At 39.0% G+C, this 72,089-nt stretch overlaps 2 non-coding genes across 2 annotated transcripts; one reads left to right on the forward strand and one right to left on the reverse strand.

Moving 5' to 3' along the window:
• The first annotated feature begins 27,871 nt into the window (after positions 1-27,871).
• On the forward strand, positions 27,872-27,979 carry LOC112767609 (small nucleolar RNA R71). Its single transcript, XR_003185050.1, has one exon. It is a non-coding gene; the product is annotated as a small nucleolar RNA R71 (small nucleolar RNA).
• Positions 27,980-36,092: 8,113 nt separating this feature from the next.
• Positions 36,093-36,200, reverse strand: LOC112768113 (small nucleolar RNA R71). The gene has a single exon (XR_003185552.1). It is a non-coding gene; the product is annotated as a small nucleolar RNA R71 (small nucleolar RNA).
• Positions 36,201-72,089: the final 35,889 nt, after the last annotated feature.

Below are 72,089 nucleotides of genomic sequence, written 5' to 3' on the forward strand. Positions count from 1 at the left end.
AAGCTGGGCATCATTGAGGTACAAGCTGCAAACATCTCATTAGAGATGGTAGACAAGACAATAAAGAAGCCATATGGCTTAATAGAGGATGTCTTGGTGAACGTTGAAAACCACTACATCCCTGCAAACTTCATAGTCTTGGACATAGGAGAGGATGAGGATGACTCTGTCATCCTTGGAAGACCTTTCATGGCCACTGCCATTGCTATCATTGATGTGGCTAAGGGAGAAATGGTTCTCCAACTAGGAGAGGACTATATCTTATTCAAGATGTCCAATCCCAATTCTCCATCTAAAAGAGAGATAATAGTGCAACACCTAGTGTTCCAACCCTCTATTTCTGTGCAGAGCTTTGCAGAGCCCCTAAACATCAATTCTAAGTTTGGTGTTGGGAATCCATCAACAAGCTCTAAGCATAAAGGTACTAAGAAGAAAGTACCTAAAGGCTGGAAGGACAAGAAAGTCCAAACTGAAGGCCTCTCACCTGGCATGAGAGTTGTCTTCACTAAGAAGCCAGCCTTACCACATACAGTGAGTCGTATCCTGTCTCTAGAGCATGTAGAGCTCATTCATGAGAAGACAGGAATAAAATTCACTGTAAGGGGTGAAAATCTGAGCCCATACTCACCTCCGTAAGGAGCTAACTGTAAAGCTAGGGACGTTAAAGGAGTGCTTGTTGGGAGGCAACCCAACTTTAATTAATTATTTATATTTCTTTTGTTTTGTTTATCTTTTAGAGTCATGATCATATGTAGCATTCAGAACAGAGACAGAATTTCACAATAGTAAAAACAGAACACTCTGGATGGAGTGTTAAAGTTGAACGCCAGCTAGGGTATTCCTGCTAGGCGTTCAACGCCCATCATGGGCAGCATTGCTGGCGTTGAACGCCAGCCAGGGAGCAGCCCCTGGGTGTTCAAATGCCAGTGCAGAGAAGCAGGGAAACTGGATTCCCTACCCTCTCAGGACCAGTAGATCCCACAGCATCTTCACCTACCCCCACTTACTTTTACACTTTCCAATACACACTTCCCTATAAAACCCTAACCCAATCACATCCATTTCACTTTCCCACACCATTATAACTCCCACCAACCCTCACCCACTTCAAAATCAAATTTTCCACCCAAAACCCACCCTATGGCCGAACCATACCACTCCCATTTCCTATAAATACCCCACTTCATAACCCTTCATACACACACCTCCCATACACTCATAAACCCCACAAGGCCGAGCCCTCTCTCTCCTTCTATCTTTCTCTATTTTCTTCTTCTTCTACTCTATTCTTTTCTTTTCTTTATTTTTGCTCGAGGACTAGCAAAGTTTTAAGTTTGGTGTTGGAAAAGTATAGCTTTTTTTCTTTTCATTACCATTCATGGCACCCAAGGTTGGAGACTCCTCTAGAAAGAGGAAAGAAAAGGTAGTAGCCACTCCATCTGAATCTTGGGAGATGGAGAGATTCATCACCAAAGCCCATAAAGACCACTTCTATAAAGTAGTGGCAGAGAAGAAAGTGATCCCTGAAGTCCCTTTCATGTTCAAGAAGAATGAGTATCCGGAAATCCGAAGAGAGATCCGAAGAAGAGGTTGAGAAGTCCTAACCAATCCCATTCAGGATGTTGGGATTCTCATGGTGCAAGAGTTCTATGCTAATGCATGGGTTACTAAAAACCATGACACTAGTGTGAACCCAAATCCAAGGAATTGGATCTCCATAGTCCGAGGAAGAATCTTAGATTTCAGCCCGAAAAATATGAGGTTGGAGTTCAACTTGCCTCTAATACAAGGAGAACCTCATCCTTACACTAGAAGAGTCAACTTTGATCAGAGATTGGATCAAGTGCTCTCAGACATCTGTGTAGAAGAAGCACAGTGGAAAAGGGATTCCCAAGGCAAGCCCATTCAATTAAGAAGGGTTGACCTAAAACCCATAGCTAGAGAATGGTTGAAATTCATCCAACGTTCCATCATCCCCACTAGCAACCAGTCAGAAGTGACTGTTGACAGAGCCATCATGATTCATTGCATCATGATTGGAAGTGAGGTGGAAGTACATGAGGTGATTCCTCAAGAATTGTACAAGGTAGCTGAGAAGCTTCATACTAATGCAAGGTTGGCATTCCCACACCTCATCTGTCATGTATGCAATTCAGTTGGAATTGTCATAGAAGGAGATATCTCCATTGGGGAGGACAAGCCCATCACTAAGAAGAGGATGGAGCAAACCAGAGAGCATGCATAAGAGCACGTGCAACTGCCTCATTATGAGATCCCTGAGGTGCCTCAAGGGATGTATTTTCCTTCCCAAAGCTCTTGGGATCAATGGCAAACTTTTCTTGGAGAATTGAGCACTAACATGGAGCAATTGAGGATGGAACATCAAGGGCATGCTACCACCCTCAATGAAATAAAAGAAGATCAAAGAGCCATAAGGGAAGACCAAAGGGCTATAAGGGAAGAGCAACAAAGGCAAAGGAATGACATTGAAGAGATCAAGCATCACATTGGATTCTCAAGGAGGAGCACGAGCCGCCACCATTAAAGGTGGACTCGTTCTTTATTACTTCCTTTCCTTTTCTGTTTTCTGTTATGTTTTGTTTGTTTTCCTGTTCTAGTTGCATGATCATTTACATTGATTTCTTAAAGTTGTAAAATGTTCTATATATCTCTTACCTTGCTTAACAGAAAATTTTTAATTGAAAAAAATTAAGAGATGCATGAATTTCAAGTTTAAAATAAGAATAGTTTAATTATGTTGATGTTGATGTGGTGGCATTGCTTTTGTTTTCTGAATGTATGATTAAACAGTGCATATTTGAAGTTGAAATTTTAGAATGTTGGCTCTTGAAAGAATAAGGAAAAAGAAAAAATATTATTGATAATCTGAAAAATCCAAAAATTGATTCTTGAAGCAAGAAAAAGCAGCAAAAAGAAAAAAAGAAAAAGCATGTTGCAAAAGAAAAAAAATTATATGCATGCGAAAAAGAAAAAAAATGGCGAAAAGAAAAAAAAATAAAAAGCAAAAAAATCCATTACTGCCCAAAAATGCAGGAAAAGGATGGCAAATTGAAAAATCCAGTAACCCTTTAAACCAAAAGGCAAGGGTAGAAGGACCCAAGGCTTTGAGAATTAATAGATAGGAGGACCCAAAGGAATAAAATCCTGGCCTAACCGGCTCAAACAAGCTGTCCCTAACCATGTGCTTGTGGCGTGAAGGTGTCAAGTGAAAAGCTTGAGACTGAGCGGTTAAAGTCGTGGTCCAAAGTAAAAAAGAATGTGCTTAAGAACTCTGGACACCTCTATCTGGGAACTCTAGCAAAGCTGAGTCACAATCTGAAAAGGTTCACCCAGTTAAAATGTCTGTGGCATTATTGTATCCGGTGGTAATACTGGAAAATAAGGTGCTTAGGGTCACGGCCAAGACGCAGAAAGCTGTGTTCAAGAATAAAAAAGAACTGAACTAAGAGAGTCAATAATATCATCTGGATTCTAAGTTCCTAAAGATGCCAACCATTCTAGGTTTCAATGGATAGTGAGATGCCAAAACTATTCAGAAGCAAAAAGCTACTAAGTCCCGTTCATCTAATTGTAGCTAAGCTTCATTGAAAACTTAGAAATTTATTGTATCTTAATTTTCTTTTTATCCTACTGTATTTTTAGTTGCTTGGGGACAAGCAACGGCTTAAGTTTGGTGTTGTGATGAGCGGATATTTTATACGCTTTTTGGCATCATTTTCATATAGTTTTTAGTATGTTTTATTTAGTTTTTATTAAGATTTTATAGGATTTAGTGTTAAATTCATATTTTTGGATTCTACTATGAGTTTTTGTATTTTTTTACAATTTCAGGTATTTTCTGGCTGAAATTGAGGAGCTGGAGCAGAAGTCTAATTCAGAGACAGAGAAAGCACTGCAGATGCTGTACGGGTCTGACCTCCTTGCATTCGGAAGATCTTTTCTGGAGCTACAGAAGTCCAAATAGAGCTCTCTCAACGGCTATGGAAAGCTGACTTCTAGAGCTTTCCATCAATAGATAATTGTCCATACTTTTCTTTGGATTAGAAGGCCCAAAACTGGCATCCAACGCCAACTACCTGCCCTCTTCTAGGTGTCCAACGCCCACAGAGTAGAGACCAGCGTTCAAATGCCAAAAGAGGACCCCCTAACTGGCATTCCATGCCCAGAGACCTCATAGCACATCGATCTCATCAAAGCTCAGTTCAAACACTCACTAAGTGGGCCCCAGAAGTGAATTTTAGCACCAAATAGACTGTTTTACCTTTACTAGTCATCTGTTTAGTATTTAAAGTGTATTTTAAACCTTCTTCGATTCCTGCGACCATCATACACATTTTACTTTGTATTTTACATCAGTATGAGTTTCTAAACCTCCTAGGTTGAGGGGAGGAGCCCTACTGAGTCCTATGAATTAATAAAAGTATTACTGTTTCTTATCTGATCCGTGTTTGATATATTTCTAAGATGTATACTTGATCTTCATCGTGGTGAATAGGATGATCAGACAATCAGCTCTGTTCATCACATTAAGATGAACGTGCCTAACAAACACCCGCGTCTACTTGAGTTCGTGTGAATACATGACTGGAAAGCACGAGCCAATAGCTATGTTTATACATCTCTCAGACGATTAATCCATGATTTCATTGGAGACTTCTCGAGACACCAGTTTAGCCAATTTCCGGGGAGATTAGGGTCTCTGTGGTATAGGCTAGAATCCAAAAAAGCAGCATCTTCTGATCCGAAAGATTCGACCTTATCTGTGGCGTTTTGAGTAGGATCGCCAAGAGAATGAACTGCTAGTGCTTCACCCTTCGTCAGATTGGATGACCACAGCCAATGGCATTCAATCTGTAGCAGAGGAGATCAATGACCACGTCCCATGGCGTTGATCACATACAGCCTGCCATAGAAGAAGATCATTCACAAGTAGAGAAGATAGTAGTACCAGAGTTAATTCAGAAAGGCAACGCAACTCCAATCCTCAACCCTATCCTTAAAGTATTAGCACCCTGTTATAATAATCTTCAACTACATTCCTATTACTGATTACCCTTTTTCATACATTACTCTTACAACTCCATATATGACATAAAATCAACAACCTTCTGATCTGCCTGACTAAGACCTACAAGATAACCATAGCTTGCTTCAAGCCAACAATCCTCATGGGATCGACCTTGACTCGCTCAGGTATTAGTTGGATGACCCAGTGCACTAGGGGTGTTCGCAGTGCGGTTTGGTTCGGTTTTTGAGAGAAATATCATCCGATCCGATCGTCTAATTAAACTACGGTTTGATTTGGTTCGATTTTTTTGTCGAGGTCATCCGAACCAAACCAAACCAATTAAAATCGGTTTGGTTTGGTTTGGTTTGTTAGGTTTTTTTAATCAATTCAAAAAAATACTACAATACTATTATAAATTACCAAAGCTTCAAGAACAAATTAGAAAGAACAGAACCAAACTAATTCATTGAATGGCATTACTGTAACAACACCAAATACACAAGCCACATCATTGACAAAACTTATCTTTCTTTTCAAGTTAATCATTCTCTAAGTACATAAATTATTTTCTAGAGTCCTACTCTTTGTCTGCACAAAGATGTGGTACACAAGTATCCATATTTGCTCAACACAATTTCTATTTTTGAATTATTGCTAACAAAACTTTAAACATATGCCATATGTCATCTGTTTAAAGTTTTGTTAGCAATAATTCAAAAATAGAAAGTGTGTTGAGCAAATATGGATACTTGTGTACCACATCTTTGTGCAGACAAAGAGTAGGACTCTAGAAAAGAATTTATGTACTTAGAGAATGATTAACTTGAAAAGAAAGTTAAGTTTTATCAATGATGTGGGTTGTGTATTTAGTGTTGTTACAGTAATGCCATTCAATGAATTAGTTTGGTTCTGTTCTTTCTAATTTGTTCTTGCAGCTTTGGTAATTTATAATAGTATTATAGTATTTTTTTTGAATTGATTGAAAAAATCGAATAAACCGAACCAAACCAAACCGATTTTAATTGGTTTAGTTTGGTTCGGATGACCTCGACAAAAAAATCGAACCAAATCGAACCGCAGTTTAATTAGACGATTGGATCGGATGATATTTCTCTCAAAAATCGAACCAAACCGCACCATGAACACCCCTAGCTGGTACAATAGTACGAAAGTGTGGGGATTCGTGTTACCAGGGAGCTCCGATAATTTTATTCATCATGCATTGACTAAATAGTTGGCCATTACAATCCACCATACCCCACAGTTTAAAGTGCAAGTGGGGAGTGGGGCATAGTTTTCAAAACCAAATTGGTGATCAAACTGGTCAGGCTGCTAGTTTACTAGTCTACTGATTCAATCGGTGGGTCACGGGTTAAACTGTTTGACTCGGTCCCACGTAAATAAAAAATATAAAATAGTCGAATTTAAAACTAAAATTTAAAATACATATTTTCACTAATATTTCAAGAACAATCAAGTCTCAACAAATTATAATAAACAAGTTGTAATCTAGTTATTATTAAATAATTATATAAAATTATAGTATTTTTTATAATAAAAATTTTTTAATTTTATTTTTATATTAAAGTAACTATTTTTAATTTTAATAACTAAATAATTAGTTTATATTTATTATATTGTTATATACTACATGTATTATTGAAAAAATAATATTAATAAATAACATATAATCATAAAAAGAATAATTATATTGTAATTAATAAAATATTTTATATTCTTACTTTTACATGTTTAATAAAATTTATATTTAACTAATAATTATGCATAATAAAAAATATAATTAGTTTAAACATAAGTGAGTTTGAAAATTAAAACAATATCTAACAAAATTATTATACGTTTTTACTGTATAATTAATAATTATCATATAAAATAATAAAGAATAACATAGCCTAATGACAAAAGTAGCAAGTAGTAACAAAGACGACCTGATTCAAACCTGATCTACATTAGTTTTGAAATTTTCAGCTGAGCAGTTCGGTTGGACTGGTGGATCAGTTTTTCTCAAGTTTGATCGGTTCTTGTTGATCCTCAACTTGAAATGGTCTTGAGACTGTTAGTTTTTTGTTGGTTTTTTTATTGAACCAGCAAGTCCGTTCCGGTTCTAATAACTATGGAGTAGGGAGCTTTTGCATTGTGAAGGGGAGGTCAGGGATTTATTGGAAAATCCAAGAGACGATGGACACTCATTTGGTGAATTATAAGAAGAAATTTATCACCTTTTTCGATGGCTCCAAGTTAGTAACATTACAGGGTGAACTATCTCAATGACCTACCTGAGTACAATTTCATCACTTCAAACGTTTATAGGCTGCCAATGAAATTATGAAAATTTACCAAGATTCACCAACTGAGCTACTTTTATCCCTTGACATAGAGCCAATGCTTGCCTTATTGTTACACTCTTATAAAGTAGCCTTTCAAACATCATATGGGTTGCCACTAGTGAGATCACATTATCATGCTATCAACTTGTTACCCAATTCGACTCTGGTTAAAGTGCACCCATATCGATATCCACATAGTCAGAAAACTAAAATAGAGAAAATTGTTGGTGAAATCTTGTCAAAGGTATTATTTGTCTGAGTACAAGCCCCTTTTCATCCCCCATTTTGATTGTCAAGAAGAAGGATGATTCTTGGAGATTTTGCATAGACTATAGGGCTCTTAATGTCATCACCATGAAGGACTCTTTTCTGATGCCACCAGTTATTGACTGGACGAATTATTTGGAGCGTAATATTTCTCTAAATTAGACTTACGGGCCACGTATCACCAAATCAGAGTGAGGCCTTTAAGACGACTTTTCGAACAAAACAATGCTTATACGAGTGGCTTGTGATACTCTTTGGGTTAACTAATGCTCAAGCTACATTCTAGAGTCTCATAAATTTAGTGTTTGCGGTTGTGTTGAGAAAATTTGTATTGATTTCTTCGATGATATTCTTGTTTACAACCTTGCTTGTTCTAGTCATCTGACACACTTGATGCATGTGTTGTCACTTTTTAAGGAAAATACTCTTTTCGCTAAACTATCTAAGTGCTCTTTTGGCCAAACCCGGGTGGACTACTTGGGTCATATAGTGTCTCGAGATGGTGTGCGGGTAGATGATTTAAAGGTCCAAGCCATTGTACAGTGGCCAACCCCCACCTTTCTTAAACATTACGTGACTTTCTTGGATTGACAAGTGTTATTGTAAATTCATCAAACACTTTGCTCTCTTAGATACCCCCATCACCGATCTTCAACGGAAGGATAATTTCGCATGGTACTCGGCTTTGATAAACGCATTCCAGAGGTTAAAAAAGCCTTTCGCAAGCACTAGTTTTGGCTTTACTCGATTTCTCAAAACCATTCATGTTAGAGATAGATGCCTCAGGGATGGCATATGAGCCATTCTGAGTTAGGCAGCCATCCTATAGCTTACTTTTCAGAGAAATTGTCTGGGACTGCTCAGAAGCAATTGATGTACACTTGAGAAATGCAAGTTGTCATCTCTCCCATCACAAAATTTCGCCATTACCTACTAGGCCATAAGTTTGTGATCCAAACCGACTACAATAGATTGAAAGAGTTGCAGGCTCATACCATTCAAAACCTGAATAGTAGACATGGTTGGCAAAGCTGCTTGGCTATGACTTTTTAATTGAATATAAGAAGAGTTTTGACAATAAAGGCACAGATGAATTGTCCCGTTCATTTATGCATCTCACCATACTACACTGGGATCTAATGCCATGAATACAGCAGGTATAACACCCAGATTCTCCACAGGATTATTCTTAAAAATTCTGTGATAAGAAATTCGATAAATATCTGAGAATCACCTCATCATAAAATAATAAGGTGGATTTAGACTTGATAAGTGAAAAGAATAGGTATACTATGAGAGATAAAAGCGTGTTCTAAACTGAAAACCGTACCAACAAACTCCACCCTTTCATAATCAACCGGTTTTTCCTCCATTATAAAGCCATTGTTTTCTTTGTCCATATTTTTCTATCAAACATCACAGAATATTATATCTTTAATTATTCATTTGATGAATTAATTAAAGAGAAGTATAAATATATCATTAAAGATTAGTCAAATATGAACCAATATATTAAACCTCTTTTTTTCGGTTCAAACGAACCATAAGCATACACATCATCAGGAACCTAACCATGATTAAAGCCCAAATCTTCTTCATCCTTCCTCTGATAACCGAAACAGAGAGAAACCCCCCAACCAAGGTTACACCTTTTGGTTTCGTTATGTGATGATGAGCTCTGATTAGGTGTTCTCTGAAGGAGGAACCACGCAACTCTCTTCACCACCTCATCCCACTTCTTCTTCTCCTATTTATATGTCCACCGCTTCTTTTGGGTATTCTTTTTAAATGCCAAAAAAAAAAGAAACGGGAACAAGAGAGCAAGAGAACGACAGAGGGAGCAGGGGTGACACTGACGTGGCGGATATTGGCGAGTCAAGAATTGTTATAAAATATGCGTTGCAAGTATAGTTCTTAACCAACCAGAAATCCGCTTATCAATTTAGAAGGGTGTCACAAAAATTAAAATCAAAATACTGGGAGTATGAATCCCAAGTCGTCTCCCAACGAGTTGTAGAAAGGTGTGCTATTTTATTAATCAGATGTTTTCAAAAAGAGTTTGAGTTGAACGAATGGGAAATTAAATTGGAGAAATTAAGTAATTTAAATAAAAGCCTTGACTGGGAGTAGATTAGTTGGAAGCCCTATTCTTGTTACAGTGCTCTCAAGATTAATTGATAATTGAAGGTTGTTCTGTTTAGTTATCCCTTACTAGGTAAGGGAAAGTCAAACAAGTTGGAATGCTGTTTCTATTCACAAGTTCCAATCCGCTCAATTGAAAAGAATTAGTGTCAGTGACTAGAGAGCATCCCAACAGTAAACCTAATTACAATTTTTCTTTTAAGCATCCCAACTTCAAGGGTTCCTTTCAATCAACTCCCCATCAAGTTAGGGAACTACTCGCTCATTGTGAATGTAGAACTCATAACATAGGAAAGGGAATTAAAGGAAGACATGATAAATAAAACTCAAAGGAATCAATTAAAATAAAGGTAACTCTTGTATTAATAAATTCTAAAATAATCCAATAGTAAAATTGAGTAAATTAAAGGACATGGAAGAGTAAAGCCAAGTAAAGAAAACGAACTAGAATGACGAAGTCTTGATGAGGTAATAACTCTTCTCAATATCCCAATGCAAAGAGCAATAGAAAATAAAATCCTAAGAACTATGAATGTGTAGAGAAAAAACCTAGAGGAGGAGTAAAACTAGATCTAAAAACTAAAAACTGTGTAGAATGAATGTTGTTTTTCGTTTCTGCATGTTCTCTGGCTCTAATCTGCTTTTCTGGGCCAAAAACTGGGTCAAAACAGGGCCCAAAATCGCCCCCAGTGAATTCTGCAGATTATGCAGATCGCGCACGTCACGCGATCGCGTCATTCATGCGGACGCGTCATTCGGTGTTTTGCTTGCCACGCGGGCGCGTCGTCCACACCTCCGCGTCACTTATGCTATTCCAATCCGTGCGGTTGCTTGAGCCATGCGGCCGCGTCACTGCGATTTCCTCTCTTTCGCGCGGTTGCGTGAGCCATGCGGCTGCGTCACTCCTCGCTGGTCATCTCCTCAATTTCTTGTGTTCCTTCCATTTTTGCAAGCTTCCTTTTCAATCTCCAATTCATTCATGCCCTATAAAGCCTGAAACACTTAACACACAGATCACGTCATCGAATGGAATAAAGGGGAATTAAAATACATAATTAAAAGTCTCTATGAAGCAAGTTTTTAATCATGTAATAGTTTTAGGAAGGAAATATAAATGCATGCTAATCATATGAATAAGTGGGTAAAAATCATGATAAAACCACACAATTAAACACATTATAAACCATGAAATAGTGGTTTATCAACCTCCCCATACTTAAACATTAGCATGTCCTCATGCTTAGTTGAAGGAGATAAAACAGATGAGTAGGAACATGTAAAACTCATGCAATGCAATGCAACCTATATATATGAATGCAACTATATGGTCCTTGTCCACTTGATCAATAGTAAATAAGCTCTTCAAAATAATTACAAATCAAATTCCACTAATTTAATTCTTATACAGTAAGGACAGATAAAAGTGCAAGAAGGTAGCTCATGAAAGGAGGGAACACAGAAATTTAAGCATTGAACCCTCACTGATGATGTATGTACGCTCTAATCTCTCTAGTGTATAGGGCAATCACTCTATCCTTCTCTAATCATGCTTTCTAATTTTTGTTCTTCTCCTAATCAATCAACAACATTTAATATACCAATGCAAACATCATGAGGTCTTTTCAAGGTTGTAATGGGGCTAAGGTAATGGTAAGGATACATATATGGCTAAGTAAGCTTATAAACTGAATCTTTAATTAACCCAAGCTTTAACATAACCTATATATATTCTATATAACTTTAGAATTCATACCTAGCTACTTAGAATTTCCCTTTCACATTCCATACTCATGTATCAACTTTTTATTTTTAATTTTATCATACATGCATTGATCTTTGAATTCTTAACTTAATATTGGGGTAATTTTGTCCCCTTATTTATTTATTGAATATTTTTGGTTTTTTTTTTAACATAAACATAAAAATAAACATAGCTTATCAATGCACATAGATTTTTAATTCTTATAGTTTCACATGAGTAGGTATCCAAATTCCCATTATATTATCATGACACATTCCCTCATTATCTTTTGTTCCCACAATTTTCCATACTTAATTAGCACACATAATTCTATCTTAAGCTAACCAAAGATCCAGTTTGGGATATATAATTATTTTTCCGCTTAAGGCTAGTAATGTGGTAAAATATAGAACAAATGGGATTTAAAGACTCAAAGTGGCTAACAAAGGTAATTGAAAGGGTAGGCTTAATTTGGATAAGTGAGCTAAACAAATAATGGTCTCAATCATATGCAAACATATAAATATAATAAACATTGGACATATAGGATGGAACAAAATATAGATTACAATCATAGAGAAGTAAACACACAAGAATAAAATAATTATGGTTAAATAATGTAACCATGCATAAAGGCTCAAATCTCACAGGTTGTGTGTTCTTTAGCTCAAAAATCATGTTCCAAATACAACTTCAAGCAAATTTAACATAAAAATTTTAATTAAAATTAGTGAAATTTTGTTCCAAAAATAGAGTCTTAGAAGAAACTTATTGTCTTTTCAATCAAGTAGAACATTCATCTAACTAATCTATTACTATGCAATTTATCCTATTCTACAAAAGAAAAACTAACTAAATATCCTAATTTATTGGTGTTTAAGGAAGAGAAATTACCTCCGGAAGTCAGGTACTGACCGACCTCCCCACACTTAAGGCTTTGCACCGTCCTCGGTGCCATCTTTCAGAAACAAAGGTGGGCTGGTAGTAGTATTTCCACAATCTGGGCCATCATGGCTTCCTGTGCTGGTAAAGGAAGTGGAATCCGGAGTGTCTGAGTCCTTGAATTTTCCCATAATCAGCTCCTTGAGGTATGTGAATCGGCGCTTGTTACGGCGCTCTCTCATCTTAGCGTTGTGTTCCTGCCGATCCAACCTTTCGAGTATCTGATGGAGCAGTTGGTCTGTTGTAGGTGCTTATGGTGTTGAAGAAGAAATATCTTCAACTGATTCAGTAGGATGGCTTGTGGCGGCTGGTGGAGGTCTGATGTATTTCCCGTTAGGGACATACTGATCATCCCGTGGAAGCATGGTTTTGGTGTCCCCAGCTCTGTAGGAGACTTCGGCTGCTGAGACAAGATCTGAGACCAAGGCGGGAAAAGGTAAGTTGTCCGCAATTTGTACGTATCCCATGGCACTCCGGATGTGTCTTGGTAGGTTCAGAGGTTGGTCTGCAAGGATGCACCATAGTAGAACGGCCATATCCGTGGTGAAGGAGGACTCGTGAGTGCTCGGAAAGACGTAATGGGACATGATCTGTGCCCATACGCGAGCCTCCAAGGTAAGTGCTAAAGCCGATATTCCCTTAGGGCAGGTACGATGGTATCCGTAGATCCAACGGCTGCCAGGTAGTGCGATAACTCTGAGAATGGCGTCCTAGTCAAATTGGTACATCTGGTGCTTGAGTGCGGCTTCTTGAAAGGTGTCCAATCCTTCTGGAACAGGGGGAAGACCTAGAGCACTTTAAATGGCCTCTTCTGTAATGGGGACTTGCTTCTGACAAACAAAGATAGACTGCAGGGTTGGCAGGTGGAAGTTGGAGTAGAACTCGACTACCCAAGAAAGATTGACCTGCCTCGGCTGTCTCTGTAGGAAACCCCATTGTCTTTGTACAATTTGCGGCTCAACAAAGGTAGCAATATGGTTTGGGAGGAGAAGAAGGTATTCGTTGTTGTAGCTCCTTTCTGCCAGAATGGGGAACATCTGCTCACAGTAGCGTTTGGGAAATCGCGCAGTATTTTTTGCTGGGAAGGCTTTTTCTTTATCATCAACCGTTATAATCCTCTTAGTTCTTTTTGTTGAGGGTTTAACCGCAGTGGAAGAGGGCTCTGCCACTAGTGCTTTCTTTGTTCCTCTCCTTGCTGGTTGTTTGGGAGTAGCCTTCTCCTTTCCTTTCTTGGTGGCCATCCTGAAAAAGGGAAGATGAAGGAAATTAAGTTCAAAGAGAAAGAGCAAGGAAGAGGGTTGTAGGAGTGATAATCAATGCATGGTAAAGAGGATGTCGTTAACACATGGTCATGACTACATGTGAAAAGGTCATCAATGGAGATATAGCAAGTGCATATAAGGACAATTAAATACAAGAGGTTTATTGGCATGCAGGCAAAGGCATGAGGAGCATAGATCAAGCATTCAATGACCAAGTTAGGTTACCAAGTCTTTCAAACTAACAATTTTTTTGTAATAACAATTATATTTAAGTAATAAAATATAAAAAAAGGGTTTTGTGAAAAGCAAGCATTGAATAGTAGAGTAACGTAGAAAAGTGCATAATACCATATGGACTTTTTCACAAACACATAGCATGCATGATAATTAAGGTATAGAAAGTATTAAATTGAGCATGCAAGCAACCCTTTAAAAAGTAATATATAATTTCCAAATAAATTTACAACAATCCATAAGCATATAATGAGAAATAATGACTCAAATAAATTTCTAACACCAAGTAAAAAGGAAAAATAAAGAAAAAGAAAATATGAATAATGAAAGTAAAAAGAAAAGAAAAGAAGATAACATATAAAAATAAGAAGAAAAATAGAAAAGTAAGGAGGGAATAAGAAAAAGAAAAACCTTGGTAATAGGGGTGAAAGAGAGAGTAAGAGTGTAAAAAAAGTGAGAAAGAAGGAAGAAGGAAGAAGGGAGGAGGAAGAAATAAGGAGGGAAAAGAGAAAATAGGATTTGGGGAGAAAAAGATAAGATAAGTGGCAAATCAGGGAGGTTGTGCGGCGCAATCGACGCGATCGCATAGAGCACGCGGTCGCGCAACTTGCGCTGATACTGATTGACGCGGTCGCGTCGGTCGCGTGATCCGTTTTATGCCACTGGCGCGAGGGCAGCCTCGCACTCGCACAACTCTCTGTTTGAAAGTTTATTTTTACCAAATCTGGGGTGACGCGACCGCGTGGGGCATGCGATCGCGTGAGTGGTCATGAGAAGGATATGACGTGGTCGCGTCGGTCACGCGGCCGCGTGGGAAGGATTGTGCGTTCAGCACCAATCCAGCACCACTCTAGCACAACTTTCGGTCGTGCACCCTTTTGACGTCGAATTCCAGGGCACGCGGCCGCGTGGGGCACGCAGTCGCATGGGAGGCCAGTGTTCCCATTTGACACGGACGCGTCGGCGACGCGGTCGCGTGGTGCAATTTGTGCCACTGGCACGCCTCTAGCCACGCTCTTGCGTGACTCTCTATTCGTTTTATTATTCTCTCCCAACACCTGCGACGCGGACGCGTCAATGAGGTGGTCGCGTCGCGTGAAATTTTTTTTTTAAAATAAAAGTATGGAAATGCAGATGCACGAAATGCACTAATAAGGAGAAGAGTTATTGAATAGGAAAACTAAAAATAAGGAAAAGAACGATCATACCATGGTGGATTGTCTCCCACCTAGCACTTTGCTTTAACGTCCGTAAGTTGGATGCTCCACTAGCTCAGGCTTCGGCTATGTGGGGATCTTCCAAGAGGAAGATCTCGAGCTCCTTGTTTTTCTTCAGCTTCTCGCCATGGTACAGCTTTAAACGATGTCCATTAACTTTGATAAGTTTAGAGCTTGAAGGGTGGCTTAGGTGATAAACTCCGTATGGTTCGGCCTTCTCTACTCTGTATGGACCTTCCCATCTAGATCTCAACTTGCCTGGCATAAGCCGCAGTCGAGATTTGTAAAGGAGGACTAAATCCCCAGGTTGGAACTCTTTTCTCTTGATGTGCTGATCATGTACAGCCTTCATCTTCTCCTTGTATAGTCTTGAGTTCTCATAAGCTTCTAGGCGAAGGCTTTCCAGTTCTTGCAGTTGCAACTTCCTTTCAGCTCTGGCTTTCTCAATTCCCATGTTGCACTCCTTTACTGCCCAAAAGGCTTTGTGCTCTATTTCAACAGGGAGATGACAAGCTTTTCCATAAACTAAATAGAAAGGACTCATCCCAATGGGGGTTTTGTATGCTGTTCTGTATGCCCAGAGTGCATCTTGTAGCCTGGTGCTCCAGTCTCTTCTATGAGGTTTGACTATCTTCTGCAAGATACGCTTTATCTCTCTGTTTGACACCTCGGCTTGCCCATTAGTCTGAGGATGGTAGGCTGTTGCAACCTTATGAATTATCCCATGCTTCTTCATTAATCCTGTTAGTCTCCTGTTACAAAAATGGGTGCCTTGATCGCTCACGATTGCTCGTGGTGATCCAAAGCGACAAATAATATGGTTTCTCACAAAGGAAACAACAGTGTTAGCATCATCAGTGCGGGTAGGAATTACTTCCACCCATTTGGAAACGTAATCCACAGCTAACAATACATAAAGATAACCATTAGAATTTGGAAATGGACCCATGAAGTCAATGCCCCAAACATCAAAAATTTCACAGAAAATCATAACTTGTTGAGGCATCTCATCCCTCTTGGATATATTACCAAATTTTTGGCATGGAAAATAAGATCTACAAAATTTAGCAGCGTTTCTAAAAAGAGTAGGCCACCAGAATCCACAATCTAAGATTTTTCTAGCTGTTCTTTGAGGGCCAAAATGTGCTCCACTCTCAGACGAGTGACATGCCTCTAAGATGGACTGGAATTCTGATTGAGGCACACACCGTCTAATTACCTGGTCAGCACCACATCTCTATAAATATGGGTCATCCCATATATAATATTTAGACTCACTTTTCAGCTTGTCTCTTTGATGCTTAGAAAAGTTTGAAGGAAAGGTGCGGCTAACTAGATAATTAGCTACAGGTGCATACCAAGGGACTACCTCAGATACTGCTTGCAGGTTATCAAAGGGGAAATTATAAACTATAGGAGTGGGGTCATCTGTAATGTGCTCAAGGCGACTCAAGTGGTCTGCCACTAAATTCTGGTTACCACTCCTATCCTTAATTTCTAAATCAAATTCTTGTAATAGCAGTATCCAATGTATAAGCCTTGGTTTGGACTCCTTTTTAGCTAATAGATACTTTAGAGTTGTGTGTTCTGAGTACACTACTACCTTCGTACCAAGTAAATAGGCTTTGAATTTATCCCGAGAAAAAACAATAGCAAGAAGCTCTTTCTCAGTAGTAGTGTAATTGGACTGAGCGATATCTAAGGTTTTAGACGCGTAAGCAATAACAAAGGGGTCATTACCTTCACGCTGAGCCAGTGCTGCTCCTATTGCATGATTGGAGGCGTCGCACATTATTTCAAATGGCTGGCTCCATTCTGGTCCTCTCACAATTGGAGCTTGAGTCAGGGCAGTCTTCAGCTTATCAAATGCTTGTTTGCAATCCTCACTGAACTCGAACTCAATATCTTTCTGCAGTAGTCTGGATAAGGGAAGTTCTACCTTACTGAAGTCCTTAATGAATCTCCTGTAAAAACCTGCATGGCCAAGGAACGAACGGACTTCCCTCACAAAAGAGGGGTAAGGTAAACTAGAAATAACATCCACCTTTGCTGGATCTACAGAAATGCCAGTATTAGACTGGTGCACGAAATTGTGATGTCCAGGCTCGAACAATCCCTGGCAACGTGAGCAACTTGCTACGCGTAATCGTGATTACACTTTAATTATGTAAAATTCATGGTTCTTTCTTTCCCTGGCAATGGCGCCAAGAACATGGTGCCAATACCATGGTTCACAACTTCGATACAACTAACCAGCAAGTGCACTGGGTCGTCCAAGTAATACCTTACGTGAGTAAGGGTCGAATCCCACGGAGATTGTTGGTATGAAGCAAGCTATGGTCACCTTGCAAATCTCAGTCAGGCAGATATAAATTGATAATGATGTTTTCGAATAATAAATAATAGAATAGAGATAGAGGTACTTATGTAAATCATTGGTAGGAATTTCAGATAAGCGAATGGAGATGCTTTTCGTTCCTCTGAACCTCTGCTTTCCTGCTATCTTCATCCAATCAGTCTTACTCCTTTCCATGGCTGGCTTTATACAAGGACATCACCGTTGTCAGTGGCTACATCCCCTCCTCTCAGTGAAAAATATGCTCACATGCTCTGTCACAGCACGGCTAATCATCTGTCGGTTCTCGATCATGCTGGAATAGGATTCACCCTCCTTTTGCGTCTGTCACTAACGCCCAACAATCGCGAGTTTGAAGCTCGTCACAGTCATTCAATCATTGAATCCTACTCGGAATACCATAGACAAGGTTTAGACTTTCCGGATTCTCTTGAATGCCGCCATCATTCTAGCGTACGCCACGAAGATTCTGATTAAGAGATCTAAGAGACATTCATTCTAGCTTATTTCATGTAGAACAGAAGTGTTTGTCAGGCACGCGTTCATAAGGGAGAAGGATGATGAGCGTCACACATAATCATCACCTTCATCACGTTCTTGGGTGCGAATGAATATCTTAGAAGTGAAATAAGATGAATTGAATAGAAAACAGTAGTACTTTGCATTAATCTTTGAGGAACAGCGGAGCTCCACACCTTAATCTATGGAGTGTAGAAACTCTACCGTATGAAAATACATAAGTGAAAGGTCCAGGCATGGCCGAATGGCCAGCCCCTCTGGTCTAAGAACCAAGCATCCAAAGATTCTAAGATTCAAAGATGGTCAAAAAGACGTCTAATACAATAGTGAAAGGTCCTATTTATAATAAACTAGCTACTAGGGTTTACAGAAGTAAGTAATTGATGCATAAATCCACTTCCGGGGCCCACTTGGTGTGTGTTTGGGCTGAGCTTGAGTGTTGCACGTGTAGAGGTCCTTCTTGGAGTTGAACGCCAGTATTTGTGCCAGTTTGGGCGTTCAGCTCTGGTTTTGGCTCCTTTTCTGGCGCTGGACGCCAGATTTGGGTAGAAATCTGGCGTTGAATGCCAGTTTACGTCATCTATTCTTGGCCAAAGTATGGACTATTATACATTACTGGAAAGACCTTGATGTCTACTTTCCAACGCAATTGGAAGCGCGCCATTTCGAGTTCTGTAGCTCTAGAAAATCCACTTTGAGTGCAGGGAGGTCAGAATCCAACAGCATCAGCAGTCCTTCTTCAACCTCTGAATCTGATTTCTGCTCAAGTCCCTCAATTTCAGCCAGAAAATACCTGAAATCACAGAAAAACACACAAACTCATAGTAAAGTCCAGAAATGTGAATTTAACATAAAAACTAATGAAAACATCCCTAAAAGTAACTAGATCCTACTAAAAACATACTAAAAACAATGCCAAAAAGCGTATAAATTATCCGCTCATCACAACACCAAACTTAAATTGTTGCTTGTCCCCAAGCAACTGAAAATCAGATAGGATAAAAAGAAGAGAATATACTATAAATTCCAAACTATCAATGAAACATAGCTTCAATCATATGAGCGGGACTTATAGCTTTTTGCCTCTTGAATAGTTTTGGCATCTCACTTTATCCATTGAGGTTCAGAATGATTGGCTTCTATAGGAACTCAGAGTTTAGATAGTGTTATTGACTCTCCTAGTTCAGTATGATGATTCTTGAACACAGCTATTTTATGAGTCTTGGCCGTGGCCCTAAGCACTTTGTTTTCCAGTATTACCACCGGATACATAAATGCCACAGACACATAATTGGGTGAACCTTTTCAGATTGTGACTCAGCTTTGCTAAAGTCCCCAATTAGAGATGTCCAGGGTTCTTAAGCACACTCTTTTTTTGCTTTGGACCTTGACTTTAACCGCTCAGTCTCAAGTTTTCACTTGACACCTTCACGCCATAAGCACATGGTTAGGGACAGCTTGGTTTAGCCGCTTAGACCAGGATTTTATTCTTTTAGGCCCTCCTATCCACTGATGCTCAAAGCCTTGGGATCCTTTTTATTTGTCCTTGCCTTTTGGTTTTAAGGGTTATTGGCTTTTTCTGCTTGCTTTTTCTTTCTAAATTTTTTTTTCTATTTTTTTTGCCTATTTTTTTTTTCTGCAAGCTTTGCTCTTTGCTGCTTTTTCTTGCTTCAAGAACCATTTTTATGATTTTTCATATTATCAAATAACATGTCTCCTAGTCATCATTTTTTCAAGAGCCAACATATTTAACATTCTTAAACAACAACTTCAAAAGACATATGCACTGTTCAAGCATACATTCAGAAAACAAGAAGCATCGTCACCACATCAATATAATTAAGCTAAGTTCAAGGATAAATTCGAAACTGATGTACTTCTTGTTCTTTTGAATTAAAACATTTTTCATTTAAGAGAGGTGATGGATTCATAGGACATTTATAACTTTAAGACAAAGTTACTACTACTAATGATCATGTAATGAAGACACAAACATGGATAAGCACACAACATAGAAAACGAAAAACAGAAGAAATAAGAACAAGGAATGAATCCACCTTAGTGATGGTGACGTTTCCTTCTTGAGGAACCAATGATGTCCTTGAGCTCTTCCTTGTCTTTGTTGCTCCTCCCTCATTGCTTTTTGATCTTCTCTTATTTCATGAAGCATGATGGAGTGCTCTTGATGTTCCACCCTTAGTTGTCCCATATTGGAACTCAATTCTCCTAGGGAGGTGTTGATTTGCTCCCAATAGTTTTGTGGAGGAAAGTGCATTTGAGGCATCTCTGGAATCTCATGATAATGAGCTTCTTGCGCCTCTTGAGCTCCATGAATGGGCTCTCTTGCTTGCTCCATCTTCTTCTTAGTGATGGGCTTGTCCTCTTTAATGAGGATATCTCCCTCTATGTCAATCCCAGCTGAATTGCATAGGTGGCAAATGAGGTGAGGAAAGGCTAACCTTGCCATAGTGGAGGACTTGTCAGCCACCTTGTAGAGTTCTTGAGGTATAATCTCATGAACTTCCACCTCTTCTCCAATCATGATGCTATGGATCATGATGGCCCGGTCTATAGTAACTTCAGACCGGTTGCTAGTGGGAATGATTGAGCATTGAATGAACTCCAACCATCCTCTAGCTACAGGCTTGAGGTCCAATCTTCTTAGTTGAACCGGCTTGCCTTTGGAGTCAACCTTCCATTGAGCTCCTTCTACACATATGTCCATAAGGACTTGGTTCAACCTTTGATCAAAGTTGACTCTCCTTGTGTAGGGGCGTGCGTTCTCTTCCATGTTTGGCAAGTTGAATGCCAACCTTACATTTTCCGGACTAAAATCTAAGTATTTCCCCCGAACCATTGTAACATAATTCTTTGGATCCGGGTTCTTACTTTGATCATGGTTCTTGGTGATCCATGCATTAGTATAGAACTCTTGAACCATTAGGATGCCGACTTGTTGGATGGGATTTGTTAGAACTTCCCAACCTCTTCTTTGAATTTCATGTCGAATCTCCGGATACTCATTTCTTTTGAGTTTGAAAGGGACCTCAGGGATCACCTTCTTCTTGGCCACAACATCATAGAAGTGGTCTTGATGGGCTTTGGAGATGAACCTTTCCATCTCCCATGACTCGGATGTGGAAGCTCTTATCTTCCCTTTCCCCTTTCTAGAGGATTCTCCGGTCTTAGGTGCCATCAATGGTAATGGAAAAACAAAAAGCTTATGCTTTTACCACACCAAACTTAGAATATTGCTCGCCCTCGAGCAATAAACAAAAGAATAGAAGAAGAAGAAGAAGAAATATGGAGAGGGAGAGGGAGATGTGGTTTCGGCCAAGAGGAGTGTAGAGGGGTGTGTTGTGTGAATTTGATGAAGAATGGAGGGCTTTATATAGGGAAGGGAGGGGGGGAAGGTTTCGGCCATATGGGTGGGTTTGGGTGGGAAATTGGTTTTGAATTTTGAAGGTAGGTGGAGTGTATGAGGTAGGTTTATGGGGAAGAGTGGATGGATGTGAGTGGTGAAGAGGTGATGGGGAAGAGAGATTGAGGTGATTGGTGAAGGGTTTTTGAGGAAGAGTGTTTATGGGGTTGTGTGAAAGAGAGTGGTGAGAAGAAGTGAGTAGAGGTAGGTGGGGATCCTGTGGGGTCCACAGATCCTGAGTGGATCCTGTGGGGTCCACAGATCCTGAGGTGTTCAAGGATTTACATCCCTGCACCCTTTAGGCATGTAAAAATGCCTTTGCACACAACTCTGGGCGTTCAGCGCCAGGTTGGTGGCCATTTTGGGCGTTCAACGCCCATTTGTGTGCCATTTCTGGCGTTGAACGCCAGAACCATGCCTGTTCTGGCGTTCAGCACCCAGAAGCTGCCCATTTTGGGCGTTCAGCGCCAGCACCATGCTCTGTTCTGGCGCTGAACGCCAGACAGATGCTCCTCCAGGGTGTGATTTTTCTTCTGCTATTTTTGATTCCGTTTTCAATTTTTATATTTATTTTGTGACTCCACATGATCATGAACCTATAAAGACATATAATTAAGAAAAATATAGTTAGACAAAGAATTGGGTTGCCTCCCAACAAGCGCTTCTTTAATGTCAATAGCTTGACAGTGGGCTCTCATGGAGCTTCACAGATGTGCAGAGCTTTGTTGAGACTCTCCAACACCAAACTTAGAGTTTGGATATGGGAGTTCAACACCAAACTTAGAGTTTGGTTATGGCCTCCCAACACCAAACTTAGAGTTTGACTGTGGGGGCTCTGGTTGACTCTGCTTTGAGAGAAGCTTTTTCTGCTTCCTCTCCATGGTTGCAGAGGGAGATCCTTGAGTTTTAAACACAAGGGAGTCCTCATTCCATTGAAGGACTATTTCACCTCTGTCAACATTAATCACAGCTCTTGCTGTGGCCAGGAAAGGTCTTCCTAGGATGATGGATTCATCCTCTTCCTTTCCAGTATCCAGGACTATGAAATCAGCAGGGATGTAAAGGCCTTCAACCTTTCCTAACACGTCCTCTACTTGTCCATAAGCCTGTTTTCTTGAACTGTATGCCATCTCTAATGAGATTTTAGCAGCTTGCACCACATAGATTCCAGTTTCTCTATTACAGAGAGGGGCATGAGGTTTATTCCTGAACCAAGGTCACACAGAGCCTTAAAGATCATGGTGCCTATGGTACAGGGTATTATGAACTTTCCAGGATCCTGTCTCTTCTGAGGCAATGTCAGTTGATCCAGATCACTTAGTTCATTGATGAACAAGGGAGGTTCAACTTCCCAAGTATCAATGCCAAATAGTTTGGCATTCAGCTTCATGATTGCACCAAGAAACTTGGCAGTTTGCTCTTCAGTAACATCCTCATTCTCTTCAGAAGAGGAATACTCATCAGAGCTCATGAAGGGCATAAGGAGGTTCAATGGAATCTCTATGGTCTCTAGATGAGCCTCAGAGTCCTTTGGTTCCTCAGAGGGAAGCTCCTTATTGATCACTGGGCGTCCCAGGAGGTCTTCCTCCTTGGGATTCACGTCCTCCACTCCCCTTGTAGATTCGGCCATGGTGCTTATGTCAATGGCCTTGCACTCTCCTTTTGGGTTCTCTTCTGTATTGCTTGGGAGAGTACTAGGAGGAATTTCAGTGATCCTTTTACTCAGCTGGCCCACTTGTGCTTCCAGATTTCTAATGGAAGATCTTGTTTCATTCATGAAACTTACAGTGGCCTTAGATAGATCAGAGACTAAGTTTGTTAAATTAGAAGCATTTTGTTCAGAGTTCTCTATCTGTTGCTGAGTGGATGATGGAAAAGGTTTATTATTGTTAAACCTGTTTCTTCCACCATTATTAAAGCCTTGTTGAGGCTTTTGATCCTTCCATGAGAAATTTGGATGATTCCTCCATGATGAGTTATAGGTGTTTCCATAAGGTTCACCTAAGTAATTCACCTCTGCTATTGTAGGGTTCTCAGGATCATAAGCTTCTTCTTCATAAGAAGCCTCTTGAGTATTGTTGGATGCAGCTTGCATTCCATGTAGACTCTGAGAGATCATATTGACTTGCTGAGTCAATATTTTATTCTGAGCCAATATGGCATTCAGAGTATCAACTTCAAGAACTCCCTTCTTCATAGGCGTCTCATTATTCATAGGATTCCTTTCAGAAGTGTACATGAATTGGTTATTAGCAACCATGTCAATGAGTTCTTGAGCTTCTGCAGGCGTTTTCTTTAGGTGAATGGATCCACCTGCAGAAGTGTCCAGTGACATTTTTGATAGCTCAGATAAACCATCATAGAATACATCCAGGATGGTCCATTCTGAAAGCATGTCAGAAGAACACTTTTTGGTCAACTGTTTGTATCTTTCCCAAGCTTCATAGAGGGATTCACCTTCTTTCTGTCTGAAGGTTTGAACATCAGCTCTAAGCTTGCTCAGCTTTTGAGGAGCATGAGCCTGTAGACTTCATGATCTACTCCATTAGTCTTAACAGTATCACATATCTGCAAGAATTCAGTTAAGAACTGAAAAGGATCTTCAGATGGAAGTCCATGAAACTTGCAGTTCTGCTGCATCAGAGAAACTAATTGAGGTTTCAGCTCAAAGTTGTTTGCTCCAATGGCAGGAATGGAGATGCTTCTTCCATGTAAATTGGAATTAGGTGCAGTAAAGTCACCAAGCATCTTCCTTACATTATTATTATTTTCGGCTGCCATATCCTCTTCTTGTTCGAAAATTTCTGAAAGGTTATCTCTGGAGTGTTGTATTTTAGCTTCTCTTAATTTTCTCTTCAGAGTCCTTTCAGGTTCTGGATCTGCTTCCACAAGAATGTTCTTATCCTTGCTCCTGCTCATATGACAAAGAAGAAGGCACAGAAAAATAATAATAATAATATGGATCCTTTATACCACAGTATAGGGATCCCTTTGTGAGTGGAAGAAAAGAGGGGGAGACAAAGAATGTAATATAATGGAAGAAACACAACTGTGAGGATGGTTGAGATGTGAGATGAGATGTTAGTAAATGAATGAATAAATAGAATAAGATGGGAGAGGGAGAATTTTCGAAAATAATTTTTTGAAAAAGGGTTAGTGATTTTCGAAAATGGTTTTTGAAAAATGTTAGTATTTTTCAAAAATTTTTAAAAACAAAAATAAAAATAAGAATAATTAATTAAAAAGAAATTTTTGAAAAAGATGGAAGATATTTTCGAAAATTAGAGAGAGAGAGAGAGTTAGTTAGGTGGTTTTGAAAAAGATAAGAAACAAACAAAAAGTTAGTTAGTTAGTTGAAACAAATTTTTGAAAAGATAAGAAGTTAGGATGTTAGAAAAGATATTTTGAAACCAACTTTTTGAAAAAAGGTAAGATAAGAAGATATTTTAGAAATTAGTTTTGAAAAAAGATTTGATTTTTAAAATCACAATTAATGACTTGATTCATAAGAAATCACAAGATATGATTCTAGAACTTAAAGTTTGAATCTTTCTTAACAAGCAAGTAACAAACTTCAAATTTTTGAATCAAAACATTAATTGTTATTATTATTTTCGAAAATTATGCTATAAAAATAAGGAAAAGATTTTTGAAAAATATTTTTTGGAATTTTCGAAAATAACTAAGAATTTTGAAAAAGATTTGATTTTTGAAAAAGATTTTGAAAAAGATAAGATTTTCAAATTGAAAATTTGATTTGACTCATAAGAAACAACTTGATTTTAAAAATTTTTGAAAAAGTCAATCCAAATTTTCGAATTTGATGAGAGAAAATGGGAAAGATATTTTTTTGATTTTTTAAATTTTTATGATGAGAGAGAAAAACACTAAAAAGATGCAATGTATGAAATTTTTAGATCAAAACATGTGATGCATGCAAGAATGCTATGAATGTCAAGATGAACACCAAGAACACTATGAATGTCATGATGAACATCAAGAACATATTTTTGAAAAATTTTTAATGCAAAGAAAACATGAAAGACACCAAACTTAGAAATCTTTCATGTTTAGACTCTAAGAAACGAAAAATGCACATGTAAAACAAGAAAAGACACAAAACATGAAAACATCAAGATCAAACAAGAAGACTTACCAAGAACAACTTGAAGATCATGAAGAACACTGAATGCATGAAATTTTCGAAAAATGCAAGATGCACATGCAAATGACACCAAACTTATGACATGACTCATGACTCAAACAAGAAACACAAAAATATTTTTGCTTTTTATGATTTTCTAATTTTTTTTATTTTTCGAAAATTAATAGAAAAAGGAAAATAAGGATTCCAAAATTTTTAACATGAATTCCAGGAATCTTGCATTCTTAGTCTAAAGCTTCAGTCCAGGAATTAGACATGGCTCACTAGCCAGCCAAGCTTTCAAAGAAAGCTCCAGTCCAAAACACTAGACATGGCCAATGGCCAGCCAAGCTTCAGCATTTAACACCAGAGTATATTGCTCTTGATAACAAATTGCAAGCCTCAGTCCAAAAACTTGGTGCACGAAATTGTGATGTCCATATGATCATGAACCTACAAAGACATATAACTAAGAAAAATATAGTTAGATAAATAAAAATTGGGTTGCCTCCCAACAAGCACTTCTTTAATGTCAATAGCTTGACAGTGGGCTCTCATGGAGCCTCACAGATGTTCAGAGCATTGTTGAAACTCTCCAATACCAAACTTAGAGTTTGGATATGGGAGTTCAACACCAAACTTAGAGTTTGGTTGTGGCCTCCTAACACCAAACTTAGAGTTTGACTATGGGGGCTCTGGTTGACTCTGCTTTGAGAGAAGCTTTTTCTGCTTCCTCTCCATGGTTGCAGAGGGAGATCCTCGAGTTTTAAACACAAGGGAGTCCTCATTCCATTGAAGGACTATTTCACCTCTGTCAACATCAATCACAGCTCTTGCTGTGGCTAGGAAAGGTCTTCCTAGGATGATGGATTCATCCTCTTCCTTTCCAGTATTCAGAACTATGAAATCAGCAGGGATGTAAAGGCCTTCAACCTTTACTAATACGTCCTCTACTTGTCCATATGCCTGTTTTCTTGAATTATCTGCCATCTTTAATGAGATTCTAGCAGCTTGCACCCCATAGATTCCCAGTTTCTCAATTACAGAGAGGGGCATGAGGTTTATCCCTGAACCAAGGCACACAGAGCCTTAAAGATCATGGTGCCTTTAGTACAAGGTATTATGAACTTTCCAGGATCCTGTCTCTTCTGAGGCAATGTCAGTTGATCCAGATCACTTAGTTCATTGATGAACAAGGGAGGTTCAACTTTCCAAGCATCAATGCCAAATAATTTGGCATTCAGCTTCATGATTGCACCAAGAAACTTGGCAGTTTACTCTTCAGTAACATCCTCATTCTCTTCAGAAGAGGAATACTCATCGGAGCTCATGAAGGGCATAAGGAGGTTCAATGGAATCTCTATGGTCTCTAGATGAGTCTCAGATTCCTTTGGTTCCTCAGAGGGAAGCTCCTTATTGGTCACTGGACGTCCCAGGAGGTCTTCCTCCTTGGGATTCACATCCTCTTCTCCCTCATTGGGTTCGGCCATTTTGCTTATGTCAATGGCCTTGCACTCTCCTTTTGGGTTCTCTTCTGTATTGCTTGGGAGAGTACTGGGAGGGATTTCAGTGATCCTTTTACTCAGCTGGCCCACTTGTGCTTCCAAATTTCTAATGGAAGACCTTGTTTCATTCATGAAGCTCACAGTGGCCTTGGATAGATCAGAGACTAGATTTGCTAAATTAGAAGCATTTTGTTCAGAGTTCTCTGTCTGTTACTGAGTGGATGATGGAAAAGGTTTATTATTGTTAAACCTGTTTCTTCCACCATTATTAAAGCCTTGTTGAGGCTTTTGATCCTTCCATGAGAAATTTGGATGATTTCTCCATGATGAGTTATAGGTGTTTCCATAAGGTTCACCTAAGTAATTCACCTCTGCTATTGCAGGGTTCTCAGGATCATAAGCTTCTTCTTCATAAGAAGCCTCTTGAGTACTGTTGGATGCAGCTTGCATTCTATGCAGACTCTGAGAGATCATATTGACTTGCTGAGTCAATATTTTATTCTGAGCCAATATGGCATTCAGAGTATCAACTTCAAGAACTCCCTTCTTCATAGGCGTCCCATTGCTTACAGGATTCCTTTCAGAAGAGTACATGAACTGGTTATTAGCAACCATGTCAATGAGTTCTTGAGCTTCTGCAGGCATTTTCTTTAGGTGAATGGATCCACCTGCAGAAGTGTCCAGTGACATCTTTGATAGCTCAGATAAACCATCATAGAATATATCCAAGATGGTCCATTCTGAAAGCATGTCAGAAGGACACTTTTTGGTCAACTGTTTGTATCTTTCCCAAGCTTCATAGAGGGATTCACCTTCTTTCTGTCTGAAGGTTTGAACATCAGCTCTAAGCTTGCTCAGCTTTTGAGGAGGAAAGTACTTGGCTAAGAAAGCCATGACCAGCTTATCCCAAGAGTTCAGGCTGTCTTTGGGTTGAGAATCCAACCATAATCTAGCTCTGTCTCTTACAGCAAAAGGGAAAAGCATGAGCCTGTAGACTTCAGGATCTACTCCATTAGTCTTAACAGTATCACATATCTGCAAGAATTCAGTTAAGAACTGAAAAGGATCTTCAGATGGAAGTCCATGAAACTTGCAGTTCTGCTGCATCAGAGAAACTAATTGAGGTTTCAGCTCAAAGTTGTTTGCTCCAATGGCAGGAATGGAGATGCTTCTTCCATGTAAATTGGAATTAGGTGCAGTAAAGTCACCAAGCATCTTCCTTACATTATTATTATTTTCGGCTGCCATCTCCTCTTCCTGTTCGAAAATTTCTGAAAGGTTATTTCTGGATTGTTGTAATTTAGCTTCTCTTAATTTTCTCTTCAGAGTCCTTTCAGGTTCTGGATCTGCTTCAACAAGAATATTCTTGTCCTTGCTCCTGCTCATATGACAAAGAAGAGGGCACAGAAAAAATAATAATAATAATATGGATCCTTTATACCACAGTATAGGGATCCCTTTGTGAGTGGAAGAAAAGAGGGAGACAAAGAGTATGATGTAAAGAAAGAAACACAACTGTGAGGATGTCAGAGATGTGAGATGAGATGTTAGTGGATGAATAAATAAATAGAAGGAGATGAGAGAGAGAAAATTTTCGAAAATAATTTTTGAAAAAAGAGTTAGTGATTTTCGAAAATAGTTTTTGAAAAAGGTTAGTATTTTTTTCGAAAAATTTTAAATAAAAAAAAATAATTAGTTAATTAAAAAGAAATTTTTGAAAAAGGGGGGAGATATTTTCGAAAATTTAGAGAGAGAGAGTTAGTTAGGTGGTTTTGAAAAAGTTAAGAAACAAACAAAAAGTTAGTTAGTTAGTTGAAACAAATTTTGAAAAGATAAGAAGTTAGGAGGTTAGAAAAGATATTTTGAAACCAACTTTTTGAAAAAGGTAAGATATGAATGAATGATATGAATGTCAAGATGAACACCAAGAACACTTTGAATGTCAAGATGAACATCAAGAACATATTTTTGAAAAATTTTTAATGCAAAGAAAACATGCAAGACACCAAACTTAGAATTCTTTAATGCTTAGACACTAAGAATTCAAGAATGCATATGATAAACATGAAAAGACACAAAACAAAAAATCATCAAGATCAAACAAGAAGACTTACCAAGAACAACTTGAAGATCATGAAGAACACCATGAATGCATGAGAATTTTCGAAAAATGCAAGATGCACATGCAATTGACACCAAACTTATAACATGACTCAAGACTCAAACAAGAAACAGAAAAATATTTTTGATTTTTATGATTTTCTAATTTTTTTTTTGGATTTTTTTCGAAAATTATATGAAAAAGAAAAAATAAGGATTCCAAAATTTTTAACATGAATTCCAGGAATCTTGCATTCTTAGTCTAAAGCTTCAGTCCAGGAATTAGACATGGCTCACTAGCCAGCCAAGCTTTCAATGAAAGCTCCAGTCCAAAACACTAAACATGGCCAATGGCCAGCCAAGCTTCAGCATTTAACATTGGAGTATATTGCTCTTGATAACAAATTGCAAGCCTCAGTCCAAATAACTTTAGACATGGCTTTACAGCCAGCCAGGCTTTACATGCTTCATGAAACACTAGAATTCATTCTGAAAAATTTTGAATAAAATTTTTGAAAACACAATTTTTTTTTGGAAAACAGATGAGAAAATTTTAGAAATATTTTTGAAAAATTTTTTTGAAAATAAAATAAAAAGAAAATTACCTAATCTGAGCAACAGGATGAACCGTCAGTTGTCCAAACTCAAACAATCCCCGGCAACGTGAGCAACTTGGTACGCGTAATCGTGATTACACTTTAATTATGTAAAATTCATGGCTCTTTCTTTCCCTGGCAATGGCGCCAAGAACATGGTGCCAATACCATGGTTCACAACTTCGATACAACTAACCAACAAGTGCACTGGGTCGTCCAAGTAATACCTTACGTGAGTAAGGGTCGAATCCCACGGAGATTGTTGGTATGAAGCAAGCTATGGTCACCTTGCAAATCTCAGCCAGTCAGATATAAATTGATAATGATGTTTTCGAATAATAAATAATAGAATAGGGATAGAGGTACTTATGTAAATCATTGGTAGGAATTTCAGATAAGCGAATGGAGATGCTTTTTGTTCCTCTGAACCTCTGCTTTCCTGCTATCTTCATCCAATCAGTCTTACTCCTTTCCATGGCTGGCTTTATGCAAGGGCATCACCGTTGTCAGTGGCTACATCCCCTCCTCTCAGTGAAAAATATGCTCACATGCTCTGTCACAGCACGGCTAATCATCTGTCGGTTCTCGATCATGCTGGAATAGGATTCACCCTCCTTTTGCGTCTGTCACTAACGCCCAACAATCGCGAGTTTGAAGCTCGTCACAGTCATTCAATCATTGAATCCTACTCGGAATACCACAGACAAGGTTTAGACTTTCCGGATTCTCTTGAATTCCGCCATCATTCTAGCGTACGCCAGGAAGATTCTGATTAAGAGATCTAAGAGACATTCATTCTAGCTTATTTCATGTAGAACAGAAGTGTTTGTCAGGCACGCGTTCATAAGGGAGAAGGATGATGAGCGTCACACATAATCATCACCTTCATCACGTTCTTGGGTGCGAATGAATATCTTAGAAGCGAAATAAGATGAATTGAATAGAAAACAGTAGTACTTTGCAATCTTTGAGGAACAGCGGAGCTCCACACCTTAATCTATGGAGTGTAGAAACTCTACCGTATGAAAATACATAAGTGAAAGGTCCAGGCATGGCCGAATGGCCAGCCCCTCTGGTCTAAGAACCAAGCGTCCAAAGATTCTAAGATTCAAAGATGGTCAAAAAGACGTCTAATACAATAGTGAAAGGTCCTATTTATAATAAACTAGCTACTAGGGTTTACAGAAGTAAGTAATTGATGCATAAATCCACTTCCGGGGCCCACTTGGTGTGTGTTTGGGCTGAGCTTGAGTGTTGCACGTGTAGAGGTCCTTCTTGGAGTTGAACGCCAGTATTTGTGCCAGTTTGGGCATTCAGCTCTAGTTTTGGCTCCTTTTCTAGCGCTGGACGCCAAATTTGGGTAGAAAGCTGGCGTTGAATGCCAGTTTACGTCGTCTATTATTGGCCAAAGTATGGACTATTATACATTTCTGGAAAGCCCTGGATGTCTACTTTCCAACGCAATTGGAAGCGCGCCATTTCGAGTTCTGTAGCTCTAGAAAATCCACTTTGAGTGCAGGGAGGTCAGAATCCAACAGCATCAGCAGTCCTTCTTCAACCTTTGAATCTGATTTCTGCTCAAGTCCCTCAATTTCAGTCAGAAAATACCTGAAATCACAGAAAAACACACAAACTCATAGTAAAGTCCAGAAATGTGAATTTAACATAAAAACTAATGAAAACATCCCTAAAAGTAACTAAATCCTACTAAAAACATACTAAAAACAATGCCAAAAAGCGTATAAATTATCCGCTCATCATAGACACAACATGTCCTAGTACAATACCTTGTTTTACCATAAAGTGATATTTTTCAAAATTTAATACAAGGTTTGTACTGACACACCTATCTAATACTCTGGATAATCTATCTAAGCAAAGACTAAAGGAATCGCCATATACACTAAAATCGTCCATAAAAACTTCCATACAGTCCTCAATAAGATCAGAGAAAAGACTCATCATGCACCTTTGGAAGGTAGCTAGTGCATTGCACAAGCCAAAGGGCATTCTCTTGTAAGCATAAGTCCCAAAAGGACATGTGAAAGTGGTCTTTTCCTGATCCTCAGGAGCTATATGAATCTGGAAATAACCTGTGTAACCATCTAAAAAGCAATAATGTGATTTACTTGACAGGCGATCTAGCATTTGATCAATGAATGGAAGAGGATAGTGATCCTTATGAGTGGCCTGGTTGAGGCGTCTGTAGTCAATGCAGACCCTCCAGGCGTTCTGAACTCTAGTTGTCATGAGCTCTCCATGCTCATTCTTCACTGTAGTGACTCCAGACTTCTTTGGCACCACTTGTACTGGGATTACCCATTTACTGTCTGAGATGGGATAGATGATATCTGCCTCCAGTAGTCTGGTCACTTCCTTTTTGACAACCTCTAAGATAGTGGGATTCAGTCTTCTCTGGGGTTGACGGACAGGTCTTGCTCCCCCTTCTAAAAATATCCTATGCTCACAGACTTGAGGGTTGACGCCTACTATGTCTGCCAAACTCCAACCAATTGCATTCTGATGAGCGGATAATTTATATGCTTTTTGGCATTGTTTTTACATAGTTTTCAGTATGATTTAGTTAGTTTTTAGTATATTTTTATTAGTTTTTAATTAAAATTTATATTTCTGGACTTTACTATGAGTTTGTGTGTTTTTCTGTGATTTCAGGTATTTTCTGGCTGAAATTGAGGGACTTGAGCAAAAATCAGATTCAGAGGTTGAAGAAGGACTGCAGATGCTGTTGGATTCTGACCTCCCTGTACTCAAAGTGGATTTTCTGGAGCTATAGAACTCCAAATGGCGCGCTCTCAATTGCGTTGGAAAGTAGACATCCAGGGCTTTCCAGCAATATATAATAGTTCATACTTTGATTAAGGATAGATGACATAAACTGGCGTTGAACGCCAGTTCCATGCTGTATTCTGGAGTCAAACGCCAGAAACAGGTTGCAAAGTGGAGTTAAACGCCAGAAACAGGTTACAAACTGGTGTTCAACTCCAAGAAAGACCTCTACACGTGTAAAGCTCAATGCTCAGCCCAAGCACACACCAAGTGGGCCCTAAAAGTGGATTTCTGCATCATTTACTCATTTCTGTAAACCCCAGTAACTAGTTTAGTATAAATAGGACTTTTTACTATCTTTGTAAGGGATCTTTGATTAGTTTTATGCTATCTTAGACTTTCATGGGGCTGGCCATTCGGCCATGCCTGGACCATTATCACTTATGTATTTTCAAATGGTAGAGTTTCTACACACCATAGATTAAGGTGTGGAGCTTTACTGTTCCTCGTGAATTAATACAAAGTACTACTGTTTTTCTATTCAATTCAAGCTTATTCCTTCTCTAAGATATCCATTCACACCCAAGAACATGATGAATGTGATGATTATGTGACGCTCATCATCATTCTCACTTATGAACGCGTGCTTGACAAACACTTCCGTTCTACATGCAAACAAGCTAGAATGAATATCTCTTGAATATCTAATACAAGGGACCGAGTCTGAGATATTAGAATCTTCGTGGTATAAGTTAGAACCCATGGATGGCCATTCTTGAGATCCAGAAAGTCTAAACCTTGTCTGTGGTATTCCGAGTAGGATCTGGGAAGAGATGGCTGTGACGAGCTTCAAACTCGCGAGTGCTGGGCGTAGTGACAGACGCAAAAGGATAGTAAATCCTATTCCAGTATGATCGAGAACCGACAGATGATTAGCCATGCAGTGACAACGCCTTGGACCATTTTCACAGAGAGGATGGGATGTAGCCATTGACAACGGTGATGCCCTACATAAAGCTTGCCATGGAAAGGAGTAGGAATGATTGGATGAAGACAGCAGGAAAGCAGAGGTTCAGAGGAACGAAAGCATCTCTATACGCTTATCTGAAACTCTCACCAATGAATTACATAAGTATCTCTATCCTATTTTAATTATCTTTTAGTACACTATAATCTCTTAATACATTTGAATCCGCCTGACTGAGATTTACAAGGTGACCATAGCTTGCTTCAAGCCGACAATCTCCGTGGGATCGACCCTTACTCACGTAAGGTTTATTACTTGGACGACCAAGTGCACTTGCTGGTCAGTTGTGCAAAGTTGTGACAAAGAATTAAGATTATGAACGTGTGTATAAAGTTTTCAGCGCCGTTACCAAGGAATGGAACCGTCACGATTTCTGCGCACCAAGTTTTTGGCGCCGTTGCCGGGGATTGTTCGAGTTTGGACAACTGACGGTTCATCTTGTTGCTCAGATTAGGTAATTTTATTTTAATTTTAAGCTTTTTATTTCTTATTTTTGAAAAATATAAAAATTTTTTCTTCTTTTTCGTTTTTCCTAATTAAATTTCGAAAAAAATAAAAAAAAGTTTAATAAAATAATAAAACCAAAAATATTTTATGCTTCTTGTTTGAGCCTAGAGTCAAGTTTTAAGTTTGGTGTCAATTGCATCTTTTTAATTTTCAAAAAAAATTATTTTCGAAAATTTCATGCATTGCATTCTTCATGATCTTCAAGTTGTTCTTGGCTAGTCTTCTTGTTTGATCTTTATATTTTCTTGTTTTGTGTCTTTTCTTATTTTTCATATGCATTCTTGAAACATTGATGTCTAAAGAATAAAAATTTTTAAGTTTGGTGTCTTGCATGTTTTCTTTTCTTGAAAATTTTTCAAAAATAAGTTCTTGGTGTTCATCTTGACATTCAAAGTGTTCTTGGTGTTCATCTTGACATTCATAGTGTTCTTGCATGCATCACATGTTTTGATCCAAAATTTTCATGCATTGAGTCTTTTTTATGTTTTTCTCTCTCATCCTTAAAATTAAAAAAAATCAAAAAAATATCTTTCCCTTTTTCACTCATAAATTTTCGAAAATTTGACTTGACTTTTTCAAAAAATTTTAAAATCTAGTTGTTTCTTATGAGTCAAATCAAATTTTCAATTTAAAAATTCCATATTTTTCAAATCTTTTTCAAAAATCAAATCTTTTTCATTTTTCTTTCATAATTTTCGAAACTTTCAAATTGATTTTCAAAAATCTTTTTCTTATTTTTATTTCATATTTTTGAAATTAATACTAACAATTAATGTGATTGATTCAAAAATGTTAAGTTTGTTACTTGCCTAGTAAGAAAAGTCCAATCTTTAAAATTTAAAATCATATCTTTTTAGTTTCTTGTTAGTCAAGTAATCAACTTTAATTTTCAAAATCAAATCTTTTTAATTTCCTTTTCAAATCCTTTTCAAAATGATTTTCAATCATATCTCTCAATCATATCTTTTTCAAAATCAATTTCAAAATCTTTTCTAACTTCTTATCTTTTTCAAAAATAATTTTCAAACCTTTTTCAATCAATCTTATCTTTTTGTTTCAATCATATCTTTTTCAAAACTACCTAACTAACTCTCTCCTTCTAATTTTCAAAAATCCCTTCCCTCTTTTTCAAAATTCTTTCTTTTTATTAACTAATTGTTTCAATTTTAATTTTCGAAATTTAACTTTAAATTTTATTTTTAATTTAATTAATTTTTGAAATTCCCTCTCTCTCATCTCCTTTTAATTATTTATTTATTTACTAACACTTCTCTTCACCTCAAAATTCGAACCCTCACTTCCTCTTGGTGTTCGAATTTCTCTCTTCTATTCTTCTACTCTTATACTCACATATAGGAATCTCTATATTATGACATAGAGGATTCCATATTTTCTTTTTTGATTTCTTCTTTTTCACATGAGCAGGAAAAAGGATAAGAATATTCTTGTTGAAGCTGATCCTGAACCTGAAAGGACTCTGAAGAGGAAGCTAAGGGAAGCCAAAGCACAACTCTCTGGAGAAAATCTGACAGAAATTTTTGAAAAAGAAGGAAGCATGGCCGAAAATAATAACAATGCAAGGAAGATGCTTGGTGACTTTACTGCACCAAATTCCAATTTACATGGAAGAAGCATCTCAATCCCTGCCATTGGAGCAAACAATTTTGAGCTTAAACCTCAATTAGTTTCTCTGATACAACAGAATTGCAAGTTTCATGGACTTCCATCAGAAGATCCTTTTCAGTTCTTAACTGAATTCTTGCAGATCTGTGATACTGTTAAGATCAATGGAGTTGATCCTGAGGTCTACAGGCTTATGCTTTTCCCGTTTGCTGTAAGAGACAGAGCTAGAGTATGGTTGGACTCTCAACCTAAAGATAGCCTTAACTCTTGGGATAAGTTGGTCACGGCTTTCTTAGCCAAGTTCTTTCCTTCTCAAAAGCTTAGTAAGCTTAGAGTGGATGTTCAAACCTTCAGACAGAAGGAAGGTAAATCCCTCTATGAATCTTGGGAGAGATACAAGGAACTGACCAAAAAGTGTCCTTCTGACATGCTTTCAGAATGGACCATCTTGGATATTGGTGCACGAATTGTGAATTACACTTTTCACAACTCGTACCACTAACCAGCAAGTGCACTGGGTCGTCCAAGTAATACCTTACGTGAGTAAGGGTCGAATCCCACGGAGATTGTTGGTTTGAAGCAATCTATGGTTACCTTGTAAATCTTAGTCAGGAAGTCAATTATGTTTATCAGTTGAATTGCGAATAAACAGGAGAGCATGAATTAAAAGTTACTTGTTATGCAGTAATTGAGAATATGTTGGAGTTTTGGAGATGCTTTGTCTTCTGAATCTCTGCTTTCCTCTGTCTTCTGATTCACGCACGCACGTCCTCCTATGGCAAGCTGTTTGTAGGTGGATCACCGTTGTCAATGGCTACCATCCATCCTTCCAGTGAAAAGATTCCAAGTGCGCTATCACCGCACGGCTAATCATCTGCAGGTTCTCAGTCATACCGGAATAGGATCTGCTATCCTTTTGCGTCTGTCACTACGCCCAGCACTCGTGAGTTTGAAGTTCGTCACAGCCATCCAATCCCAGAATCCTACTCGGAATACCACAGACAAGGTTTAGACTTTCCGGATTCTCATGAATGCCGCCATCAGTTCTAGCTTATACCACGAAGATTCTGATTAAGGAATCTAGAGATATTCATTCAATCGGATATAGAACGGAGGTGGTTGTCAGGCACACGTTCATGGTTTAAGGAAGGTGATGAGTGTCACGGATCATCACCTTCATCACAGTTAAGCGCGAATGAACATCTTAGATAGGAACAAGCGTGTTTGAGTGGAAAACAGAAATACTTGCATTAATTCATTGAGACACAGCAGAGCTCCTCACCCCCAACAATGGAGTTTAGAGACTCATGCCGTCAAAGAGTACAAAGTTTAGATCTAAAATGTCATGAGATACAAAATAAGTCTCTAAAAGCTGTTTAAATACTAAACTAGTAGCCTAGGTTTACAGAAAATGAGTAAACTATAGCAGATGGTATAGAGATCCACTTCTGGGGCCCACTTGGTGTGTGCTGGGGCTGAGATTTAAGTAATTCACGTGCATAAGGCCATTTTGGGCGTTCAACGCCAGGTTTGGATCCATTTCTGGCGTTGAACTCCAACTTTTAATCCTTTTCTGGCGCTGGACGCCAGAATTGGGCAGAGAACTGGCGTTGAACGCCAGTTTACGTCATCTATCCTTGAGTAAAGTATGGACTATTATATATTTCTGGAAAGCCCTGGATGTCTAATTTCCAACGCAATTGGAAGAACGCCATTTCGAGTTCTGTAGCTCCAGAAAATCCACTTTGAGTGCAGAGAGGTCAGAATCCAACAGCACCAGTAGTCCTTTTTCAGCCTGAATCAGATTTTTGCTCAGCTCCTTCAATTTCAGCCAGAAAAATACCTGAAATTACAGAAAAACACACAACTCATAGTAAAGTCCAGAAATATGAATTTTTCTTAAAAACTAATGAAAATAAACTAAAAACTAACTAAAACATGCTAAAAACTATATGAAATTAACTCCAAAAAGCATATAAAATATCCGCTCATCACAACACCAAACTTAAACTGTTGCTTGTCCTCAAGCAACTAGACAAATAAAATTGAAGACTAATAGGTTGAGAAGCAATAATATCTCAGAGTTTTTTTTAGTGAAGCTCAGATTCTAATTAGATGAGCGGGACTAGCAGCTTTTTGCTTCCGAACAGTTTTGGCATCTCACTTTATCCATTGAAGCTCAGAGTGATTGGCGTCTATAAGAACTTAGAATTCAGATAGTGTTATTGATTCTCCTATTTCAGTATGATTATTCTTGAACATAGCTATTTCATGAGTCTTGGCCGTGGCCCTAAGCACTTTGTTTTCCAGTATTACCACTGGATACATGAATGCCACAGACACATTGGGTGAACCCTTTGGATTGTGACTCAGCTTTGCTAAAGTCCCCAATTAGAGGTGTCCAGAGTTCTTAAGCACACTATTCTTTCTGCTTTGGACCTTGACTTTAACCGTTCAGTCTCAAGTTTTCACTTGACACATTCACGCCACAAGTACATGGTTAGGGACAGCTTGGTTTAGCCGCTTAGGCCAGGATTTTATTCCCTTAGGCCCTCCTATCCACTGATGCTCAAATCCTTGGGATCCTTTTTATTACCCTTGCCTTTTGGTTTTAAGGGCTATTGGCTTTTTCTGCTCTTTTTTTTTTTTGCTGCTTTTTCTTGCTTCAAGAATCATTTTTATGATTTTTCAGATTATCAATAACATGTCTCATGTTCATCATTCTTTCAAGAGCCAACATATTTAACAGTTTTAAGCAACAAATTCAAAAGACATATGCACTGTTCAAGCATTCATTCAGAAGACAGAAAGTATTGCCACCACATGTAACTAATTAGAATTTCTCTTATTAAAACTCGAAATTTTATTGCCTCTTTTTCAAAAGATCTACTATTCTATTCATGTTTGTTGATGATGAGAAAAATAAACTATAGCTTAATTGGAGATAAGATCAAATTAGATACTAATTACTACTATATGACTCCTAAGGTGAACTTTTCTAATGACACTATCACAGATTTAAAGCAGAAATTGGAATTTAACAACCTTTATTCTGGGGGAATAGGGGTTCCTCTGATCCTTGGAGTGCTCGGTCCTGCAAGAGATAACTTTTGGTGCTTCAAGTCCCTTAAGTCACGCCCTTGCTCCTCTTGTTCTTTAAACATATAGGTAAGAATTTGACTGTGTTCCTTCTGTTCTTTTATTATTTGCTCCATAGCTTCCCGGATCTTGGTGACAGACGTCTCAAGATACTCCCAGTATTCAGATTGAGGGATTTCTGGGAGAAATTCCTGTGTTTTCTTCTTGGTGGGATCCTCCTGCGCTTGTTGTTTTTCCATTGATGCCTTGGTGATTGGTTTCTCAACTAAGATGTACTCAGTTATTCCCATCCTTACTCCAGCATCCTTGCAGAGCAGCGATATCACGCTTGGATAAGCCAACCTGGCCTCCTTAGAATTTTTGTTAGCAATTTTGTAGAGTTCAGCTGAGATCAGCTGATGAACTTCCACTTCCTTTCCCATCATTCTTCTGTTGAAGGAATCTGGATCATCTTTCAGCTGAGGTAACTTTAAGATCTCTCTGATCTTGTCAGGGGTGGTATGAACAATCTTTCCTCTGACCATGGTCTGATATTCATAGAAAGCAGTTCCAGATAGTTTTTGCTTGTCAGTCTGCCACATATTAGCATAGAACTCCTGGATCATATTCCTTCCCACCTTCGTTTCAGGATTAGCTAGGACTTCCCAGTTCCTGATTCGAATTTGCTCCTGGATCTCCGGATATTCATCTTCTTTCAGATTGAATCTAACTTCCGGGATCACTGATCTCAGACCCATTATTTTGTTATAATGGTCTGAATGTTCTTTAGATAAGAACTTCCCTTGATTCCAAAGTGGTTTTGGAACGCTCTCTTTCTTGCCTCTTGGAGTGGGTTGTTTTCCTTTGGGGGCCATGATCTTAGTGATCGCGGATAAACACACCAAACTTAGAGGTTTGCTTGTCCTCAAGCAAAAGAAAAGAAAGGAGAGGGATAGAAGGAGAGCTAGGTGCAATTGTTGATGGGAGAGGAGGGAGGCCGAACTCAAATTTATAGGGGGAGGGTGGGTTTTCGAAAAAGAAGAGATAAAGATATGATAAAAAGATTTATTTGGAAAAGATAAGATAGAAGATATGATAAGAGAAGATATAGTTTAAAATTGAGAGGATATGAAAGATTTTTGAAAAAGATAGATTTAGATTTTGAAACAGATAAAGTGGAGGTTTTAAAAAAGATATTGATGAGTTGAAAAGATAGATTTGTAAAAAAGAAATTTTGAAAAGAGTTGGATTGAATTTGCAAAGAGGCCTGGTGCTTATGGATTAAAATACATTTGATATTTTTAGGGTAGGGTTTTTAGAAATTATGGAATTTAGAAATCAAGGTTCTTAACATGTTTATGCAAGAAATCATGTATTGAAGTATGAAAATCAAGATTTAGAATGAAAAAGATTGAATAAAAATGAGTTTTGTCTCCTCCCTGCCATCCTGGCGTTTGAACGCCCAAACACTGCCTGTTTTGGGCGTTCAGCGCCCAATTGCTGCTCTCCTGGGCGTTCAACACCCAACTGCTGCCATTACTGGCGTTTTCTTGCTAGTGAGCTCCTTTTTCTCTGTTTTGTGTGCCGAGGTCTTCTGTAAATGATTCCTCACCTTAGTGTCAGTGAACTTTATATAAACAAATAAAAATAAAAATAAAAATAGTGCAAAATGCTTAGAGGATTGTTGCCCCATGGCTGGGTTGCCTCCCAGCAAGCGCTTCTTTATTGTCTTTAGCTGGACCTTGCTGAGCTTTTAATCTAGCTTCAGCCTTGAGCATTCTTGCTCAATGTTGCCTTTAAGATAATGCTTGATTCTCTGTCCATTGACAATGAACTTCTTATCAGAATCAATATCTTGAAGCTCCACATAACCATATGGTGATACACTTGTAATCACGTATGGTCCCCTCCACCGGGATTTCAGTTTCCCGGGGAATAGCCTGAGTCTAGAGTTAAACAACAGAACCTTCTGTCCTGGTTCAAAGATTCTAGATGACAGCTTTCTGTCATGCCACTTTTTTTATTTCTCGTTATAAAGCTTGGCATTTTTGAAAGCTGTGAATCTGAATTCCTCTAGCTCATTTAGCTGGAGCAATCATTTTTCTCCTGCTAATTTGGCATCAAAGTTTAGGAATCTGGTTGCCCAGTAGGCTTTATGTTCTAGTTCCACGGGCAGGTGACATGCCTTACCATACACGAGTTGGTATGGAGAGGTCCCTATAGGGGTCTTGAATGCTGTTCTGTAAGCCCACAGAGCATCATCCAAGCTCCGTGCCCAATTATTTCTACGGGTACTTACTGTCCATTCTAGGATTCTCTTTAATTCTCTGTTAGAGACTTCAGCTTGCCCATTAGTTTGTGGATGATATGGAGTAGCTACCTTGTGGCGAATTCCATACCGAACCATGGCAGAGTAAAGCTGTTTATTGCAGAAGTGAGTGCCCCCATCACTGATTAGTACTCTAGGGACACCAAACCTGCTAAAGATATGTTTCTGGAGGAACTTCAACACTGTCTTAGTATCATTGGTGGGTATGGCAATGGCTTCAACCCATTTTGATACATAGTCAACTGCCACCAGAATATAAGTGTTTGAGTATGATGGTGGGAAAGGTCCCATGAAGTCAATTCCCCATATGTCAAACAACTCAATTTCCAAGATTCCTTGTTGAGGCATGGCGTAACCATGAGGCAGATTACCAGCTCTTTGGCAACTGTCACAGTTACGTACAAACTCTCGGGAATCTTTATAGAGTGTGGGCCAATAGAAGCCACATTGGAGGACCTTGGTGGCTGTTCGCTCACCTCCGAAATGGCCTCCATATTGAGATCCATGGCAATGCCATAGGATCCTCTGTGCCTCTTCTCTGGGCACACACCTACGGATTATTCCGTCTGCACATCTCTTAAAGAGATAGGGTTCATCCCACAAGTAGTACTTTGCATCAGTAATTAATTTCTTCTTTTGTATCCTGTTGTACTCCTTGGGTATGAACCTTGCAGCCTTATAGTTTGCAATATCGGCAAACCATGGTGTTTCCTGAATGGCAAATAAATGCTCATCCGGAAAAGTCTCAGAGATCTCAAGAGAGGGGAGGGGCGTCCCTTCTACTGGCTCTATCTGGGACAGATGATCAGCCACTTGGTTTTATGTCCCTTTTCTGTCTCTTATTTCTATATCAAACTCTTGCAGAAGCAACACCCATCTGATGAGCCTGGGTTTTGAATCCTGCTTTGTGAGTAGATATTTAAGAGCATCATGATCAGTATACACAATCACTTTTGATCCTACTAGGTATGATCTGAACTTGTCAATGGCGTAAACCACTGCAAGTAATTCTTTTTCTGTGGTTGTGTAATTTTTCTGGGCATCATTTAGAACGCGACTAGCGTAATAAATGACGTGCAGAAGCTTGTCATGCCTCTGTCCCAACACTGCACCAATGGCGTGATCACTGGCATCACACATTAGCTCAAATGGTATTGTCCAGTCTGGTGCAGAAATAACTGGTGCTGTGACCAGCTTAGCTTTCAGCGTTTCAAACGCCTGCAGGCACTCTGTGTCAAACACAAATGGCGTATCAGCAGCTAGCAGATTGCTTAGAGGTTTTGCGATTTTTGAAAAATCCTTTATAAACCTCCTATAGAATCCTGCGTGCCCCAGAAAGCTTCTGATTGCCTTAACATTGGCAGGTGGTGGTAATTTTTCAATTACCTCTATTTTTGCTTGATCCACCTCTATTCCCTTGTTTGAAATTTTATGCCCAAGAACAATCCCTTCAGTCACCATGAAGTGACATTTTTCCCAGTTTAAAACTAGGTTGGTTTCTTGGCATCTTTTCAGAACAAGTTTCAGGTGATCAAGACAGGAGTTGAATGAGTCTCCATATACTGAGAAGTCATCCATGAAGACTTCCAGAAATTTTTCCACCATATCGGAGAAAATAGAGAGCATGCATCTCTGGAAGGTTGCAGGCGCATTACACAACCCAAATGGCATCCTTCTATAAGCAAACACTCCAGATGGACATGTGAATGCTGTTTTCTCTTGATCCTGAGGATCTACTGCAATCTGGTTATAGCCTGAGTAGCCATCCAAAAAGCAGTAATAATCATGACCTGCTAGTCTTTCTAGCATCTGGTCTATGAATGGTAAAGGAAAATGATCCTTTCTGGTGGCTGTATTGAGCCTTCTGTAGTCAATACACATGCGCCACCCTGTAACTGTTCTTGTAGGAACCAGTTCATTTTTTTCATTATGAATCACTGTCATGCCTCCCTTTTTTGGGACGACTTGGACAGGGCTTACCCAGGGGCTATCAGAAATAGGATAAATAATCCCAGCCTCTAGTAATTTGGTGACCTCTTTCTGCACCACTTCTTTCATGGCTGGATTTAGCCGCCTCTGTGGTTGAACCACTGGTTTGGCATTATCCTCCAATAAGATTTTGTGCATGCATCTAGCTGGGCTTATGCCCTTAAGGTCACCTATGGACCATCCAAGAGCTGTCTTGTGTGTCATTAGCACTTGAATAAGTGCTTCCTCCTCCTGTGAATTTAAGGCAGAGCTTATGATCACTGGAAAAGTGTCACCTTCTCCCAGAAATGCATATTTCAAGGATGGTGGTAATGGCTTGAGCTCGGGTTTAGGGGGTTTTTCTTCTTCCAGAAGAGATTTCAGAGGCTCTTTCATGTCCTCTGAATCCTCTAAATCAGGCTGAACATCTTTAAAGATGTTTTCCAACTCTGATTCGAGACTCTCAGCCATGTTGATCTCTTCTACCAAGGAGTCAATAAGATCAACTTTCATGCAGTCTTTTGATGTGTCAGGATGCTGCATGGCTTTAACAGCATTCAACTTGAACTCATCATCATTGACTCTCAGGGTTATTTCCCCCTGTTGGACGTCAATGAGGGATCGTCCAGTTGCTAGGAAGGGTCTTCCTAGAATGAGAGTAGCACTCTTGTGCTCCTCCATTTCCAGCACAACAAAGTCAGTGGGAAAGGCGAAGGGCCCAACTCTGACAATCATGTCTTCAATCACGCCTGATGGGTATTTAGTAGAACCATCAGCAAGTTGGAGACATATCCTGGTTGGTTTAACTTCTTCAGTTAAGCCAAGCTTTCTGATAGTGGATGCAGGTATTAGGTTGATGCTTGCCCCAAGATCGCATAAAGCTGTCTTGGTGCATTGACCTTCTAATATGCATGGTATCAGAAAACTCCCAGGATCTTTGAGCTTCTCAGGAAAGCTTTTCAGAATGACTGCACTGCATTCTTCAGTGAGGAGAACTCTTTCTGTTTCTCTCCAATCCTTTTTATGACTCAAGATCTCTTTCATGAACTTGGCATAAGAAGGTATTTGCTCAAGTGCTTCTGCAATTGAAATCTTTATTTCAAAAGTCCTGAGGTAATCTACGAAGCGAGCAAATTGCTTATCCTGCTCCTCTTTCCGGAGTTTTTGAGGATAAGGTATCTTGGCTTTATATTCTTCAACCTTAGTTGCTGTAGGTTTATTGCCTACAGAAGTGGTTGAAGAAGCCTTTTTAGAGGGGTTGTTATCAGCATTTGTGTGTGTCTGATCCCTCACTGGCAATTGAGTGCCAGAGTTAGAAGCTGGAGTGAAACTGGACGCCAGCTTCTTGTCTGCTCCTGGCGTTTGAACGCCAGAATTGTGCCCATTTTGAGCGTTCAGCGCCAGATCTTGCCCATTTTGGGCATTCAACGCCAGATCCTTGCCCATTTCTGGCGTTGAACGCTAATCCTGCCTTGTTTCTGGCGTTGAACGCCAGTCCTGAGCATGGTCTGGGCGTTCAGCGCCAGCCTTCCACCAATTTTCTGGCGTTTTAGTTCCAGAATTACTTTTCCCTGGGCTCTTACTGTCCTCAGGTGAATTTTGGGTGGTTTGCTCATTTCTTAGCTTTTTGCTGCCTTGAGGTGGGGTATTTAATATTTTCCCACTTCTTAGTTGAACTGCTTGGCATTCTTCTGCTATTTGCCTTGACAGCTGCTGCTTTGTTTGCTTAAACTGTTCGTCCATATGTATATTAGCCATCCTTGTCTCTTGTAGTCTATCTTTGAATTCGGCTAACTGCTTTGTTAGAAAGTCCAATTGCTGATTGAATTCAGCAGCTTGTTTTACAGGATTGAGTTCAGCAGTTGCTGTTTTAACCTCTTCTTTCATAGAAGGGTCACTGCTTAGGTACAGATGCTGATTCCTGGCAACTGTATCAATGAGCTCTTGAGCCTCTTCAATTGTCTTTCTCATGTGGATAGATCCACCAGCTGAGTAATCAAGAGACATCTGAGCTCCTTCTGCAAGTCCATAATAGAAGATGTCTAACTAAACCCACTCTGAAAACATTTCAGAGGGCCATTTTCGTAGCATCTCTCTGTATCTCTCCCAGGTATCATAAAGAGATTCACTCTCTCCTTGTTTAAAGCCTTGGATGTCCAGCCTTAGCTGTGTCATCCGTTTTGGGGGAAAGTATTGATTCAGGAATTTTTCTGTCAGCTGTTTCCATGTCCTTATGCTGGCCTTAGGTTGGTTATTTAACCACCTCTTAGCTTGATCTTTCACAGCAAATGGAAACAGTAATAGTCTGTAGACATCCTGATCTATTTCCTTATCATGTACTGTGTCAGCAATTTGTAAAAACTGTGCCAGAAACTCTGTAGGTTCTTCCTGTGGAAGACCGGAATACTGACAATTTTGCTGCACCATGATAATGAGTTGAGGATTCAACTCAAAGCTACTGACTCCAATGGAGGGTATGCAGATGCTACTCCCATATGAAGCAGTGGAGGGGTTAGAATATGACCCCAGAGTCCTCCTGGACTGCTCATTTCCACTTAGGTCCATGATGGAGAAAGGGAGATGATGTAAAATAGAAAAAATATTTTTATTTATTTAATTATTTATTTATTTCGAAAACAAAATAAATCAAATTAAAATAAATAAAAATGAGTGAAAATTTTCGAAAAACTGAGGAGAGAGAAAGTGGTTAGGAAGTTTTGAAAAAGATATGATGATTTTTGAAAAAGGTTTTAAATTTTTGAAATAAAAAATCTGAATTTTAGAAATAGATTTCGAAAATTTGCTTTTAAAACAGAGAGAAAAGATATTTTTGAATTTAAAGAAGAGAGAGAAAACAATAAGATAGCACAAGATTTAAAATTTTTAGATCTGATGCTCCTTGTTTTCGAAAAATTTTTTTAAGAAAAAAACACTAAGGAACACCAAACTTAAAAATTTTAAGATCAAGACACAAGGAAAACTCAAGAACACTTTGAAGATTCACAAGAACACAAGAACACGAAGGAAGAACACCAAACTTAAAACTTTTAGAAAACCAAACTAAAATTTTCGAAAAACACAGAGAAATCAACAAGAAAACACCAAACTTAAAATTTGGCACAGGATTTAATAGAAAAATTATTTTTGAAAAAGATTTTAACAAGAAAATAAGGATTCTAAAGTTTTAGCACGACAACAATACGAGACTCTAAACAAAAAGAGAAATTTTTCCTAATCTAAGCAACAAAATAAACCGTTAGTTGTCCAAACACGAACAATCCCCGGCAACAGCGCCAAAAACTTGGTGCACGAATTGTGAATTACACTTTTCACAACTCGTACCACTAACCAGCAAGTGCATTGGGTCGTCCAAGTAATACCTTACGTGAGTAAGGGTCGAATCCCACGGAGATTGTTGGTTTGAAGCAATCTATGGTTACCTTGTAAATCTTAGTCAGGAAGTCAATTATGTTTATCAGTTGAATTGCGAATAAACAGGAGAGCATGAATTAAAAGTTACTTGTTATGCAGTAATGGAGAATATGTTGGAGTTTTGGAGATGCTTTGTCTTCTGAATCTCTGCTTTCCTCTGTCTTCTGATTCACGCACGCACGTCCTCCTATGGCAAGATGTTTGTAGGTGGATCACCGTTGTCAATGGCTACCATCCATCCTTCCAGTGAAAAGATTCCAAGTGCGCTATCACCGCACGGCTAATCATCTGCAGGTTCTCAGTCATACCAGAATAGGATCTGCTATCCTTTTGCGTCTGTCACTACGCCCAGCACTCGTGAGTTTGAAGTTTGTCACAGCCATCCAATCCCAGAATCCTACTCGGAATACCACAGACAAGGTTTAGACTTTCCGGATTCTCATGAATGCCGCCATCAGTTCTAGCTTATACCACGAAGATTCTGATTAAGGAATCTAGAGATATTCATTCAATCGGATATAGAACGGAGGTGGTTGTCAGGCACACGTTCATGGTTTGAGGAAGGTGATGAGTGTCACGGATCATCACCTTCATCACAGTTAAGCGCGAATGAACATCTTAGATAGGAACAAGCGTGTTTGAGTGGAAAACAGAAATACTTGCATTAATTCATTGAGACACAGCAGAGCTCCTCACCCCAACAATGGAGTTTAGAGACTCATGCCGTCAAAGAGTACAAAGTTTAGATCTAAAATGTCATGAGATACAAAATAAGTCTCTAAAAGCTATTTAAATACTAAACTAGTAGCCTAGGTTTACAGAAAATGAGTAAACTATAGCAGATGGTATAGAGATCCACTTCTGGGGCCCACTTGGTGTGTGCTGGGGCTGAGATTTAAGTAATTCACGTGCATAAGGCTATTTTGTGCGTTCAACGCCAGGTTTGGATCCATTTCTGGCGTTGAACTCCAACTTTTAATCCTTTTCTGGCGCTGGACGCTAGAATTGGGTAGAGAACTGGCATTGAACGCCAGTTTACGTCGTCTATCCTTGAGAAAAGTATGGACTATTATATATTGCTGGAAAGCCCTGAATGTCTACTTTCCAACGCAATTGGAAGCACGCCATTTCGAGTTCTGTAGCTCCATAAAATCCACTTTGAGTGCAGGGAGGTCAGAATCCAACAGCATCAGCAGTCCTTTTTCAGCCTGAATCAGATTTTTGCTCAGCTCCTTCAATTTCAGCCAGAAAAATACCTGAAATTATAGAAAAACACACAACTCATAGTAAAGTCTAGAAATATGAATTTTTCCTAAAAACTAATGAAAATAAACTAAAAACTAACTAAAACATACTAAAAACTATATGAAATTAACTCCAAAAAGCGTATAAAATATCCACTCATCAGATATATTCTATGATGGTCTGTCTGAGCTATCAAAGATATCACTGAACCATTCTGCAGGTGGATCCATTCACCTAAAGAAAATGCCTGCAGAAGCTCAAGAACTCATTGACATGGTTGCAAATAACCAATTCATGTACACTTCTGAAAGGAATCCTGCGAATAATGGGACGCCTATGAGGAAGGGAGTTCTTGAAATTGATACTCTGAATGCCATATTAGCTCAGAATAAAATATTGACTCAGCAAGTCAATATGATCTCTCAGAGTCTGAATGGATTGAAGGAATCATCCAACAGTACTAAAAAGGCATCTTCTGAAGAAGAAGCTTATGATCCTGAGAACCCTGCAATAGCAGAGGTGAATTACATGGGTGAACCCTATGGAAACACCTATAATCCCTCATGGAGGAATCATCCAAATTTCTCATGGAAGGATCAACAAAAGCCTCAACAAGGCTTTAAACAATGGTGGAAGAAACAGGTTTAGCAATAGCAAGCCTTTTCCATCATCCACTCAGCAAAAGACAGAGAGTTCTGAGCAGGATCCATCTAGCTTAGCAAACATAGTCTCTGATCTATCTAAGGCCACTCTATGTTTCATGAATGAAACAAGATCCTCCATTAGAAATTTGGAGGCACAAGTGGGCCAGCTGAGTAAAAGAGTCACTGAAACCCCTCCTAGTACTCTCCCAAGCAATACAGAAGAGAATCCAAAGAGAGAGTGCAAAGCCATTGATTTAATCATCATGGCCGAACCTACAAGGGAGGAGGAGGACATGAATCCTAGTGAGGAAGACCTCCTGGGATGTCCAGTAATCAATAAGGAGTTTTCCTCTGAGGAACCAAAAGAATCTGAGGCTCATCTAGAGACCATAGAGATTCCATTGAACCTCCTTATGCCATTCATGAGCTCTGATGAGTATTCTTCTTCTGAAGAGAATGAAAATGTTACTGAAGAGCAAGTTGCCAAGTACCTTGGTGCAATCATGAAGCTGAATGCCAAATTATTTGGTAATGAGACTTGGGAAGATGAACCTCCCTTGCTCATCAATGAACTAAGTGATCTGGATCAACTGAGATTGCCTCAGAAGAAACAGGATCCTGGAAAGTTCTTAATACCTTGTACCATAGGCACCATGACCTTTGAGAAGGCTATATGTGACCTTGGGTCAGGGATAAACCTCATGCCACTCTCTGTAATGGAGAAACTGAGAATCTTTGAGGTGCAAGCTGCCAGAATCTCATTAGAGATGGCAGACAACTCACGAAAACAGGCTTATGGACTAGTAGAGGACGTGTTGGAAAAGGTTGAAGGCCTTTACATCCCTGCTGATTTCATAATCCTGGATACTAGGAAGGATGAGGACGAATCCATCATCCTTGGAAGACCTTTCCTAGCCACAGTAAGAGTTGTTATTGATGTGGACAGAGGAGAATTAGTCCTTCAACTGAATGAGGACAACCTTGTGTTTAAAACTCAATGATCTCCTTCTGTAACCATGGAGAGGAAGCATGAAAAGCTTCTCTCACTGCAGAGTCAACCAAAGCCCCCACAGTCAAACTCTAAGTTTGGTGTTGGGAGGCCACAACCAAACTCTAAGTTTGGTGTTGAACCCCCACATTCAAACTCTAAGTTTGGTGTTGGGAGGTTCCAACAATTCTCTGAACATCTGTGAGGCTCCATGAGAGCTTACTGTCAAGCTATTGACATTAAAGAAGCGTTTGTTGGGAGGCAACCCAATGTTATCTAGTTATATTTATTTATTTTCTATTGTTATTTTATGTTTTCTTTAGGTTGATGATCATGTGAAGTCACAAAAACTACTGAAAAATAAAAAACAGAATGAAAAATAGAATGAAAAATAGCACACCCAGGAGGAGAACAGTCTGGCGTTTAAACGCCAGAAACAAGCATCTGTCTGGCGTTTAACGCCAGAAACAGGCACCAAGCTGGCGTTTAACGCCAGAAACAAGCATCTACCTGGCGTTAAACGCTAGAACAGAGCATGGAAGCGGCGTTTAACGCCAGAAACAGGCAGCAGTCTGGCGTTAAATGCCAGGATTGCATGTATAGGGCGTTTTTCACGTCTAAAGGGTACAGGGATAAAAAATCCTTGACACCTCAGGATCTGTGGACCCCACAGGATCCCCACCTAACCCTATTCTCTCCTCTTCACACCTTTTCATAACTCTCTTCCCCAAATGCCCTTCACCAATCACTTCAATCACTCTTTCCCATCACCCTCTCACCACTCACATCCATCTTTTCTTCCCCATAAACCCCACCTACCTTCAAATTCAAAATATTTTCCCTCCCAAACCCAACCCTAAATGGCCGAACCCTAAACCCCTCCCTACTTCTATATAAACCCCTCATTCCTTCTTCTATTTCACACAACACAACCCTATCTTCTTCCACTTGGCCTAAACCTACTCTCTCTCCCTCTCCTCCATTTCTCTTCTTCTTCTACTTCTTTCTTTCTTCTTTTTCTCGGGGACGAGCAAACATTTTAAGTTTGGTGTGGTAAAAGCATTGCTTTTTGTTTTTTCATAACCATTTATGGCACCTAAGGCCAGAGAAACCTCTAGAAAGAGGAAAGGGAAGGCAATTGCTTCCACCTCTGAGTCATGGGAGATGGAGAGATTCATCTCAAAGGTCCATCAAGACCACTTCTATGAAGTTGTGGCCAAGAAGAAAGTGATCCCTGAGGTTCCTTTCAAGCTCAAAAGGAATGAGTATCCGGAGATCCGACTTGAGATTCAAAGAAGAGGTTGGGAAGTTCTCAGCAACCCCATTCAACAAGTCGGGATCCTAATGGTTCAAGAGTTCTATGCAAACGCATGGATCACAAGGAACCATGATCAAAGTGTGAACCCAAATCCAAAGCATTGGCTTACTATGGTTCGGGGAAAATACTTAGATTTCAGTCCGAAAAATGTAAGGCTAGCGTTCAACTTGCCAATGATGGAAGAAAACGCACGCCCCTACACAAGAAGGGTCAACTTTGATCAAAGGTTGGACCAAGTCCTTATGGACATATGTGTGGAAGGAGCTCAATGGAAAATTGACTCAAGGGGCAAGCCGGTTCAACTAAGAAGGCTTGACCTCAAACCAGTGGCTAGGGGATGGCTAGAGTTCATTCAACGCTCACTCATTCCTACTAGTAACCGGTCTGAAGTTACTATAGACCGGGCCATCATGATTCATAGTATCATGATTGGAGAAGAGGTGGAAGTTCATGAGATTATACCTCAAGAACTCTACAAGGTGGCTAACAAGTCCTCCACTTGGGCAAGGTTAGCCTTTCCTCACCTCATATGCCACCTCTGCAATTCAGTTGGAATTGACATAGAGGGAGATATCCTCATTGAAGAGGATAAGCCCATCACTAAGAAAAGGATGGAGCAAACAAGAGATCATGGACTTCAACATGAGCATGAGGAGATTCCTCACCATGAAATCCCTGAGATGCCTCAAGGGATGCACTTCCCTCCACAAATCTATTGGGAACAAGTCAACACTTCCCTAGGAGAATTAAGTTCCAACATGGGACAACTAAGGGTGGAGCACCAAGAGCACTCCATCATCCTCCATGAAATTAGAGAAGATCAAAGAGCTATGAGGGAGGAGCAAGAAAGACAAGGAAGAGACATAGAGGAGTTCAAGAGCACCATTGGTTCTTCAAGAAGAGGAAGACGCCACCCTCACTAAGGTGGACTCATTCCTTAATCTCCTTGCTTATTTATTTTCCTGTTTTTTTATTTCTAAGCTTTATGTTTATTTATATTTGTGTCTTATTACATGATCATTAGTGTCTAAGTGTCTATGCCTTAAAGTTATGAATATGAATCCATCACCTCTCTTGAATGAAAAATGTTTTAATTACAAAAGAACAAGAAGTACATAGCTTCGAATTCATCCTTGAAACTAGTTTAATTATTTTGATGTGGTTACAATACTTTTTGTTTTCTGAATGAATGCTTGAACAGTGCATATGTCTTTTGAAGTTGATGTTTATGAATGTTAAATATGTTGGCTCTTGAAGAATAAGGAAAAAGGAGACATGTTATTTGATAATCTGAAAAATCATAAAAATTATTCTTAAAGCAAGAAAAAGCAGTGAATACAAAAGCTTGCAGAAAAAAATGGCGAAAAAAAAGAGAAAGAAAAAGAAAAAGCAAGCAGAAAAAGCCAAAAGCTCTTTAAACCAAAAGGCAAGAGCAAAAAGCCAATAGCCCTTAAAATCAAAAGGCAAGGGTAATAAAAAAAAAGGGATCTAAGGCTTTGAGCATCAGTGGATAGGAGGGCCTAAAGGAATAAAATCATGGCCTAAGCGGCTAAACCAAGTTATCCCTAACTATGTGCTTGTGGCGTGAATGTGTCAAGTGAAAACTTGAGACTGAGCGGTTAAAGTCAAGGTCCAAAGCAAAAAAAAAAGAGAGTGTGCTTAAGAACCCTGGACACCTCTAATTGGGGACTTTAGTAAAGTTGAGTCACAATCTGAAAAGGTTCACCCAGTTATGTGTCTATGGCATTTATGTATCCGGTGGTAATACTGGAAAACAAAGTGCTTAGGGCCACGGCCAAGACTCATAAAATAGTTGTGTTCAAGAATCAACATACTGAACTAGGAGAATCAATAACACTATCTGAATTCTAAGTTCCTATAGATGCCAATCATTCTGAACCTCAATGGATAAAGCGAGATGCCAAAACTATTCAAGAGGCAAAAAGCTACAAGTCCCGCTCATCTGATTAGAGCTAAGTTTCATTGATATTTTAGAATCTATACTATATTCTCTTCTTTTTATCCTATTTGATTTTTAGTTGCTAGGGGACAAGCAACAATTTAAGTTTGGTGTTGTGATGAGCGGATAATTTATACGCTTTTTGGCATTGTTTTTACATAGTTTTCAATATGATTTAGTTAGTTTTTAGTATATTTTTATTAGTTTTTAATTAAAATTCACATTTCTGGACTTTACTATGAGTTTGTGTATTTTTCTATGATTTCAGGTATTTTCTGGCTGAAATTGAGGGACTTGAGCAAAAATCAGATTCAGAGGTTGGAGAAGGATTGCAGATGCTGTTGGATTCTGACCTCCCTATACTCAAAGTGGATTTTCTGGAGCTACAAAATTCCAAATGGCGCGCTCTCAATTGCGTTAGAAAGTAGACATCCAGAGCTTTCCAGCAATATATAATAGTCCATATTTTGATTAAGGATAGACGATGTAAACTGGCGTTGAACGCCAGTTCCATGCTGCGTTCTGGAGTCAAACGCCAGAAACAGGTTGCAAAGTGGAGTTAAACGCCAGAAACAGGTTACAAAATGGCGTTCAACTCCAAGAAAGACCTCTACATGTGTAAAGCTCAATGCTCAGCCCAAGCACACACCAAGTGGGTCCCAGAAGTGGATTTCTGCATCATTTACTCATTTCTGTAAACTCTAGTAACTAGTTTAGTATAAATAGGACTTTTTACTATCTTTGTAAGGGATCTTTGATTAGTTTTATGCTATCTTAGACTTTCATGGGGGCTGGCCATTCGGCCATGCCTGGACCATTATCACTTATGTATTTTCAAACGGTAGAGTTTCTACACACCATAGATTAAGGTGTGGAGCTCTGCTGTTCCTCGTGAATTAATACAAAGTACTACTATTTTTCTATTCAATTCAAGCTTATTCCTTCTCTAAGATATCCATTCGCACCCAAGAACATGATGAATGTGATGATTATGTGACGCTCATCATCATTCTCACTTATGAACGCGTGCCTGACAAACACTTCCGTTCTATAAGCAAACAAGCTAGAATGAATATCTCTTGGATATCTAATACAGGGGACCAAGTCCGAGATATTAGAATCTTTGTGGTATAAGTTAGAACCCATGGATGGCCATTCTTGAGATCTGGAAAGTCTAAACCTTGTCTGTGGTATTCCGAGTAGGATCTGGGAAGGGATGGCTGTGACGAGCTTCAAACTCGCGAGTGTTGAGCGTAGTGACAGACGCAAAAGGATAGTAAATCCTATTCCAGTATGATCGAGAACCGACAGATGATTAGCCATGCAGTGACAGCGCATTGGACCATTTTTATAGAGAGGATGGGATGTAGCCATTGACAACGGTGATGCCCTACATAAAGCTTGCCATGGAAAGGAGCAGGAATGATTGGATGAAGACAGCAGAAAAGCAGAGGTTCAGAGGAACGAAAGCATCTCTATACGCTTATCTGAAACTCTCATCAATGAATTACATAAGTATCTCTATCCTATTTTAATTATCTTTTAGTACACTATAATCTCTTAATACATTTGAATCCGCATGACTGAGATTTACAAGGTGACCATAGCTTGCTTCAAGCCGACAATCTCCGTGGGATCGACCCTTACTCACATAAGGTTTATTACTTGGACGACCCAGTACACTTGCTGGTCAGTTGTGCGAAGTTGTGACAAAGAATTAAGATTATGAACGTGCGTATAAAGTTTTCAGCGCCGTTACTGGTATGCAAAATTGTTACTCAGGTTGTGAATTATTGTTCGAAATTGATTCCCTGGCGATGGCACCAAAAATGGATGCACAGAACCATGGTCTCAACATATCTTCACAACTTCGCATAACTAACCAGCAAGTGCACTGGGTCGTCCAAGTAATACCTTACGTGAGTAAGGGTCGAATCCCACGGAGATTGTTGTTATGAAGCAGCTATGGTCACCTTATAAACCTCAGTCAGGCAGATATAAAATAGTAATGGGGTTTTCGAAATTTAATAATAAAAGAATGATAGAAATACTTATGTAAATCATTGGTGAGAATTTCAGATAAGCGTATGGAGATGCAATCGTTCCTCTGAACCCCTGCTTTCCTGCTATCTTCATCCAATCAGTCTTACTCCTTTCTATGGCTGGCTTTATGCAAGGGCATCACTGTTGTCAGTGGCTACATCCCCTCCTCTTGTGAAAATGGTCCAAGATGCCCTGTCATGGCATGGCTAATCATCTGAGGTTCCCGATCATGCTGGAATAGGATTCACCCTCTTTTTGCGTCTGTCACTACACCCAGCACTTGCGAGTTTGAAGCTCGTCACAGTCATTCAATCATTGAATCCTACTCGGAATACCACAGACAAGGTTTAGACTTTTCGGATTCTCTTGAATGCCGCCATCATTCTAGCTTACACCACGAAGATTCTGATTAAGAGATCTAAGAGATACTCATTCAGTCTAATGTAGAACGGAAGTGGTTGTCAGGCACGCGTTCATAGGGAATGATGATGATTGTCACGTTCATCACATTCAGGTTGAAGTGCGAATGAATATCTTAGAAGCGGAATGAGTTGAATTGAATAGAAAACAGTAGTACTTCGCATTAATTCATGAGGAATAGCAGAGCTCCACACCTTAATCTATGGAGTGTAGAAACTCTACCGTTGAGAATACATAAGTGAAAGGTCCAGGCATGGCCGAATGGCCAGCCCCCTAAACGTGATCAATAGTCTCCTAAGATGGACAATGGATTAAAACTGAGACCAAAGATGTCTAATACAATAGTAAAAGGTCCTATTTATAATAAACTAGCTACTAGGGTTTACAGAAATAAATAATTGATGTATAAATCCACTTCCGGGGCCCACTTGGTGTGTGCTTGGGCTGATCTTGAGTGTTACATGTGTAGAGGTCATTCTTGGAGTTGAACGCCAGCTTTTGTGCCAGTTTGGGCGTTGAACTCCACTTTGCAACTTGTTTCAGGCGCTGGACGCCAGAATTGGGCAGAGAGCTGGCGTTGAACGCCAGTTTGCGTCATCTAAACTTGGGCAAAGTATGAACTATTATATATTTCTGGAAAGCCCTGGATGTCTACTTTCCAATGCAATTGGAAGCACGCCATTTTGAGTTCTGTAGCTCCAGAAAATCCATTTTGAGTGCAGGGAGGTCAGAATCCAATAGCATCAGCAGTCCTTCTTCAACCTCTGAATCTGATTTTTGCTCAAGTCCCTCAATTTCAGCCAGAAAATATCTGAAATCACAGAAAAATACACAAACTCATAGTAAAGTCCAGAAATGTGAATTTAACACAAAAACTAATGAAAACATCCCTAAAAGTAACTAGATTCTACTAAAAACATACTAAAAACAATGCCAAAAAGCGTATAAATTATCCGCTCATCACAACACCAAACTTAAATTGTTGCTTGTCCCCAAGCAACTGAAAATCAAATAGGATAAAAAGAAGAGAATATACTATAAATTCCAAACTATCAATGAAACATAGCTTCAATCAGATGAGCGGGACTTGTAGCTTTTTGCCTCTTGAATAGTTTTGGCATCTCACTTTATCCATTGAGGTTCAGAATGATTGGCATCTATAGGAACTCAGAGTTCAGATAGTGTTATTGATTCTCCTAGTTCAGTATGATGATTCTTGAACACAGCTTCTTTATGAGTCTTGGCCGTGGCCCTAAGCACTTTGTTTTCCAGTATTACCACCGGATACATAAATACCACAGACACAAAATTGGGTGAACCTTTTCAGATTATGACTCAGCTTTGCTAAAGTCCCCAATTAGAGGTGTCCAGGGTTCTTAAGCACACTCTTTTTTTTTGCTTTGGACCTTGACTTTAACCGCTCAGTCTCAAGTTTTCACTTGACACATACACGCCACAAGCACATGGTTAGGGACAGCTTGGTTTAGCCGCTTAGACCAGGATTTTATTCCTTTAGGCCCTCCTATCCACTGATGCTCAAAGCCTTGGGATCCTTTTTATTTGCCCTTGCCTTTTGGTTTTAAGGGTTACTGGCTTTTTGCTCTTGCCTCTTGGTTTTAAGAGCTTTGGCTTTTTCTGCTTGCTTTTTCTTTTTCTTTTTCTTTCTATTTTTTTTTCGCTATTTTTTTTTCTGCAAGCTTTGTTCTTTGCTGCTTTTTCTTGCTTCAAGAATCATTTTTATGATTTTTCAGATTATCAAATAACATGTCTCCTAGTCATCATTCTTTCAAGAGCCAACATATTTAACATTCTTAAACAACAACTTCAAAAGACATATGCACTGTTCAAGCATTCATTCAGAAAACAAGAAGCATTGTCACCACATCAATATAATTAAGCTAAGTTCAAGGATAAATTCAAAACTCATGTACTTCTTGTTCTTTTGAATTAAAACATTTTTCATTTAAGAGAGGTGATGGATTCATAGGACATTCATAACTTTAAGACAAAGTTACTAACTACTAATGATCATGTAATGAAGACACAAACTTAGATAAGCACTTAACATAGAGAAAACGAAAAACAGAAGAAATAAGAACAAGGAATGAATCCACCTTAGTGATGGTGGCGTTTCCTTCTTGAGGAACCAATGATGTCCTTGAGCTCTTCTATGTCTCTTCCTTGTCTTTGTTGCTCCTCCCTCATTGCTTTTTGATCTTCTCTTATTTCATGAAGGATGATGGAGTGCTCTTGATGTTCCACCCTTAGTTGTCCCATGTTGGAACTTAATTCTCCTAGGGAGGTGTTGATTTGCTCCCAATAGTTTTGTGGAGGAAAATGCATTTGAGGCATCTCCGGGATCTCATGGTGATGAGCTTCCTGCGCCTCTTGAGCTCCATGAATGGGCTCTCTTGCTTGCTCCATCTTTTTCTTAATGATGGACTTCTCTTCCTCAATGTGAATGTCTCCTTCTATGAAAGCTCCAGCTGAGTAACATAGATGGCAAATAAGATGAGGAAAAGCTAGCCTTGCCCCAGGGAAGGGCTTTTCGGCTATTTTGTAGAGTTCAAGGGAGATGATTTCATGAACTTCTACTTCCTCTCCAATCATGATGCTATGGATCATGATGGCCCGATCCACAGTAACTTCAGATCGGTTGCTAGTGGGGATGATGGAGCGTTGGATGAACTCCAACCATCCTCTAGCCACAGGCTTGAAGTCCAATCTTCTTAGTTGAACCGGCTTGCCTTTGGAGTCAATCTTCCATTGAGCTCCTTCCACACATATGTCCATAAGGACTTGGTCCAACCTTTGATTAAAGTTGACCCTTCTAGTGTAGGGGCATTCATCTCCTTGCATCATGGGCAAGTTAAACGCCAACCTTACATTTTCCGGACTAAAATCTAAGTATTTCCCCCGAACCATTGTAACATAATTCTTTGGATTCGGGTTCTTACTTTGATCATGGTTCCTAGTGATCCATGCATTGGCATAGAACTCTTGAACCATTAGGATGCCGACTTGTTGGATGGGGTTTGTTAGAACTTCCCAACCTCTTCTTTGGATTTCATATCAGATCTCCGGATACTCATTTTTCTTGAGTTTGAAAGGGACCTCGGGGATCACCTTCTTCTTGGCCACAACATCATAGAAGTGGTCTTGATGAGCTTTGGAGATGAACCTTTCCATCTCCCATGACTCGGAGGTGGAAGCTTTTGTCTTCCCTTTTCCCTTTTCTAGAGTATTCTCCGGTCTTAGGTGCCATCAATGGTAATGGAAAAACAAAAAGCTTATGCTTTTACCACACCAAACTTAGAATTTTGCTCGCCCTCGAGCAAGAGAAAAAAGAATAGATGAAGAAGAAGAAGAAATAGAGGAGAGGGAGAATGAGTTGTGTTTCGGCCAAGAAGAGAAGAGGGGGTTGTGTTGTGTAAAAATGAAGAAGAATGGAGGGCTTTATATAGTGGGGGGGAAGGGTGTTAGTTTCGGCCAAATAGGGTGGGTTTGGGTGGGAAATTGATTTTGAATTTTGAAGGTATGTGGAGTTTGTGAGGTAGGTTTATGGGGAAGAGTGGATGGATGTGAGTGGTGAAGAGGTGATGGGGAAGAGAAATTGAGGTGATTGGTGAAGGGTTTTGGGGAAGAGTGTTTATGGGATTGTGTGAAAGAGGGGTGAGAAGAAGTGAGTGGAGGTAGGTGGGGATCCTGTGGGGTCCACAGATCCTGAGGTGATCCTGTGGGGTCCACAGATCCTGAGGTGCTTAAGGATTTACAACCTTGCACCAAATTAGGCATGTAAAATGCCTTTGCACACAACTCTGGGCGTTCAGCGCCAGATTGGTGCTTGTTCTGGGCGTTGAACGCCCATTTATTGCCCATTTCTAGCGTTGAACGCCAGAACCATGCTTGTTCTGGGCGTTCAGCGCCAGCTCTTCTCTAGGGTGCATTTCTGGCGTTCAAACGCCCAGATACTGCCCATTTCTGGCGTTCAGCGCCAGAACCATGCTTTGTTCTGGCGTTGAACGCCCAAAACATGCTTCTTACTGGCGTTTAAACGCTAGTGAGGTCTTCCTCCAGGGTGTGATTTTTCTTCTGCTGTTTTTGATTCCGTTTTCAATTTTTATATTTATTTTGTGACTCCACATGATCATGAACCTAATAAAACATGAAAAACACTGAAAATTAGATAAATAAACATTGGGTTGCCTCCCAACAAGCGCTTCTTTAATGTCAATAGCTTGACAGTGGGCTCTCATGGAGCCTCACAGATGTGCAGAGCTTTGTTGAGACCTCCTAACACCAAACTTAGAGTTTGGATATGGGGGTTTGACACCAAACTTAGAGTTTGGTTGTGGCCTCCCAACACCAAACTTAGAGTTTGACTGTGGGGGCTTTGGTTGACTCTGCTTTGAGAGAAGTTTTTTATGCTTCCTCTCCATGGATGCAGAGAGAGATCCTTGAGTTGTAAACACAAGGTTGTCCTTATTTATTTGAAGGATCAATTCTCCTCTGTCCACATCAATCACAGCTCTTGCTGTGGCTAGGAAAGGTCTTCCTAGGATGATGGATTCATCCTCTTCCTTTCCAGTATCCAGGACTATGAAATCAGCAGGGATGTAAAGGCCTTCAACCTTTACTAACACGTCCTCTACTTGTCCATAAGCCTGTTTTCTTGAATTGTCTGCCATCTCTAATGAGATTTTAGCAGCTTGCACCCCATAGATTTCCAGTTTCTCTATTACAGAGAGGGGCATGAGGTTTATTCCTGAACCAAGATCACACAGAGCCTTAAAGATCATGGTGCCTATGGTACAAGGTATTATGAACTTTCCAGGATCCTGTCTCTTCTGAGGCAATTTCAGTTGATCCAGATCACTTAGTTCATTGGTGAACAAGGGAGGTTCATCTTCCCAAGTTTCAATACCAAATAATTTGGCATTCAGCTTCATGATTGCACCAAGAAACTTGGCAGTTTGCTCTTCAGTAACATCCTCATTCTCTTCAGAAGAGGAATACTCATCAGAGCTCATGAATGGCATAAGGAGGTTCAATGGAATCTCTATGGTCTCTAGATGAGTCTCAGATTCCTTTGGTTCCTCAAAGGGAAACTCCTTATTGATCACTGGACGTCCCAGGAGGTCTTCCCCCTTGGGATTCACGTCCTCCTCTCCCTCTTTGGGTTCGGCCATTTTGGTTATGTCAATGGCCTTGCACTCTCCTTTTGGATTTTCTTCTGTATTGCTTGGGAGAGTACTAGGAGGGATTTCAGTGATCCTTTTACTCAGCTGGCCCACTTGTGCTTCCAAATTTCTAATGGAGGATCCTGTTTCATTCATGAAACTCACAGTGGCCTTAGATAGATCAGAGACTAGATTTGCTAAGCTAGATGGATTCTGCTCAGAATTCTCTGTCTGTTGCTGAGTGGATGATGGAAAAGGCTTGCTATTGCTAAACCTGTTTCTTCCACCATTATTAAAGCCTTGTTGAGGCTTTTGCTGATCCTTCCATGAGAGATTTGGATGATTTCTCCATGATGGATTATAGGTGCTTCCATATGGTTCACCCATGTATTTTAACTCTGCTATTGCAGGGTTCTCAGGATCATAAGCTTCTTCTTCAGAAGATGCCTCTTGAGTACTGTTGGATGCAGCTTGCATTCCATTCAGACTCTGAGAAATCATATTGACTTGCTGAGTCAATATTTTATTCTGAGCCAATATGGCATTCAGAGTATCAATTTCAAGAACTCCCTTCTTCATAGGCGTCCTATTACTCACAGGATTCCTCTCAGAAGTGTACATGAACTGGTTATTAGCAACCATGTCAATGAGTTCTTGAGCTTCTGCAGGCATTTTCTTTAGGTGAATGGATCCACCTGCAGAAGTATCCAATGACATCTTTGATAGTTCAGATAAACCATCATAGAATATATCTAGGATGGTCCATTCTGAAAGCATGTCAGAAGGACACTTTTTGGTCAACTGTTTTGTATCTTTTCCAAGCTTCATAGAGGAATTCACCTTCTTTCTATCTGAAGGTTTGAACATCCACTCTAAGCTTGCTCAGCTTTTGAGGAGGAAAGAACTTGGCTAAGAAATCCGTGACCAGCTTATCCCAAGAGTTCAGGCTATCTCTGGGTTGAGAGTCCAACCATATTCTAGCTCTGTCTCTTACAGCAAAAGGGAAAAGCATGAGCCTGTAGACTTCAGGATCTAGTCCATTAGTCTTAACAGTATCACAGATCTGCAAGAATTCAGTTAAGAACTGAAAAGGATCTTCAGATGGAAGTCCATAAAACTTGCAGTTCTGCTGCATCAGAGAAACTAGCTGAGGTTTCAGCTCAAAATTGTTTGCTCCAATGGTAGGAATGGAGATGCTTCTTTCATGTAAATTGGAATTAGGTATAGTAAAGTCACCAAGCATTCTCCTTGCATTATTATTGTTGGGTTCGGCTGCCATCTCTTTTACTTGTTCGAAATTTTCAATAAGGTTGTCTCTGAATTGTTGTAATTTAGCTTCTCTTAGTTTCCTCTTCAGAGTCCTTTCAGGTTCTGGATCATCTTCAACAAGAATGCCTTTTTCTTTGTCCCTGCTCATAAGAAAGAGAAGAGAAAAAGAAAAGAAGAGGAATCCTCTATGTCACAGTAAAGAGGTTCCTTATTGTTAGTAGAAGAAGAGAAGGAGAAAAAATTCGAACACAGATAGAAGAGGGGGTTCGAATTTGGTGAGTGATGTGAGGAAGAGATGTTGGTAGATGAATAAATAAATAGAAGGAGATGAGGGAGAAGAATTTTCGAAAATTATTTTGAAAAAAGGGTGAGTGATTTTCGAAAATAGTTTTTGAAAAAGGTTAGTAGTTTTCGAAAATTAAAATCAAAAATTAAAATAATTAGTTAATTAAAAAGATATTTTGAAAAAGGGGGAAGATATTTTCGAAAATTAGAGAGAGAGAGTTAGTTAGGTAGTTTTGAAAAAGGTAAGAAACAAACAAAAAGTTAGTTAGTTAGTTGAAACAAATTTTGAAAAGATAAGAAGTTAGGAAGTTAGAAAAGATATTTTGAAATCAAATTTTTGAAAAAGATAAGATAAGAAGATATTTTTGAAATTATTTTTTGAAAAAGATTTGATTTTTAAAATCACAATTAATGACTTGATTCACAAGAAATCACAAGATATGATTCTAAAACTTAAAGTTTGAATCTTTCTTAACAAGCAAGTAACAAACTTGAAATTTTTGAATCAAAACATTAATTGATGATGTTATTTTCGAAAATATGATGTAAAATTAAGAAAAAGATTTTTGAAAAATATTTTTGGAATTTTCAAAAATAACTAAAAAAAATGAGAAAGATTTGATTTTTGAAAAAGGTTTTGAGAAAGATAAGATTTTTAAATTGAAAATTTGATTTGACTCATAAGAAACAACTTGATTTTAAAAATTTTTTGAAAAAGTCAAATCTAATTTTCGAAATTTTAAGAGAGAAAAAGGAAAAGATATTTTTTTTATTTTTTGAATTTTTATGATGAGAGAGAAAAACAAGAAAAATGATGCAATGCATGAAAGTTATGGATCAAAACAATGAATGCATGCAAGAATGCTATAAATGTCAAGATGAACACCAAGAACACTATGAAGATCATGATGAACATCAAGAACACATTTTTGAAAAATTTTTAATGCAAGGAAAACATGCAAGACACCAAACTTAGAATTCTTTAATGCTTAGACATAAAGAATTCAGGAATGCATATGAAAAACAAGAAAAGACACAAAACATGCAAATGCAAAGATCAAACAAGAAGACTTACCAAGAACAACTTAAAGATCATGAAGAATACTATGAATGCAAGAATTTTTTCGAAAAATGCAAGATGAACATGCAATTGACACCAAACTTATAACATGACTCAAGACTCAAACAAGAAACACAAAAAGAATATTTTTTATTTTTATGATTTTCTAATTTTTTTTGTATTTTTATTTTATATTTTTCGAAAATCAATTTGAAAAAGAAAAATAAAGATTCCAAAATTTTTAATATGAATTTCAGGAATCTTATGCTCTTTAGTCTAAAGCTCCAATCAAAGGGTCAGGCATGGCTTAATAGCCAGCCAAGCTTTAGTATGTAAATTACATCCATTGAGGTGATTAGTTGAAGACCAATCCCAAAGCAGTTTGGGTATGGCTTTACAGCCAGATAGGATTCAACATGTTTCATGAAACACTAGAATTCATTCTTAAAAAATCTGAAGAAAAATATATTTTTGAAAACATTTTTTTATTTTAAAAATTTTTTCGAAAACAAAGGAGAAATTTTTGAGAGATTTTTGAAAAATTTTTTTGAAAACTTTTTTGAAAAGAAAACGAAAAGAAAGTTACCCAATATGAGCAACAAGATGAACCGTCAGTTGTCCAAACTGGAACAATCCCCGGCAACAGCGCCAAAAACTTGGTATGCGAAATTGTTACTCAGGTTGTGAATTATTGTTCGAAATTGATTCCCTGGCGATGGCACCAAAAACGGATGCACAGAACCATGGTCTCAACATATCTTCAAAACTTCGCATAACTAACCAGCAAGTGCACTGGGTCGTCCAAGTAATACCTTACGTGAGTAAGGGTCGAATCCCACGAAGATTGTTGGTATGAAGCAGCTATGGTCACCTTGTAAATCTCAGTCAGGCGGATATAAAATAGTAATGGGGTTTTCGAAATTTAATAATAAAAGAAGGATAGAAATACTTATGTAAATCATTGGTGAGAATTTCAGATAAGCGTATGGAGATGCAATCGTTCCTCTGAACCTCTACTTTCCTGCTATCTTCATCCAATCAGTCTTACTCCTTTCTATGGCTGGCTTTATGCAAGGGCATCACCGTTGTCAGTGGCTACATCCCCTCCTCTTGTGAAAATGGTCCAAGATGCCCTGTCACGGCATGGCTAATCATCTGAGGTTCCCGATCATGCTGGAATAGGATTCACCCTCCTTTTGCGTCTGTCACTACGCCCAGCACTCGCGAGTTTGAAGCTCATCACAGTCACTCAATCATTGAATCCTACTCGGAATACCACAGACAAGGTTTAGACTTTTCGAATTCTCTTGAATGCCACCATCATTCTAGCTTACACCACGAAGATTCTAATTAAGAGATCTAAGAGATACTCATTCAGTCTAATGTAGAACGGAAGTGGTTGTCAGGCACGCGTTCATAGGGAATGATGATGATTGTTACGTTCATCACATTCAGGTTGAAGTGCGAATGAATATCTTAGAAGTGGAAAGAGTTGAATTGAATAGAAAACAGTAGTACTTCGCATTAATTCATGAGGAACAGCAGAGCTCCACACCTTAATCTATGGAGTGTAGAAACTCTACCGTTGAGAATACATAAGTGAAAGGTCCAGGCATGGCCGAATGGCCAGCCCCCTAAACATGATCAATAGTCTCCTAAGATGAACAATGGATTAAAACTGAGACCAAAGATGTCTAATACAATAGTAAAAGGTCCTATTTATAATAAACTAGCTACTAGGGTTTACAGAAATAAGTAATTGATGTATAAATTCACTTCTGGGGCCCACTTGGTGTGTGCTTGGGCTGAGCTTGAGTGTTACACGTGCAGAGGTTATTCTTGGAGTTGAACGCCAGCTTTTGTGCCAGTTTGGGCGTTGAACTCCACTTTGCAACTTGTTTCTGGCGCTGGACGCCAGAATTGGGCAGAGAGCTGGCGTTGAACGCCAGTTTGCGTCGTCTAAACTTGGGCAAAGTATAGATTATTATATATTTCTGGAAAGCCCTGGATGTCTACTTTCCAATGCAAATGGAAGCGCGCCATTTTGAGTTCTGTAGCTCCAGAAAATCCATTTTGAGTGCAAGGAGGTCAGAATCCAACAGCATCAGCAGTCCTTCTTCAACCTCTGAATCTGATTTTTGCTCAAGTCCCTCAATTTCAGCCAGAAAGTACCTGAAATCACAGAAAAACACACAAACTCATAGTAAAGTCCAGAAATGTGAATTTAACACAAAAACTAATGAAAATATCCCTAAAAGTAACTAGATTCTACTAAAAACATACTAAAAACAATGCCAAAAAGTGTATAAATTATCCGCTCATCAGTTACCAAGGAATGGAACCGTCACGATTTCTGCGCACCACCTTCTTGTGCCTCCTCAGCACACTAAGTAACTGCTCTTCCTGTTGAAAAGTGAGTTCCCTTGCAATGATAACTGGAAACTTCTGCTCGTCTTCAAGGTAAGCATATTTGAGGTGTGGAGGAAGGGGTTTTAATTCTAACTTCTGATCGTGGTCAGGCTCTGGGTTGTCTGGAGCTGGTGACAATGGTAAAGTACTGTCATTGTCCTCTGAGAATGTCCCACACTTGGACCTTGTCCTATGTACTTCTCTTCAAATTCCTCCTGGTGAACTTCAGCTACGGTTTCATCTATAATGTCACACTGGAGGATAGAATGATCCTCCGAAGGATGCCTCATAACTCCATTTAGATTGAAGATTACTACTCGGCCATCTATTTCAAAAGAGTATGTTCCTGAAAAAGCATCTAATTTGAACTTCGAGGTCTTCAGGAATGGTCTTCCGAGTAGGATTGATGATGGCTTCTCTGAGTCATTTTGGGGCATCTCCAGGATATAAAAATCAATGGGAAATGTGAGCCCCTTAATGCCCACTAATACATCTTCAGCAACTCCAGCCACTGTAATAATGCTTTTATCTACTAACACAAAACGAGCTGCCGACCTTTTTTAGGGAGGGAGCCTCAAAATATCATATATAGACAAAGGCATTATACTCACACATGCTCCTAAATCACACATGCAGTCAGAAAATACTACACCACCAATAGTACAATTAACCATATATGGACCTGGGTCACTACACTTTTCAGGTAAACCTCCCATTAAAGCAGATATGGAACTACCTAAAGGAATAGTTTCTAATTCATTAATTTTGTCCTTATGTATACATAAATCTTTTAGAAACTTTGTATATTTAGGTACCTGTTGAATAACATCAAAAAGAGGAACAGTTACCTCAACCTTTTTGAATATCTCTACCATTTTGGGATCAGGTTCCAGCTGCTTCTTGGGCTTTCTTGCAAGTTGTGGAAATGGAATGGGAGTGGTGTCTTCTGCAGTATCTGCGCCCTGTGGTGCTTCTTCTTGTGGTTGGATTTCTTCTTTTTCAGCTATGTCCTGTATGTCCTCTTCCTCTTCAACATCTTCTATTTCCACTACCTCTTCAGTTGAGGCGTTTTCTGGTGGGCTTGGATCCTCCTGATTCCTCTCCTATAGTGTGGTTTCGGACCTTAGAGTGATGGCATTAATACCACCCTTTGGATTGGGTAATGGTTGAGAGAGAATTCCACTGGAGCTCAAAGGCTGGTTATTGGAGTTATTCATCGATCCAATCTGTGAGACAAGAGCTTGCAGGGTAGAGTTCAGACCATTTAGTGTAGCATAAAGGTTATTTTCCATGGTCTGTTGTCTCTGATCAATAGATTGTAGTAAGTCATCATTAGAAGATGAGGAAGGATAAGTAAGTTGAGAGGTCTGCTGTTGGTTATTCTGTGGTCCTTGGGATTGCCTCAGGTGAGGTGCTCTGTAAGGCTGGTTCTGGTTCTGCTCCTCTGTTGTTGTTGTCTCTCCAATTTTGGTTAGAATTGTCCTGCCATCCATGGCTGTAATTGCCACCTTGATTGTACCCTTGGTTGGGACGGTCATAGAAGTTATGAGTGGCTGCCACGGTGTTGTCTTCCTGTTAGAGCTGCAGACATTCGTCAGTATAATGGCTATAATCAGCACAAACTCCACAAACTCTCTGTGGGACTAACTGTTGGCTTTGCTGTGGTGGAGAAGGTTGAGCTTACTGAACTTGTTGTTGATTCAATTGCATCTGCTTCAGTAAGTTGGTCATTTCACAGATACTCTGAGTTAGAGCAGCAGTCTCTCTGCTAGAGGATACTTCTGCAATGGCTTTTGAACGGCCATGTTTCTGCCTGTGATTCCGAGTAGATTCAGCTAAGTCGCTGATCAATTGCCATGCCTCATCAGTGGTCTTATACTTTTTCATAGACCCATTGCTAGCACTTTTCAATGTGGTCTTATCTTGGGGCCTCATGCCCTACATGACGTAACCGAGTAACACTATCTTGTCAATCATATGGTGGGGACATACTTCCAGAAGATTATTTAAGCGCTCCCAGTATTCATAGAGAGTCTCGGATTTGTCCTGAACAATCATGGAAATGTCTTTCCTCAGTTTATCAGTAACTTCAGGTGAAAAGAACTTTTCCAAGAATTCTCTTCTAAGTGTATCCCAGTCGGATACAGTTGCTGTGGGTTGAGTGTAGTACCACTCTCTTGCCTTTCCCTCAAGAGAGAACGGAAAAGCTTTCAACAAAATTGAAGTTTCATCTGCACCATCACGCCTGACAGTAGAACAGGCTGCTTGAAAATCTCTCAGGTGCTTGATAGGCTCTTGAGCAGGTAAGCCATGAAACTTGGGCATCAAATTGAGCAGTACAGTCTTTATTTCAAAGTCTGTAGCCACCGCTGGGTGATGCGCTTGAAACGGTTGCATTGTAAAATCAGGGGCTCTAGCCTCCTGGATAGTAACTCTCCTAGGTTCTGCCATGTCACCTACACGTAAATCAACCGAATCAGTAGAACGGGGGCTGGTTTCTTCCTCAAATGACGTTTCAGATCCGCCCTCAGAGAGGACTAACTGACACCGAGCTTGCCTTATTTGTGAAATAGTTCTTTCAATCTCAGGATCGAATACTGACAAGCTTGGATCAGGAAGTGAACGCGTCATCTAGCGAAAGAAACAAGCAGCTCATAGTAGCAAGATAAAATAAAATGCAAATAAATAAATTCCAATTAATAACTTTAGCACTCTATTGCAACTCCCCAGCAACGGCGCCAAAAATTGACGTGGCGGATATTGGCAAGTCAAGAATTGTTATAAAATATGCGTTGCAAGTATAGTTCTTAACCAACCAGAAATCTGCTTATCAATTTAGAAGGGTGTCACAAAAATTAAAATAAAAATACTGGGAGTATAAATCCTAGGTCGTCTCCCAACGAGTTGCAGAAAGGTGTGCTATTTTATTAATCAGATGTTTTCAAAAAGAGTTTGAGTTGAACGAACGGGAAATTAAATTGGAGAAATTAAGTAATTTAAATAAAAGCCTTGACTGGAAGTAGATTAGTTGGAAGCCCTATTCTTGTTGCAGTGCTCTCAAGATTAATTGATAATTGAAGGTTGTTCTGTTTAGTTATCCCTTACTAGGTAAGAGAAAGTCAAACAAGTTGGAATGCTGTTTCTATTCACAAGTTCCAATCCGCTCAATTGAAAAGGATTAGAGTCAGTGACTAGAGAGCATCCCAACAGTAAACCTAATTATAATTTTTCTTTTAAGCATCCCAACTTCAAGGTTCCTTTCAATCAACTCCCCATCAAGTTAGGGAACTACTCGCTCATTGTGAATGTAGAACTCATAACATAGGAAAGGGAATTAAAGGAAGACATGATAAATAAAACTCAAAGGAATCAATTAAAATAAAGGTAACTCTTGTATTAATAAATTCTAAAATAATCCAATAGTAAAATTGAGTAAATTAAAGGACATGGAAGAGTAAAGCCAAGTAAAGAAAACGAACTAGAATGACGAAGTCTTGATGAGGTAATAACTCTTCTCAATATCCTAATGCAAAGAGCAATAGAAAATAAAATCCTAAGAACTATGAATGTGTAGAGAGAAAACCTAGAGGAGGAGTAAAACTAGATCTAAAAACTAAAAACTGTGTAGAATGAATGTTGTTTTTCGTTTCTGCATGTTCTCTGGCTCTAGTCTGCTTTTCTGGGCCGAAAACTAGGTCAAAACAGGGCCCAAAATTGCCCCCAGCGAATTCTGCAGATTATGCAGATCGCGCACGTCACGCGATCACGTCATTCATGCGGACGCGTCATTCGGCGTTTTGCTTGCCACGCGGGCGCGTCGTCCACGCCTCCGCGTCACTTATGCTATTCCAATCCGCGCGGTTGCGTGAGCCATGGGCCGCGTCACTGCGATTTCCTCTCTTTCGCGCGGTCGCGTGAGCCATGCGGCCGCGTTACTCCTCGCTGGTCATCTCATCAATTTCTTGTGTTCCTTCCATTTTTGCAAGCTTCCTTTTCAATCTCCAATTCATTCATGCCCTATAAAGCCTGAAACACTTAACACACAGATCACGGCATCGAATGGAATAAAGGGGAATTAAAATACATAATTAAAAGTCTCTAGGACACAAGTTTTTAATCATGTAATAGTTTTAGGAAGGAAATATAAATGCATGCTAATCATATGAATAAGCAAATCATGATAAAATCACACAATTAAACACATTATAAACCATAAAATAGTGGTTTATCAGACACCAAAAGAAAGTTAAGGAGGTGTCTTTCCAATTCTTCTTGTTCTCCATCAATCAGAGCAACAAGAAAAATAGAGTGATGTCATGAAATGTGGCTGACTGAAGCTTCAATTTCGTGTGGTTAGGGCTTCTAATTTAAGGAAGAGGCACAAATAGAATTTTGAACTTTAAAAGAGGTAAGGGAAGGGATTGTAGATTGGCTATGGGTAATTATTAGATGTGATCTTGATTGATGATGATGAGCTAACATGATTGATGTTGCTGAAAATTCTGTTAACTGGTTGAATTATTGTTGTTGGATGTAGTGTAGATTTTTAATGTTATGAAAGTGTAATCATGTTATGTTTATTGTGTAAATTCTTGATGTATATGAAACTAAGGCTCTTGGATGGAGTTATGGCATAATTCATATAGATATGGTAATGAGTAATGAGAATTATTGATTGGTATGAGTTAGAAACTTAGAGGATCAAATTTGGTTATGGAAAATTAGGGAGCCTTGCTGAAGAAATTCTGAAATAGATTAGACAGCAACTTAAAATAATTTCTGGGAGCAATTTGGCCAGTTTTTACAAGCAAAATTATTTCTATAATAAACTTCAAGAGGTCAAGATTTCTCCATAAAAATTTCAGGGAATTTGGCCAAGTGGTTTGGAAGATGTGAATTTTTGAAAATTAGTGGTTGCTGTAAAATTTTTTGGTTTTCTGGCTCTGCAGTATCAACTTCCAGCCGCTAGAACTTTTGATTTATTTGATATTTTGTGTTGCTTCCAAAAATATTTTACATATCTATAAGTCTATTTTAAATGAGTATAAATTTCACGTCCATAGCTATTTTGTATAGTTAGTTATGTCTCTTGGAAGCTAGGTTGTTCGCAGGAAATTCAGAACCAATTACTAAAAACAGGGCAGCACTTCCAACTGACATTTAATTAACCAAACGAGGTGCTATGAATCTGAACTTGTTTTTCCTAAACCTTAACGGTGTAGAGTGTATCTTCACTAAAATCTAGAAGTAACGGATTAGAACTGAATTTATTGTAGATTTTTCAAAAACAGAATAGTCTGTTGTATTTTTCTGAAATCTTCTTAATGGTAGTAGCAGATTTTTACTGAATTTGTTTTCAAATTCAATTCTAATGCAAATGCAGAAAAACCTAATTCTAACTAAAGATTAGGATCTCTAAAATGACCTTACCAAGAGAGATAGTATGTGCATAAGCTTTCACAACATAAAAACCACATAACAAGACAGCAATGTACTGTTCCAAGAATCTAGAATAACAGTCTCGGTTTTTCTTCAATATCTAGCGTTAGACTGCCCAGAAAAATATGATTCTTAGTTCTTTAGAAACTTGAGTTCAAAAAAAATGTGTGGACATAAATTTTGCACGAATCTGAGTCCGTTTGTTATATTAATTATTAAATAGAAGACCAGTCCCCAAGAAGGTAATAGGCTAGACAAGTCAAGAAAATGAATAAGAATGTAAGTCGTCCCTAGGAAGGTTTAAAGTTAAAAAGTGATGCGGCGGTATGCTTAGTAACATGGTGATGATGAGGTATGCTTAGTTATATGGTGATGCGGAGGTATGCGTATTTATAAGGTGATGCAGAGGCATGATGAAAAGAAAGAAAATGAGAAACCATGAATAGATAATGATTCATGAGAACTGTTTGTTGGTTTGAATTGGCCTTTGTGCCAAAGTGCTAATGCGAAAGTACCCGCCTGTCTGATAGCCTAAGATTGCTAATGCGAGAATGTCTGTCTAACTGATAGCATAATGTATGTTGAATGGGCCTTGTGCCAAATTGCTATTGTGAAAGTGCCCGTCTGACTGATAGCTTAAGATTGCTAATGCGGGAATGTTCGCCTAACTGATAGCACTATTTCTTATCGTGATGCCAAGACATCCTAACTGACATGGGTTCGCTCATGATGATAATTGTGTCTGACTGACACAGTAAAGAGACCATATTCAGGGTTCGCCCCGAGTAACGTCGGGTTGCGGGTAGACAACCGACGCATGAGCTCATGGCCTACACTAGGAACAGGCATGCATCATAAATTGGTTGCGCATTTGATTGTGATTATTTACTGTTCATTCTTTCTACTACGTGCTATCTGCTTCTTGTTAATTTTCTATTCTCTGATTCTTGTTTGTGTTTTAAAGTTGTATAATTACAATTTCTCCAAAATTTAGATTAAGATAGTAAAACTAGGAACAATAGCCATAGAGAATAGCATAAAGAGCTATATTAACCCCAACGGAAGATGCCAAGATAGAGTCATGTCAGAGCCGCGCAGCGGAAGTAGCCGAGAGACTTAGCAAGCGAGTTATTACGATAGAGCCAGAATCCTAGGTTTCACGAGAGAGATGTGTTTTTCACGATGTTGCCTTACTGAGAACCATATAGGTTTTCACCCCTTCCTTCCCCCCTCCAGATGGAAGATCTCGACTTGT

Source organism: Arachis hypogaea, chromosome 17, assembly GCF_003086295.3.
Source record: "Arachis hypogaea cultivar Tifrunner chromosome 17, arahy.Tifrunner.gnm2.J5K5, whole genome shotgun sequence".
NCBI classification, from domain to species: Eukaryota; Viridiplantae; Streptophyta; class Magnoliopsida; order Fabales; family Fabaceae; genus Arachis; species Arachis hypogaea.